Raw genomic sequence first — 72089 nt, 5'->3', positions numbered from 1 at the left:
TTGAATATGGTTAGCAAGTATTTTGTTGAGGATTTTTGCATCTAGGTTCATTAGAGAAATTGGTCTGTAATTTTCCTTTCTTGTGGTATCTTTGTAATGTTGGCAATCATAGAAGGAGTTAGGCAATGTTCCTTCTGTTTCGATTTTTTGGAAGAGTTTCAGCAGGATTGGTGTTAGTTCTTTCTGGAATGTTTTGTAGAATTCACCTGTGAATCCGTCTGGCCCTGGGCTCTTCTTAGTTGGGAGGTTTTTGATGACTGATTCTATCTCTTGTGATTGGTTTGTTGAGATCATCAATTTCTTCTTTTGTCAATATAGGCGCTTATGTGTTTCTAGGAATTTGTCCATTTCCTCTGAAATGTCATTTTTGTTGGAATATAGTTTTTCAAAGTATCCTCTTATGATAGTCTTTATTTCTGTGGGGTCAGTGGTGATATTTCCTTTCTCATTTCTTATTTTGTGTATTTGCATCTTCTCTCTTTTTTTCTTTGTTAGTCTCACTAAGGGTTTGTCAAATTTTGATCTTCTCAAAGAACCAGCTCTTGGTTTTGTTTATCTTTTCAAGAGCTTTCATATTTTCTATTTCATTTAGTTCTGCTCTTATATTTGTTATTTCTTTCTTTCTTCTTCCTGTGGGGTTGTTTAGTTGTTTTTTTACTAATTCCTCCAAATGTGCAGTTAGGTCTTCAAATTTTGCTCTTTCTTCTTTTTTGATGTATAAATTTATGGCTATACATTTCCCTCTCAGTACTGCTTTTGCTGCATCCCATAAGTTTTCATATGTTATGTTATCATTTTCATTAGTTTCAAGGTAGTTATTAATTATTTTTGAGATTTCCTCTTTGACCCACTGTTTTTCTAAGAGTGTGCTGTTTAATTTCCAAATCATGGTTTGAAATCTGGGCCTCTGGCCCTTGCAAATTTCCAGCTTCACTCCACTGTGGTCAGAGATATTATTTTGTATGATTTCACTCTTTCTGAATTCATTAAGCCTTTCTTTGTGGCCTAGTATATGGTCTATCTTGGAGAATGATCCATGTGCACTTGAGAAAAATGTATATCCTGCTGTATTCAGGTGTAATGATCTGTATATGTCTATTAGATCCAGCTCCTCTAATACACTGGTCAAAGTTTTTGTTTCTTTAGTGATTCCCTTTTGAGATGTTCTGTCCAAAGTTGATAGTGGTATATTAAAATCTCCCTCTATAATTGTAGAAGCATCTATTCTTTCACTTAGTTTTTCCAGTGTTTGCCTCATGTATTTGGAGGCCGCCTTGTTAGGAGCATAAACGTTTATGATTGTTCTTCTTGAGAGATTGCCCCTTTCACTAATATGTAGTATCCTTCTTTGTGTCTCACAATTGTTTTGCATTTAAAGTCTATTTTGTCTGATATTAATATAGCTACTCCTGCCTTTTTTTGGTTATTGTTTGATTGAAGATTTTTTTCCAACCATTCACTTTCAACTTCCATGAATTCCTGGTTCTAAGTTGTGTTTCTTGTAGACAGCATATAGATGGGTCATATTTCCTTATCCAATGTCCCAGTCTGAATCTTTTGATAAGTGAGATTAATCCGTTGACATTGTCTTATTACTTTCAAGGAATTATTTATGTTAGCCATATTTTGATTGAAATTGTGTTTGTCATATTTTGATTGATTTTTTTCCTTCTCCTTTTGTCTTTTTTGTTGCTCTTACACTCTCTTCCAACTCTGCCTCCCTTATTTTTTCCTTTCTTCATGCAGAACTCCCTTTAGTATTTGTTTAAGGGGAGGTTTCTTGTTGGCATACTCTTTCAATTTCTGTTTATCTGTGAATATTTTGAACTCTCCATCATTTTTGAATGATAGTTTACCTGGGTAGAGTATTCTTGATTGGAAATTTTTTTCCTTTAGTACTTTGACTATATCATACCATTGACTCTTGCCTCCATGGTTTCAGATGAGAAATCAGCACTTAATGTTATGGAGCCTCCCTTGGATGTGATGGTTTTCTTTTCTCTTGGTGCTTTTACAATTTTCTCTTTGTCTTGAACATTGGATAATTTGACAAGTATATGTCTCGTGGTGGGTCTGTTGGGATTTATGGTGTTTGGGGTGCATTGTGCTTACTGGACATGGACATCTGTCTCTCTCAGTAGATTTGGGAAGTTTTCAGCCATTATTTCCTCCAATCCCCTTTCTGTCCCCTTTCCCTTCTCTTCTCCTTCTGGGATGCCTATAATATGTATGTTTGTGTGTTTTGAATTGTCATTCAGGTCCCTAAGTCCCATCTGGATTTTTTCTATCTTTTTATTGATCAGTTCTACTATCTTTTTGATTTCAGATATACTGTCTTCCACGTCGGTAATTCTCTCCTCTGCCTTTTCTAATCTGCTGCTATTTGCTGAGAGTGTATTTTTGATTTCTTGAAATGTGGTGTTCATCCCCATCATATCTGTTATCTTTTTGCATATGTCTGCAATTTCCTCTCCAAGTGTTTTCTTCATATTGTTAATCTTTTCCTTTACTTCATTAAGTTGGTCTTTAATATATGCTTTGAGATATTTAATTACTTGTCTGATGTTCTGCTCCCCTTCCTGGTGTTTAGTTTGTTCATTGGATTCAGCCATGTTTTCCTGATTTTTGGTTTGGTTTGTAGTTTTTTCTTGCTGTCTGGTCATCATTTTATCTTGACAGGTTTAATCAGTCCTTAGCTTCTTTGTCTAGTTTTGGGGATTAATTAGTTGTTGTTCTTGCATAAGTGTTATGTCTTCTCTTCGTCACTTTGTTCTTCTTACTCTATTTTCTTGTTGCTGGCTAAGTTTCACTTTGAAGGAAAATATTAGGACCAGGGAAAGCAATGTGAGTAAGAAAAGAAAATGTGTAAAGTAGTATTGGTAATAAATGTTAACAGAGCAACAATGTGAGGAGATCTGGGAGAATGGATATTAGACCCATGTAAGTTGTGTAGAGTTATAGCAGTAAGTAGAGTACCTATAATGGGACATTCAACTGAATATGGGGAGGAATATAGTATGAATTAAAAAGCCAGTGTTTTCATGAGAGAGGGAAAGACCAAAGAAAGACAATCATATCAAGAGTGGATAAAAGACAGAAAACAGAACAAAGGTATTACATATTAAATGTCACACAATTTGGGGGCCAAGGAAAGGGAGGTGGAATGTAAGAGAGACAGTTGATGATGATGATAGTAAGATATGGGGGAAAGGGGATAGTGTAGGTGGCCAAAATCAATTCACACAGAAAAGAGGAACTGGAGGATGAGGAAACACAGCAAATGTGAAGTGCTCCCTGCAGCACCTCTTATATAAATAAAATAAAATAAGAAGAAAAAGAGAGAAAAGGGAAAAAAAAGAGAAGAAAAAAAGTGGGTGGGCAAAGAAAAGGGAGGGAAAGAAGCAAGAGAAAGAAAAGGAGAAAAAAAACTAAATAAATGAAAAAAGACCTTGGGGATAAAATGGGAGAAAAGATCAGGAGATAATGCAATATTAGCAACCAAGACAAAAAGAAAAAGAAAAAAAAACCCACAAATGCCAAGGGCTAGGATAATCAAGGACCTCAGATGGACCTCAGGGCATGGTGGATTCAAGGATGGGAAGTTTGTGACATTGCAGACTCAAGGTGTGTGAGTCTTTGAAGCGTGGGCCACCAGGGTTTAGGGGACACAGACCTGGGAACCATGCATCTGGTTAACAGGGGGCCTGGGAGCACTGTAACACAACACAGCCTTCAGGGATCCCCACAGCTGGGTGCCAGCCCTAGGGGGTGGGGTCCCATCCACAAATTCTGACTTCCATGTCAGAATCCCAAAATTCCACCTCTCACAAGAATCTCTTCTGTCACTGTCTCACCAAATCGACATCCAGACACCTCCTGCCCTGCAAGCCCCCGAAACAGCCTGTTGGGGGCGCTGCTGCACTACAAATAGTTCAGGGACCATCACGGACAGGCTGCCAGCCCTAGGTGGAAGGGATTCTCCTATGACTTCTGACCTCCGTGTCAAAAACAGAAAGTTCCACCTCTTGCAAGAATCTCTTCTGTCACTGTCTCACCAAATCGACATCCAGACACCTCCTGCCCTGCAAGCTCCAAAACAGCCCACTCAGGGTTTGGGGACCCCACACAGGACAAAGATCCCAGAGATCACCATGGCCTGGCTGCTAGCCCTAGGGGAGAGGCTGCAGCCAGAACCTCTGACCTCCGAGTCAGCAACCCAAAATTCCATCTCTCGCAAGAATCTCCTCTGTCACTGTCTCACCAAATCAACTTCCAGACACCTCCTGCCCTGCAGGCCCCTGAAACAGCCAGCTCAGAGTTTGGGAACTCCCCAGTGCAGCAAAACCCCTAGGAATCGCCACCACCGGGCCACCAGCTCCAGAGGGAAGGGTGCACAGATGACCCTGACCTCTGTGAAAGAACTGCACTTTTTTAATCACATTGATTTTGAGGACTTCCTCATATGCTTATTGGCCATTTAGATGTCATTTTGCGAAATGCCTTTCAAATCTTTGTCATTTTTGTACTGGGTTGTCTATTTCTGCCTTATTTATGAAGGATCTTTTTTATTTTTTAATTTTTTGTTATTTTTTAAAGATACATAGATCATGCAAAATCTTACATTAAAAAATATTAGAGGTTCCTGTATACCCCATTCCCACACACCCCCACTCCTCCACATCGACAACTTCTTTCATTATGGTAGTACATTCATTGCATTTGATGAGTACATTTTGGAGCATTGCTATACAGCATGGATTATGGTTTATGTTGTAGATTACACTCTCTTCAAGTCCATTCAGTGGGTTATGGAAGGATATATAGTGTCCTGCATCTGTCCCTGCAATATCATTCAGGATGACTCCATGTCCCCAAAATGCCCCAATATCACAACTCTTTTTCCTTCTCCCTGCCTTCAGCAACTCCTGTGGCCACTGTCTCCACATCAGTGATATAATTTCTTCCATTGCTAGAGTCACAGTAATTCTATAGTAGAATACCAGTAAGTCCACTCTAATCCATATTTTATTTCTCCATCCTAAGGACCTTGGGTAGTGATGTCCACTCCATCTCTAAATTTAGAGGGGGTTTAGATACCACATGGCTGATGAATGGAATTCTCCTTCTTACAGCTATGGACTCTCTTGGTTCCCAGACATGGTGATTAACCATCCTCAACTCCCTGTTAGCTGACCTGGGATGATCCCTAAACCCTGCCAGTCTCAGACAAACTCTGAGAGTGGGAGGGTTCTGGTGAATATGAAGGTTCTTGATATATTCTAAATACATGTCCATCTTTGCATCAATGTACTGCTACTTTTTAACTTTTTACTCCCTTAAAGTTATGTTTTAAATTATATCAAAGTCAACTTTACAAACGCTTCTTTAATTGGTAGTACATTTTGCATCTTTTTGATGCCATAGTGAGGAAGACATCTTCAAGTTTTCTAAAAAAAACTTAATTTTAAAGTTTTCACTTCTACATCTATAATGCATCCTCATTAATTTTAGATAGAGTGTGAAGTAAATGGTTAAATTTATTTTTTCGGTATACACACTTAACTCTTATTTATTGTAAAGACTGAACTTTCTCCCTTAAATTGCTGTGACACTTTTGTTATGAATCAGGTGACTGTATTCGTGTGTTCCTACAGGGACCCCTATTGTGTCCCATTTGTCTGCGTGTCTATCCCTGGACTAATATTACACTGTCTTAAAGTTGGGAGTGCTATAGTAAGTCTTAATATCTGAAAATATAAGCTCTAATACCTGTTCTTCTTCAACATTGCCTTTGCTATTCTAATTCCTTTGTATTTCTATATACCCTTAATAATGTGCTTATCCATTTCCATTTCCATAAGCCCTGTGGAAATTTCTGTTGGAGTTGCAGTAAATGTGTAGATCAAAGTGGAAAGATCTGACATCTTGACAATAGCGGTTCTTTCAATTCATGAACTGAGTTTCAACCTCAATTTATTGACCTCTTCCTTAAGTTTCCTGAGATAAGTGTTATACTTTTCATTACAGAGATCAACCCCATATTTTGTTAAATTTAATGACTATGTTTTATATTTTGAGAATAATCTCAAGTGGTATTTTTCAAGATAGTATGTTTTTTTCAAGTATTTAGAATTATAATAGGTTTTTAAAAATTTATGAGAACAACTTACAGTTTACAGAAGTTTAATGTACAAAGTACAGAGTTCCCACATACAATCAATTTTGAGAAAGTGGAGTGGCAGTTTCATATTATTTATGAATTTCAAAAAGAGATATTGGTTATGTTTGTAAACTGGTCTGTTCCTTTGGACATGGCACCCTTTGATTGTATTAGATTTAGTTGAGATACCACATCATTAGTGTGACTCAGCGTTAAGTCCCAAGATAAAACAGAGGCTTACACTGAAGTAAACACACAGAGGAAAAGAGACAGTTCATTAGACATGGGAAGAGAGATGAGCCTGATACTCTACAGCTGACCTTGTGAAGAGAAATGACCAGCTGGGCCTGGAAAGAAAAGAACCCAGGGAGAGAGATGAGCCTTATACGAGCTTATAGCTGAGCTTGGAAGAAGCTGGGACCACAGACCTTAAGAGGAAGAAGGAAGGCCTGACATCATTTTCCAACACATGTTCCATGACTTTGGACGAGACTGTACCTCTTATAGTACCTTGAGATGGACTCTTTAGTGCCTTGTGATTGTAAGTGATTGTACCCCAAATAAATACCCTTTATAAAAGCCAACAGAACTCCAGTACTTTGCATTGGTGCACCTTTAGCTGACTAAAATATTGGTCTTGACTATAATTACATTGTTAAATTAATTTATAAATCTGAATATTTTATTAGATTTTTTGGATTGTCTGTAAAATAAACAGATCATCTTTGATTAATGAATTTTAAGTATTCATTTCTAATCTTTATACCTTTGTAAGTTTTCCTTATCATAATTCGTGTGCTAATATGTCCAGTAATATGTAGACTAGAAGGGTTGATTGATGATGGACATATTGGTCATATTCTCAACAACAAGGGGAAAACTTTCAATATTTCAGCATTAAATGTGATGAAACAAGTTTTGTATGGAAAACCTTTTTTTTGGTTAAGAATTTTGTGACAATTTTGTAGTAAGAAAATTTTAATTGTATCCCTTTTTTTTCTGTTACTATTGAGATAATCATTTTTCTTCTGTATGATTTTAATGTGATGAATGTCATTATTTGATGTTCTAAAGTTAAACAAAACATTCTTCCCTAGAATAAACCCTGATTAGTCATGATATGTCCTTTTAAAATTCCACTATTTTCAACTTGATAACTCTCTGTGTAAGATATTTTTTATATAGGTATATGAGACATATTAGCCTCTAATTTTCCTTTCTTTTAATCTAGTTCAGGCTTTATATGAATGTTATACTTGTCTCATAAAATGAGCTGGACACTGTTCCATCTTTTTATATTTTCTGAAAGTGTTTATATAAGATCAGTCTTATGTCTTCCATACATTTTTGGAAGAATTCACTAGTGAAGCCATCTGTCCTAGGATTTCCTGTGTGGGAAGGTTTATATTTATTAATTTGGTTATAATAAATATGAGTATTCATATTTTCTATTTATCTTTCATCAGTTCTGTAAGTTTTACTATTCAAGGAATTTTTCCATTACATCTAATTTATCAGGTTTACATATGTAGGAAAGTTATTCTTCATATCTCGTGATTATCTTTTTAATGACTACAGGTTCTGTGGTAGGGTATATTTTTATTCCTACTACTGGAATGATGATTTCTCCTCTTTTCCCCTTAAGTCAGTATTCCTATTCATTTATCATGTTATTGATGATTTCTAAAAATAATTTTTAACTTTTACATTTTCTTTCTTGAACATTTGCTTTCTATCTCAATGATTTAAGCTCTTAATTCTTAGGGAACTTAATATCACTCTTTCTCCTACTACATAATATGTATTGAAAGCTATAAATTTCCCCATTAACACTATTTTAGGTATTTTCTGCAAATGCAAATGTACATATTCTCATTATTATTGTTCCCCCAATGTTTTGAGCTTCTATTGTTATTTCTTCTTTGATATGTGTGTTATTTAGGTGCATTGTTTAATTTCTAAAATTTTAGATCTTTTATAATTAAACCTACATGAAAACTTAGATTATTGAATTTCATCTTTTTTCACTATTGTAATATATGGAGTATTGATTATCTTCATGTCATTATTCTAAATTAATTTTACTGTGGTTAGAGAACATACTCCATATGATTAAAATCCTTGGAAATTTGTTGAGACTTACTATTTTGATAAATGCCCCATAAGCACATGCAAAGAGAATGAATTCTGCACTTGATGAAGGTGTTGCCGCCTTGCAAGGGACAGTGAAGGGGCAGGAAGTTCACTCAAGTGTGTCCACATCTATGACATCCACTCTCTGGATGATATAGGTTTGGGAACAGATGTAGCTGGATATCAGAAGCTGGGGTACAAGTTCTGGAATCATCTGGGGATGTGCTCTTCTCAAAACAAGATGTGCTTGGGGTGGGCAGCATTCAAGAGTATAATAACTAAAGCTCAGTGTGCGTCCAGGGAGTTATGGAGAGAGATGCCTGAGGAGGCGGGAGGCAGGGGCAAAGGCAGTCCTCAGCCAGGTAGGAGATGCCATATGTATCACACAGGGAGGTTACCAGAGACCTGGTGAGGGGTGTGTACCTCAGCTTTGCCTGAAGCTCAGAGGGGCTGGGCCCTAAGACAAGGATAATCTATCACACCTATGGCCAATTGATATTTTTTATTGGCTTTTTTCTTTTAAAGATACATAGGTCACAAAAAAATGTTAGATTAAAAAGTATAAAAGATTCTGTTGGAGAAAATATGTCTCTTACTGGGACATGGAGATGATTGACCATAAGTAAAGAATTTATTGAGAACCCCTGCCAACAGACGGGGTCTGAAGAACTGACTTCAGCCCCCCCACCAGCATGGTGGGTTTTGAAGAGAGATTTCAGCCCACTCCTGGAAAGGGGGAATTTAAATTTGTACAGTACATTCTTAGGCAGGGGAATGATAGTTAGTGGGAGGGGTTTGAGGGTCTGAGTGAGGTGCAGGGATCAATAGGAAGCTTTAGAGGTGAGAAACTTTTCCTGATGATGATTAGGGAGTATATGGTCTCTTGGAATGCTACAGAAGCAAGTGTGTTTTTTCAATCTGTAGGGCTTTAAAGGAGTTTTTTTTTAAATTTCCTCCAATTTGTAAATATGAAGGTTTCCCTTTCCCTCTAATATGCAGGTAGAGGTAGTAAAGATCTCCATCTCCCTCTGATATGCAGATGGTGAAAATTTTACCTCCTTTTACTCCTGTCTCTACGGGGTTCCTTTGTTTTATCTGTAGAAAAATGCCATGCCCTCAGACACAGGGGAGGGGCTTACCTTTTTCCCAGTGCATATCAGGAAAAACTGAGGTACAGCTTGTTAATTATTGCAAACCTCTAAGAGGTTCCCATATACCCCACACCCCACACCATCCCTCTCCTCCCACATCATCATTGTGACACATTCATTGAAAACTATATAGAAAATATAATAAATATAATAAATAAGGTTTACTTGCTTAAGGTGCTTAACAGAGGGGGATCTGACACAGGAGCAGGCTTCTAGGGACTGTGTGAATCCTTATCTTGTCATAGTGTGTTATATCATTGGGTGGAAACCCATACCATGAGTGGGAAGGTGTACCCCCATCCTGTGGAGGACTGTTGTTCCCAAACAGAGGGTATGGTGTCTCTTGAGAGAATTGGTGGCTTCTAATGGGGGAAGATAGTCTAGTGTGTCAAAGCTCTCAGCATTGTCACAAGTATCTGTGAATCTGATCCTTCAAGCTGTGAAGCTCGATGGGGCCCTGAAGGGAAGGGGAGAGAGGAATAGAATAGATGGAAGCAGGGTAATTGGGGGACAATGGAAGTGTTCCACAAGATCATGCAATGATGAATATAAAATCTGTGAAATTTCACTAAAAATTTATAAAAGTATATAGGCTAAAATGTAAACCATAACATAAACCATAATGTAAGTAAAAATTTAGAAAATTGTACAGCTTAAAATACAAACCATAATGTAAACCAAAATGGAACCATGTTTTATAGCTGTTTCAAAATCTGTACATCAGCTGCAGCAAATATAATGAGAACATGTAAAAAGATCATTGCTGTGTAAGGGAGAAAAGGGTTTGATGTTAGATATATAGGAGGCCCCAATTGATATCTGATCATGGTGCTAAGTCCATTCAATGAGGAAGGAATAGTCTCTGCAACAAATGGTGATGGGAAAACCAGCTATCCACATTCAACAGAATGAAAGTAGATACCTATCTCACACCATATATAAAAATTAACTCAAAATGCATCAAAACCTACATATTAGCACATAAGTTATAGAGAGGGGACCCTCTTCAGGAACTCATATTAGTCATATTAGTCAACAGGTTCTTAAACTTTACAGTAAAGCATGAGCATCAAACAAATAGATAATTTGGACTTCATCAAAATTAAAAGCTTTGTGCATCAAAGAACATTATCAAGAAAGTGAAAAAACAATGTACAAAGAGTGAATTGTAGGAACATGGACTTTGGGTCAGGCAGATAAGGCTCAGTTCTCACTAAAACAATAGAGAAAGAGTCAAAGACTGTCTTGGGAACTTGCTTTGGAGTACAGTAGACCAGGACACTGCTTCACAACACCCAAAAGAGTGCGGGACAGAGAAACAAAGAAGACAAAACAACTAATCATCAGTAATTAAACCTCCAGGTCTCTGGGAAGGCCTCCCCTCCCCCACCCCAAAATATTAAGCAAGGGTAAAACTCCTAGGGAATTGCAGCTAACTGACAGGAGAGAAGACTTCAACCTCTCTGCCAGCTGCTTTGGATATATAGAGAATGGGAAGCTATTCTGAGTCATCTGGGAGGGTACTGGAAAGTTAAGAAAGCCAAAGGAAAATCATGACTTGTTCACCCTTGTGTCTGGAAGGAGCGCATTTGCCCCGACCTCAGGGCAAATAGTTCGGGTAGAGCCACTGGTTCCCAGCTCTGAATGGACTATGTGTGCAGTTCCCTGGGGAGGAAGGAGGGTCTGGGAGGGTAAAGAGTGGTTTCTTTGCAGTGAATTTACCTACCTGAGCCCCATTTGAATATCAGAAGGGACCCCAGCTGGACAGGGAGAGGGGAAAGGGAATCTCCTAGGCAGACTGTCATGCCCAGCTGACCAGGTAAAGAAAGGAAGTAGATGAGAAGGGAGGCAAGAACAGACAGGCACCTAATCAGCAGGACTCTACCAAACTGTAAGGAACCTAACCTGCCCCAGAGAAAGAGGTGGATAGTCTTCTGAAAGGCTACCTGACTTAAGGAGACAGGTTAGCTCATTGGAAAAATTCCTGCCTTGTATCAAACCAGGTTGCTGGTTTGATTCCTGGCCCTTCTTAGAGAAGTGGTCCACAAGGTTATCAGGGATGCAGCTGAAACTTTATAACTGGGAACATAGAACATTCCCTTTGTATTAGCATTTAGCGGATCTCTTTTAATTTATTTTTTTAAAAACAAAAGGCTCCTTTTAAAATTTTCCTTATTTTACTCACTAAAACCCGATTCAAAACCTTCAGAGGGCAGACTGCAGGGTGATTAATTGATGAACACCAGCAGCCTGAGAAGCTCCTCGGGGTATGAGAGGGAAGGCTGTTTTTCCATGTTTATTTTTGTTTTTATTCTTTCTTTTTTTCTCTCCTTTTTAAAAATGAGTTGCTGCTGTCTTGTTTCTTGTTTGCTGTGTTTCCATTTTGTTTTTCTTTTGTTTTACTTATCGATTCTCTCTACCTATTTCTATTCTCTCCTTCATCTTTTAATCTTCTGTTTTCTGTTATTGTTTTTTCATTCCACAGTCTTCAATTTTTCTTGTTTTTATTTCCCTCTCCTTTTTTCTGTTTTCTTTTTTAACTTTTTCTCTCTTTCTCTCTTTGCTTTCTTCTTTTCTTCTCATCTAATCATTCCAGACTTTTAATTCATTCTATATGTTTTTCTCTATTCTGTGTCACATTTCACCATATCTTTTCCACTTTTTTAATCTTCCCCTGTACCTCTTAGTTATGTTAATTATTCATTTTTCTAGGTCTTATATGGTTCCTCTCCTACCTTTTAATATTATTACTACTATTTTTTTCTCTTCCTATTTCTTTCCTTTTTTCTGGTACAAATTTTATTTTTCAAGGTACATAGACAACAAGGAAATAGAATAGGAGGACTGTGTCAATGTGAACCCTTACCGCACACACAAAAACTATTACAAAGTAAAACCCTAGATTAGAGAGAAGCTAATTAGCTGAATAAACCCATCAAGATAAACAGATGCCTAGCCACAAACAAAAAATTACAAGCCATACTAAGAAACAGGAAGAGGGGGGACGGAGCAAGATGGTGGCTGAGTGAGCTTGCCTTGCAGTCTCTCCTGGGAAGAGGCAGCTGGGCGCCACTGGAGGTTCTCCCAGACCAGGCTTTTTCAGTATTTTTGCAGGGCAGGAAGTGTCTGGACATCGATTTGGTGGGAAGGTAATGGAGAGGATTGGTCTATAAGATATAATTGGAGTTCTATTGCCCGGAGGTGAGAACTGCACACGGGTTGCTCCCTCCTTGGGGGTGGGTGGAGCCACGGTACCAGCACTGTGGCCATGCTTTTTGGTGGCTCTGCGGTGCTGGGGAATTCACGAGTCCTGGGCGGGCTGTAGGGGGGTTGATGGGACGGGACACATTTGCGGATCAATTTGGGGAGACAAACAGTGTTTTGTTGTGAAGCAAAGGAAATTTTGATTGTGGACACAAGTAATAGTGCTTCTGCCTGGAGCCCCACCCCCACAAGCCCGGCTGCCGATCTGCAACGGAATTACATTGCTGGCAATAAAGGGAGGTAATTGGGAGGTTGTTACAGGGTGTGGCAAGGGAGGGGGACACGTCTGGAAGCCGATTGGGGAATATTTTGCGAAGCTTTGGAACTCCGGTTTTGGAATCTGTTGTCGGCATTTTCAACTGGAGCCCAACCCACCGGCTGGGCTTCTGATCTGCGTCATTAAATTGGCTGTGGTGTAGAGGCGCCCTCAGGCGGCCGTTTTGTGGAATCGCAGGGTGGGAGCTGTCCAAAAGCTGAATTGACGATATATCCACATAAATAAACCCTAGTGAGTAAGTGAATTGCAGGGTTCAGATATAATATAGAGTTTGCGGATCTGACTTCCCCCATAGGGCTGGCACCCAGCTGCGGGGATCCCTGTGTTACACTGCAGGGCTCCTAGGCTTCCTGTTGACCAGATTTGAGGATACCAGGACTAAGTCCCCTAAACTCTGGTGGCCCACACCCCAGAGACTCACACCTCTTGAGTCTTCAATATCTCAGACTTTCCACCCCTGAATCCATCATGCCCTGAGGGCCATCTGAGGACCTTGAATGCCCTAGCCTTCAACATTTGCATTTTTTCTTTATCATTTCATTTTGTTTTGTTTTTATTTTCATTTTATCTTATTTTTTACTTTTTTTAATGTCCTGATTGCTCATACTGCATTATCCCCTAGTCTTTTCTCCCAGCGTATCACCCAAAGTCTTTTTTTATTCAGTTATTTAGGGGTTTTTTTTTGTTGTTGTAGTTGGTGTTGCAATTGTGGTTCGTGTATATCTGTTTTATTCTTTCCCCTACCTGTTCCCCACCCTTTATGCGGTCACCCCTCGGGCTGAAGTGTGGTTTGCTGGCCTGGCGGGGGAGCAGCCGCGGTAGGCCTAATTCCACTGCCCCCATAATAGGGTGGTTGGTCGGGCCCACCGCCACCCCTGAAGGAAGCTCGGCATGGGCGCAGAGTGCCCTCGGGTCTCCCCTTCTCGGCAGCCATGCTTCCGTGGCCGCCCCTCCTCCCAGATGGCACCACTCGATGCCTTGTGGGGCGGCACCCTTCTTCTTCCTTCTCCCTGCGCAGGCGCAGGGCAGAAAATTCCAGTCTGCCATTTTCCCCTCCCCCGACAGCAGCAACAGCCAGGTGTGGGCGGAAAAATCCAGCCCGCCCTTTTCCCCTCCCCCGACAGCAGCAACAGCCAGGCGTGGGCGGAAAAATCCAGTCTGCCCTTTTCCCTTCCCCCGACAGCAGCAACAGCCAGGCGTGGGCGGAAAAATCCAGTGTGCCCTCCACCCCAGCAACAGCAGCCACCAATCCCTAAACCCTGCCCCTTCCCCCAGCAACAGCGACAGCCAATCCCTAACCACCACCCTCCCCCATCCAGTACCGCCCACTGACCTTTGGCCGGCAACCAATCAGAACAGGGCGTGGCTTCGACCAATCAGCCTTCCCCAGCCCCTATAAAACTGTTGCCTCTCCCTCAATAAAGGGGACTTGCGTGTTTACCTTGTCTCCGCGGTAGTTCTTCTGCCGTGCGCCCTCCAGTCCTGAGAGCCCCCGACAAGGGCCTGGCCTCCCTTGTCCCCAGTTCGTCGCCTGCTTCTCCGGGCGACCCCTTCGTCGCCGGCTTCGCCGGGCGACCCCGTCAGCCGAACCGCGCAACCCCTTGTGAGACCGATCCCTCGTCTGCTGCCGGACCGACCCCTCATCCCAAGTGGGACCGACCCTTCGTCCCAAGCGGGACCGACCCCTCGTCCAGAGCTGGACCGACCCCTCGTCCGCAGCCAGACCCCACCTCTACCGACCGAGCAAACCGTCACAGTTGGCGCCCAACGTGGGGCAGAGCACCCCCACCGCCACCGACTGAGCAAGCCGCCGCACCTTTGCCCACCCCCTTTTTCTTTCTTCCTTTCTTCTCTTATTTCTTTTTTTATTTCTTTTTTTGTTGTCTCTCTCACTCTTGTCCCTCATTTTCTTCTTATTTATTTTAACTCAATTATACAATAGGTGCTACAGGGAACACATCACATTTGCTGGGTTTTTTCATCCTCCACTGCTTCATTTCTGTGTGAACTGATTTAGGCTACCCACACTATCCCCTTTCCCCTATATCTTGATATCCACCATCATCTACTGACTCTCCTATATTTCACCTCCCTTTCTTTGATCCACAAAGTGTCTAACTCTTAATTTCTAATACCTTTGTTTTGTTTTCTGTCTGTTATCCACTCTTGAAACTATTACCTTTCTTTTCTCTCTCACGAAAACAATAGCTTTCTAGCTCATACCATATTCCTCCCATATTCACACATCTACCTCATAATAGGTACTCTACCTACTGCTATAACTCTACACAATTTACATGAATCTAATCTTGATCCTCCCAGATCTCATATTCTTGCTTTGTTAACATATATCACCAATGCTACTTTACACGTTTTCCTTGCTTACACAACTGCCTTTCCCCGGCACTAATACTTTCCTTTAAAGTGAACTTAACCAGCAATAAGAAATTAGAATAAGAAGAACAAAGGGACAAAGAGAAGATATAACACTTACACAAAAACAACAGCTAATTAATCTCCAAGACTAGACAAAGAAGCTAAGGAACTGATTAAACCCATCAAGATAAAATGATGATGAGACAGCAACAAAACTCTACAAACTAAACCAGTATTCAGGAAAACATGGCTGAATCCAATCAACAAACCAAAAATCAGGAAGGGGAGCAGAACTTTGCACAAGCAATGAAAAATCTCAGAATATTTATCACCGACAAATTTGATGAAGTAATGAAAGAGGTTAACAACATGAAGACAACAACTGGAGGGGAAATTGCAGACATACGCAAAAACATAACAGATATAATGGGAATGAACTCCACAGTTCAAGAAATCAAAAATACACTTGCAGCAAATATCAGCAGACTAGAAGAGGCAGAGCAGAGAATTAGTGATGTGGAAGACAGTACATCGGAAATCAAACAGATAGTAGAAGGGGTCGATAACAAGATAGAAAAAATCCAGCTAGGACTTAGGGACCTGAATGACAATGCAAAACACTCAAACATACATTTTATAGGCATTCCAGAAGGAGAAGAGAAGGGAAAGGGGTCAGAAGGAGTATTGCAGGAAATAATGGCTGAAAAATTCCCAAAGCTACTAAAAGAGACAGATGTACATATCCAAGAAGCACAGCACACTCCAATAGCCATAAACCCCAACAGGCTCACCCCAAGACATATACTTGTCAAATTATCCAATTCTCAAGACAAAGAGAAAATCCTAAAAGCAGCAAGAGAAAAGAAAATCATCACATACAAGGGAAGCTCCATAAGATTAAGTGCTGATTTCTCATCTGAAACCATGGAGGCAAGAAGGCAGTGGTATGATATAGTCAAGGTACTAAAGGAAAAAAATTTCCAACCACGGATACTCTATCCAGCTAAACTAGCATTCAAACATGATGGAGAGTTCAAAATATTCGCAGATAAACAGAAACTGAAACAGTATGCCAACAAGAAACCTCCCTTTCAAGAAATTCTAAAGGGAGTTCTGCAGGAAGAAAGGAAAAAACTGGACAGGTAAAGTTGGAGGAGAGTATAAGAATAACAAAAAAAAGACAAAAATAGAAGGGAAAAAATACAAACAAAATATCACAAACACAAATCCAATCAAAATATGACTAACACAAATAATTCCTTGAAAGTAATAACACTGAATGTCAACGGATTAAACTCACCTATCAAAAGATTAAGACTGGGACATTGGATAAGGAAATATGACCCATCCATATGCTGTCTACAAGAGACATACCTTAGACCCAGAGATGCATGGAGATTGAAAGTGAATGGCTGGAAAACAATCATACAAGCAAACAATAACAAAAAAAAGGCAGGAGTAGTTATATTAATATCAGACAAAATAGACTTTAAATGTGAAACAATTGTGAGAGACAAAGAAGGATAGTACATTTTAGTGAAAGGGAAAATCTGTCAAGAAGATCGAACAATCATAAATATTTATGCTCCTAACAAGGGTGCCTCTAAATGCATGATAAAAATGCTGGAAAAACTAAGTGAAACAATAGATGCATCTATAATTATAGTGGGGGATTTTAATACACCACTATCAACTCTGGACAGAACATCTCAAAAGAGAATCACTAAAGAAACAAAACATTTGAACAGTATATTAGAGGAGCTGGATCTAATAGACATATAAAGATCATTACACCCAAACACAGCAGGATATACATTTTTCTCAAGCGCACGTGGATCATTCTCCAAGACAGACCATATGCTAGGCCACAAAGAAAGGCTGAATGAATTCAGAAAGATCAAAATCATACAAAACAATATCTCTGACCACAGTGGAGTCAAGCTGGAAATTTGCAAGGGACAGAGGCCCAGATTTCACACCACAATTTGGAAATTAAACAGCATACTCTTAGAAAAACAGTGGATCAAAGAGGAAATCGCAAAAGAAATCAATGACTACCTTGAAACAAATGATAATGATAACACAACATACCAAAATTTAGGGGATGCAGCAAAAGCAGTACTGAGAGGGAAATTTATAGCCATAAATTCATATATCAAAAAAGAAGAAAGAGCAAAAATTGAAGAACTAACTGCATATTTGAAGGAATTAGAAAAACAACAACAAAGTAACCCAACAAGAAGAAGGAAGGAAATAACAAAGATAAGAGCAGAACTAAATGAAATAGAAAATAAGAAAGCACTTGAAAAGATAAACAAGACCAAGAGCTGGTTCTTTGAGAAGATCAACAAAATTGACAAACCTTTAGCGAGACTAACAAAGAAAAAAAGAGAGAAGATGCAAATACACAAAATAAGAAATGAGAAAGGTGATATCACCACTGACCCCACAGAAATAAAGACTATCATAAAAGGATACTTTGAAAAACTATATTCCAACAAAAATGACAATTCAGAGGAAATGGACAAATTCCTAGAAACACATAAGCAACCCATATTGACGAAAGAAGAAATTGATGATCTTAACAAACCAATCACAAGCAGAGAGATAGAATCAGTCATTAAAAGTTTCCCAACTATGAAGAGCCCAGGGCCAGATGGCTTCACAGGTGAATTCTACAAAACATTCCAGAAAGAACTAACACCAATCCTGCTGAAACTATTCCAAAAAATTGAAACAGAAGGAACATTGCCAAACTCGTTCTATGATGCCAACATTACCCTAGTAGCAAAGCCAAACAAAGACACCACAAGAAAGGAAAATTACAGACCAATTCCTCTAATGAACCTAGATGCAAAAATACTTAACAAAATACTTGCTAATCATATTCAACAACACATTAAACGAATCATACACCACAACCAAGTGGAATTTATTCCAGGTATGCAAGGATGGTTCAACATAAGAAAATCAATCAACGTAATACACCATATAAACAGATTGAAGGAAAAAAATCACATGATTACATCTATAGATGCAGAAAAAGGATTTGACAAAATACAGCACCCTTTCTTGATAAAAACACTCCAAAAGATTGGAATACAAGGAAATTTTTTGAACATGATAAAGAGTATATATGAAAAACCTAAAGCCAACATTGTTTACAATGGAGAAATCCTAAAATCCTTCCCTCTAAACTCAGGAACAAGACAAGGATGCCCATTGTCTCTGCTCCTATTTAACATTATCTTAGAAGTACTTGCTCGCGCACTGAGGCAAGAACAAGATATAAAAGGCATTCAAATTGGAAAGGAAGAAGTCAAAATTTCATTATTTGCAGATGACATGATCCTATATATAGAAAACCCTGAGAGATCTACAACAAAGCTTCTAGAACTCATAAATGAGTTTAGTAAAGTCGCAGGTTATAAGATCAATGCACAAAAATCAGTAACATTTCCGTACACCAATAATGAGCAAGATCAGGAGGAAATCAAGAAACAAATACCATTCACAATAGTAAATTAAAAAATCAAATACTTAGGAATAAATTTAACTGAAGAGGTAAAAACTTATACACCGAGAACTATACAAGACTGTTCAAGGAAATCAAAGAAGACCTAAATAAATGGAAGAATATTCCTTGTTCATGGATAGGAAGACTGAATATTATTAAGATGTCTATCCTACCAAAACTGATCTACACATTCAATGAAATCCCAATAAAAATCAACACAGCCTTCCTTAAGGAACTAGAAAATCTAAATATGAAATTTATTTGGAAAGGAAAGAGGCCCCGAATAGCCAAAGACATATTGAAAAAGAAAAACAAAATTGGAGGAATCACACTACCTGACTTCAAAACATACTACAAAACTACAGTAGTGAAAACAGCATGGTATTGGCAGAAGGAGAGACACACAGACCAATGGAATCAAATTGAAAGCTCTGATATAGAACCTCACATATATAGCCATATAATATTCGATAAAGCCACCAAACCCTCTCAACTGGGAGAGAGTGGCCTATTCAACAAATGGTGCCTGGACAACTGGATAGCCATATGTAGAAAAATGAAAGAGGATTACCATTTCACACCTTATACAAAGATCAACTCAAGATGGGTCAAAGACCTAAATATAAGAGCCAAGACCATAAAAACCTTCGAAAGCAGTGTAGGGAAAAAGCTACAGGACCTTGTAATAGGAAATGGATTCATGAATATCACACCAAAAGCACGAGCAGCAAAAGAACTAATAGATAAATGGGACTTCCTCAAAATTAAAGCCTTCTGCACCTCAAAGGAGTTTGTCAAGAAAGTAAAAAGGGAGCCCACAGTGGGAGAAAATATTTGGCAACCATATATCTGATAGGAAACTTATAACTTGCATATATAAAGAACTCCTATATCTTGAAAATAAAAAGATAAACAACCCATTTAAAAAATGGGAAAAAGATTTAAACAGACACTTCTCCAAAGAAGAAATACAAATGGCTAAAAAGCACATGAAAAAATGCTCCAAAACTCTAGCTATCAGGGATATGCAAATCAAAACTACAATGAGATACCATCTTACTCCCATAAGATTGGCAGCTATGAAGAAAACAGAAGAATACAAATGCTGGAGAGGATGTGAAGAAAGGGGAACACTCATCCACTGCTGGTGGGAATGCAGAAGGATCCAACCATTCTGGAGGACAGTTTGGCGGTTTCTCAAAAAACTAACCATAGATTTGCCATATGACCCAGCAATACCACTGCTGGGTATATACCCAGCAGAATTGTAAACAAGGATACAAACCGATATATGTACACCAATGTTCATAGCAGCATTGTCCACTATCGCCAAAAGTTGGAATCAACCCAAATGCCCATCAACAGATGAGTGGATCAATAAAATGTGGTATATACACACAATGGAATACTACTCAGCTGTAAGAACAAATACACTACAAACATACATGATAACATGGATGAATCTTGAGAACCTTATGTTGAGTGATGCAACCCAGGCATTGAAGGACAAATACTACATGACCTCAATGATATGAATTAAGAAAGCTGCCTCAGAGAGCTAGAGACTGAACGATAGGCTTACAGGAAATCGGGGGGTGGAGGAAGGATGTGAGCCGACGTCTGCAGGGGTGGAATTTATGATGAGCTGGCGGTAAGTATGAACACAAAGAAGAGATAAAAGGGGGGCAAGGGGTTGCCTTTGGGTGGGGCTTTGTGGGTTTGAGGGGGGCTGGGGATGGGCCGATGGGTAATATTGCCCAAAAAGTGGGGGGAGGGAGGGCTAGCATATGAACATAGGAGAGTGTCAGGTGTTGGTTGAGAGTAAAATGCTGAGAAAACCGTATCAAAATATAATTAAGAGGGTTACTTGTTTAGGATGCTCGGAGGGGATGGTCTGATGTGGGATGGGCTCCTGGGGAATGTCTGAATGCTCATTTTGCCAGAGTGGGTGGTACCATTGGGTAGAGACCCAAATAGTGAGAGTGGGGGTGGACCCACATCCTGGGGAGGACTAACGCCATCAAATAGAGGGAACTGTATCTCTCGAGAGAAAGGGTGGCTCCCAGGGCATTGGTGCAGTTGAGCAAGTTAGGTCATGAACACTGTTGCAAGTATATCTGGATGTGCCTCCTCAGGAAATGGAGGTTGGCTGTTCACTGTGGGCACCAAGGGGATGGGAAAATGGATGTTAAATGTGTGAAAGCAAAGTAAATGTGGGGTAAGAGAGGAGTTTCGTGAGAGTACACAAGGATGGATATAAAACATGTAATATTACACCATAAACATATAGGGGACGACAGACTAATAATGTAAACCATAATGTAAAACATAGGATAACTAAAAATTTAGAAAACTGTATATGCTAAAGTATGGACCACAATGTAAGCACAGATGTCACCTTGGTTGAAAGCTATTGTCTCAGAGTCTGTACATCACTTTAAGTAAATATGATATGAATAACTTATAAGAATATCGCTGTGGAAGGGAAAAGGTTTTATGGTAGATGTATGGGAGTACTGTATATTGTATATATGAATTATTGTGGTCTAGGGCTCTTGTGAAGAGAAGTTCAATAATTAGGGGGAAAAAAAAGAAAAAGATAGGATGTAGAATTTTTCCAAGTCAACACGTATTCTATATCTAACCTTTAAACCCATCGCTATATGCCATTTTACTAGTAAGGGATCCTGACATTATATTGGGCTTCAATTTTCAGGAAGTTTTGGATCACAGAGTGGTTCAACAATGGCAGCGGAGGAATACTGGTATAGGATACTATTGACAGGTGATATATGGCTGACAGGGAGCTATACAGGGCATATGTCCAGGGTGCATGGTAATGTTTGGATATACTCATAGTGACAACAATTAAAAACTACAGCTGGGGGGGTACTGGGTTCCTGGCCAGGGGTGCTCTGTCGTGGTCCCTAGGGGAGCAGCGGCAGTCCCCCAGGTGCAACGGTAAGGACCAGGAAGGAATGAGGGTCCAACAGTGAGAGCATGATACAAATGACTATGCCTGTGAGCCTATATGCCTGAAATAAGAACAAGGCCTAGAGCAGCACTATGCCTGGTAGTTTCCTCCTGAGAGCCTTCATGTTACTCAAATGTGGCCAGTCTCGAGGCCAAACTCAGCATGTAAATTCAATGCCTTCCCCCCAGCGTGGGACATGACACCTGGGGATGAGCCTCCCTGGCACCGAGGGATCACTACCAAGTACCAACTGATGATGCAACTGGAAAATGACCTTGAATTGAAGGTTCAATGCGGATCAGCAGAATATCCCTGTCTACATATAATAGCATGACTTTAAAATGCTCTTTGACCTAATGTAAGGGGGAAATGGAAAGGAGAAATGAGTTTATATGGCTATGAGTTTCTAAAAAAGAGTCTGGAGGCTGTCAGAAGGATTGCCCTTATGCACAACTGAGCAGAGTCTAAGAGACAGATAAAGTAGATACAACCCCAGGTATTGGTTCCTTTGAGGGCTAAAGAGACCCACGGGTTCTATGGTCATGGCAGATGGGGTTCACTGCCATGTCAGATGGCCCTTCTTTGGAGCTGTTGTTTCTGCGTGATGAAACTGGACTCAGATGGGATCTCTCTTCACAAGATTTTTATGCTACTTTACTGGAATTGTAGTTGGTGTTGGGGTTTAAGATATATTTAGGGGATTTGAATCTCTGGACTGACAATATGATAGCCAGGCCCTAAGCCTCAACAGACTTCAGCTCCTACAATCTGATTTATTGGACTCACCTCACTCAGCTAAGATGGAGTTGAAGAAGGACAACCACCACACCATGGAGCCTAGAGGGCCTAAAACTGAAAGCAGGAGGATTGCATCCAGTATCCAGGTGGAATCTGAGCCTCCTCTTGACATAGAGGTGCAACGGACACAACCAATCCAAGGTCCACAGAGAAAAGGTGGCATTGTGCGGTCACCCCTCGGGCTGAAGTGTGGTTTGCTGGCCTGGCGGGGGAGCAGTCGCGGCAGGCCAAGCCGCTGCCCCCATAATAGGGTGGCTGGTCGGACTCACCGCCACCCCTGAAGGAAGCTCGGCATGGGCGCAGAGTGCCCTCGGGTCTCCCCTTCTCGGCAGCCATGCTTCCGCGGCCGCCCCTCCTCCCGGATGGCGCCACACAATGCCTGTGGGGCGGCACCCTTCTTCTTCTTTCTCCCTGCGCAGGCGCAGGGCGGAAAATTCCAGTCTGCCCTTTTCCCCTCCCCCGACAGCAGCAACAGCCAGGCGTGGGCGGAAAAATCCAGTCTGCCCTTTTCCCCTCCCCCGACAGCAGCAACAGCCAGGCGTGGGCGGGAAACTCAAGTCTGCCCTCCACCCCAGCAACAGCAGCCACCAATCCCTAAACCCTGGCCCTTCCCCCAGCAACAGCGACAGCCAATCCCTAACCACCACCCCTCCCCCATCCAGTACCGCCCACTGACCTTTCACCGGCAACCAATCAGAACAGGGTGTGGCTTCCACCAATCAGCCTTCCCCAGCCCCTATAAAACTGTTGCCTCTCCCTCAGTAAAGTGGACTTGCGTGTTTACCTTGTCTCCGCGGTAGTTCTTCTGCCATGCGCCCTCCAGTCCTGAGAGCCCCCGACAAGGGCCTGGCCTCCCTTGTCCCCAGTTCGTCGCCTGCTTCTCCGGGCGACCCCTTCATCGCCGGCTCGCCAGGCGACCCCCTCAGCCGAACCGCGCAACCCCTTGTGAGACCGATCCCTCGTTTGCTGCCGGACCAAACCCTCGTCCCAAGTGGGACTGACCCCTCATCCCAAGCGGGACCAACCCCTTGTCCAGAGCTGGACCGACCCCTTGTCCGCAGCCAGACCCCACCTCTACCGACCGAGCAAGCCGCCGCAGTATTGGAGTGGGAAAAGTGGACATGGTGGCTGATGGGTATGGGGAATGGCAGGAAGAGATGAGATGTGGAGGCGCCTTTGGGACTTAGAGTTGCCCTGGATGGTGCTTCAGGGGCAATCCCCAGACATTGTAAATCCTCCCAGGGCCCACTGGATGGAATGTGGAAGAGTATGGGCCATGATGTGGACCATTGACCATGACGTGCAGAGATGCCCAGAGATGTACTTACCAAATGCAATGGATGTGTCATGATGATGGGAGTGAGTGTTGCTGGGGGGGGGGGGAGTGGTGGGGTGGGGGTGGTGGGGTTGAATGGGACCTCTTTTTTTTTTAATGTAATATTTTTACAAAATCAATTAAAAAAAAAAACAGGAAGCCATAACCAAGTACAATGAACAAACTAAAAACCAGGAGGAGATGCAGAACATGGAACAATTAATCAGAGATGTCCAAAGAAATATCATGAATCAACTTAATGAAGTGAAGGAAGAGAAGGATATTAAAAGGACACTGGGACAACATACAGAAGAAATAGTAAAAATTCATAAAAAGATAATGGATATGCTAGTGATAAATGGCATAGTCCAAGAAATCAAAAATGCACTGGAAGCACGTAATAGCAAATTTGAACAGTTAGGGGAAAGAATGAGCAATGTGGAAGACAGTACATCTAAAATCAAACAGATAGTAGAAGAGATAGATAAAAAGATAGAAAAAATCCAGCAGGGATTTAGGGATCTGAATGACAACACAAAACACACAAACATATGCAGTATAGGCATACCAAAGGGAGAAGAGAAGGGAAAGGGGACCAAAGGAGTGTTGGAGGAGAAATGGCTGGAAAGTTCCCAAACTTATTGAGGGAGACAGATGTACATGTCCAGGAACTGCAACACACCCTGAACAGTGTAAATCCCAAGAGGCCTACTCTAAGACATATATGTGTCAAATTACCCAGTGCTCAAGACAAAGAGAAAATACTGAAAACAGGAAGGGAAAAGAGATCCATCCCACAGAATGGAATCTCTGTAAGATGAAGTGCTGGTTTCTTATCTGAAACGATGGTAACAAGAAGGCAGTAGTATTACATAGTTAAGGCGCTAAAAGAAAATAACCTCCAGCCAAGAATTCTCCATCTAGCTAAGCTGGCATTCCAAAATGAGGGAAAGTTTAAAATATTCACAGATAAACATGAATTAAGAGAACATGTCATAAGAAACCTGTCCTTCAAGAAATACTAAAGGGAGTTCTGCAGGTCAAAGTAAAAAAGCAGGAGAGAGATAATTGGAGGTGAGTGTTAAGAACAACTTAAAAAATAAAAAGACAAATAAAAACAATATATGGCATACATAAACCTAAAGTAAATATGACCAATGTAAGTAATTCCTTGACAGTAATAACATTGAATATTAATCATTTAAATGCACCAGTCAAGAGACACAGATTGACAGAATGGACAAGGAAATAAAATCCATCTATATGCTGTCTACAAGAAACCCACCTTAGACCAATGAATGCAAGGAGGCTGAAAGTTAATAGATGGAAAACAATTTTACAAGCAAACTATAACCAAAAAAGGGCAGGAGGAGGCAAGGCAAGATGGCATCTGAGTGAGTGCACTTCATAATCTCTCCCACAAAGGACCAGCTGAGTAGGGCTGGAATCTTGCCAGAATGGGCTGTTTCAGGGGCTTGCAAGGCAGGAGGTGTCTGGACATCGATTTGGAGAGATGATGACAGAAGTAGTGCTTGCTAAAAGTAGAATTATGGGTTTCTAGCACTGAGGTTGGAAGTTGTGGGGAGGTGGGACCCTTCCCCCTAGGGCTGGCGGCTGCAGGTTCCCTGAAAACTGTCGGTAGTGTGGTGGCATTCCCAAGCCCTGTGTTCCCCAGATGCTTGGTCCCCAGGTCCATGTCCCCTAAGCCCCCATAGCCCAAGTCCCACAGACCCACATACACTGAGTCTGCAATATCTTGGACTTCCCTTTCCCAAATCTAGTGGCCCCTGAAGTATAGGATTTCCCTAGCCCTCTGGTTTTGGACTGAATCTGTGAGTGGGAGGATTTTGGAGGGAGGTGAAGAGGGGCCAAACGAGTGTAGGTTAAATTTTCTGGTCCCCCTGCTTTTTTTTTTTTTTTTTTTTTTTTTTTTTTTTGAGCTTGGAGGAGCATACCTGGTGGCTTGGGGAGAGCCTGGGAAGAAAGGAGAGGTGAATCTGCTGAGAAAGCCCAATTTACCTAAAAGTCCTGGGATCTGAAATCTGGTCTGGGAGAAAGTGGAGTCAGAAAATCAACCAGCCCTCCTATAGCACACCTAAGGGAGAGGGACTGTAGGACACGTTTTCCAAGCTTCCAATAGCATATCTGGGGTTCATGGTGAGGTGTGAGTGCTCTGTCTTTGGAAATTAAGAGTAATTGTTTTCTCTAGTGATTTGGTTCACCAAGGAACAACTTGAATCTCCTAATGGACCCCTCAAACAGCCTTCCTGCTGCCCTGGGAGAGAGGGAAGTGAGGAAAGGAGAAAGGGGAAAGGTCAAACTCCTAAGCATTTTATTTAGCTGCAAAGAGGATACCTTCCTTGAAAATTTGTCTAGTCTTTTTTGCTGATTTGTTTTCTTGTTTTTCCTTTCTCTTTATCCACCCATGGCCCTTTTTTCTTTTTCTTTTTCTTCCTTGCTTTCCACCCCCACTTTTATCCTTTTTTTCTTTCTTTTCTTCTTTTTTAAATATGTTTTTATATTAAGTGGTGCAGGGAGAGCTTCACATTTGCCGTGTTCCCTCATCCTTGATTTCCTCATTTCTGTGTGTACGATTTTGACTACCAATGTTATCCCCTTTCCTCTACATCTTTCTATCCTCCATCATTTACTATTTCTCTTACATCCCACCTCTCCTTCTTTGACCCCCAATTTTTCTGACTTTTTATTTCTAATACCTTTGTACTATTTGCTGTCTTTTATTCACTCTTTATATTATTGCCCTTTCTATTCTCTTTCCCTCTATCCTGACCACACTGGTCTTTTAATTCATACTATATTCCTCTTCATATTCAGTGTACTGTCTCATAATAGATACTCCACTTTTCTTACTGTTATAAATCTGCACAGCTTATATGAGTCTAATAACCATTCTCCTATATCTAACATGGTTCTTCTGGTAACATTTACTATCAATATTACTACTATACTTTTCCTTTTCTTACTCCTTTTGCTTTCTCTTGCCCTAATATTTTCCTTCAAGTAAACTTAGCCAACAAGGAAATAGAATAAGAAGAAAAAAGTGACAAAGAGAAGACTTAACATGCACACAAAAACAACAACTAATTAAACCCCGAGACTAGACAAAAAAGATAATCAACTGAATAAATCCACCAAGACAAAATGATGACCAGACAGCAAAAAAAACTACAAACCAAAGCAATAATCAGGAAAACAAGGCCCAATCCAATGAACAAACTAATAACCAGGAAGAGGAGCAGAACATCGAACAAGTAATTAAAGCTCTCAAAATATATATTAGGAATCAATTTAATCAAGTGAAGGAAGAGATTAAGAATATGAAGAAAACACTTAGAGAGAATACAGAAGAAATTGTAATCGTGCACAAAATGATAACACATATGATGGGGATGAACAGCACAATCCAAGAAATCAAAAATGCACTCTTGGTAATTAACAGAAGATTTGAAGAGACAGAGGAAAGAATTAGAGATGTGGAAGACAATACATCTATATTCAAACAGAGAGTAGAATTGATAGATAAAAACAGAAAAAAATCCAACAGGGACTTAGGAAACTGAATGACAATGCAAAATGCACAAACATATGCATTATAGGCATCCCAGAAGAAGAAGAGAAAGAAAAGGGAACAGAAGGGCTGTTGGAGGAAATAATGACTGAAAACTTCCCAAACCTATTGAAGGAGTTGGATAACTAGGTCCAGGAAGCACAAAGCACCTCAAATAGCATAAATATCAACAGGTCTACCACGAGACATATACTTGTCAAATTATCCAATGCTCAAGACAAAGAGAAAATACTAAAAGCAAGAGAAAAGAGAACCATCACATACAAAGGAGGCTCCATAAGATTAAGTGCTGATTTCTCATTGGAAATCATGGGGACAAGAAGGCAGTGGCATGATATAGTCAAGGAACTAAAAGAAAATAATTTCCAACCAAGAATACTCTATCCAGCTAAACTAGCATTCCACAATGATGGAGAGAGGAAACCAGTAAGATGGCTGCAGAGTACAGAGCTTCTAGAGTCACCTCCTGCTACAGAACAATTAGCAAACACCTGGAGCTCTCTGGAGCTACCTGAAGCACCCGTTTGGGGCCCCCATGAAGCCAGAAGAGCATTCTGTGATATCCTTGGGGAAGTGGAAGGAGGAGACTGCTCATCTGCAGAGAAGACTCATAAGTAGAGAGCTCCACACAATGGAATCTGGTGCCCATCCTCCACCAGAGGCCAAGCCACCTCAGGAGCTATTCTCTGGCTGGAATTGAAAGCTCCACTTCCCCAAAATTAGGGAGGAAGAGATGGTTGGACAGCAATTTCAGCTATGATGAGGAAATTCAGTGAGCTAGAGTGTGATCCTGAGGACAGCTAAGGTTTGAGCCTGTCCAGGTCAGAAAGATGCTGGGAGCTGCAATATTAACTCTGCACCTGGCATAAGGGGAAGCAGGGCAGAATGAAAATCCCAGTGCTAGTGGGGACTGGCTTCTTACCATCCAGATCATATTGCCAGTCTAGCCTAGGCCCCAGTGCCACCTCCAGCAGGGAGGAAGCTGCAGGGACCTGAGCCAGCATCTCTGGGAAATTACTGGCCAAGTTGTGGAGACCAGTTATTGTTCTACTCTGGCAGCACAAGCCACCCCAGGAGCTGTTCTGTGATGGGAATTGGAAGCTCCATTTCCCTGAAACAGGGGAGGAGAAGATAGTTGGCTGCCGATTTCAGCTATTGGGAGACTTGGCTGGCTAAGAGATAACCCTGGAAACAGCTGGGGAGAGAACCAGCCCAAGTCAGAAAGAGGCCAGTAGCCACCATTCTGACTTTGCCCACAGCCTGAGGGGAAGCCAGGCTGACAGTTTCTTTCACACAGATAAGAGCCCGCCTAGGGTTCAGCCCTACCTCTGTAAGGGAGCAGGCTGAGAAGTCCTGCGCCAGCCTATACAGGTAACTGCAGGGAACTTCGGCTGGCATAGACTGGAAATCAGAAGTCTACCAAAGTAACTGTGGTCATCTTAGGACCCACACTGCATGAATTACTGCCCTCACTTGCAGATCCATCCCTGCCCCAGGTAGGGGAGAAAAGGACGTGAAGCTTCATCAATCTCTCTGGGCAACTACAGTCTAGGCCTACACGTGGATTATTCCAAATAGCTATGACTCTATCCCTATCCCTGGCAAAGGAGAAAGTTGGAAGAAGTTTCATTGGTCCCTGGTGCAACTTGAGACTCCACAGATTACAGGACCAACTACACACTTGGCTCTTACTGTATAATCAGCAAGGGAGAAATGATAGGAAGCCCTAAACTAAAGAGAAAAACTGCACCCAGAAAAAGTACTCTAGTAAGCCAGATGCGAAGACACCAACAAAAAATTACACTACACATCAAGAAACAGGAAGCTATGGCTAAGTTAAAGAACAAGATAAGCCTCCAGATGACAAAATGGAGTTGAGACAACTAATTATAGGTGTTCAACCAAATCTCCTTAATATATTCAGTGAGATGGCTAAAGAGATTAAGAATATTAAGAAGACATTGGATGAGCACAAAGAAGAATTTGAAAGCTTACGTAGAAAAAGACCAGATCTCATGGAAATGAAAGGTGCAATCAATGAAATTTAAAACACATTGGAATCATATAATAGAAGATTTGAGGAGGCAGAAAAAAGGATTGGTGACCTTGAAGAGATGGTCTCTGAAAGTGAACATACAAAAAGAGATGTAGAGAAGAATGGAAAAAATTGAACAATGTATCAGGAAATTAATGATAGCAAAATGCATGCAAACATACATGTCATGGGTGTCCCAGAAGGAGAAGAGAAGGGAAAAGGAGCAGAAGGAATATTTGAAGAAATAATGGTAGAAAATTTCCTAACCCTATTGAAGGACATAAATATCCATGTCCATGGAGCACAGTGCACTACCATCTGAAAAAATCCAAATAGACCAACCCCAAGACACATACTCATCACAATGTCAAAGGCCAAAGACAAACAGAGAATTCTGAGAGCAGCAAGAGAAAATTAATGCATAACATGTAAGGGACATCCAATAAGAGTAAGTGCTGATTTCTCACCAGAAACTATGGAGGCAAGAAGACAATGGACTGATATATTTAAGATACTACAAGAGAAAAACTTCCAGCCAAGAATCTTTATCTTGCAAGACTGTCTTTCAAAAATGAGGGTGAAATTAGAATATTTACAGATAAACAGAAACTGAGAGAATTTATAAGCAAGAGACCAGATTTTCAGGAAATATAAAGGGTGTGCTAGAGCCTGAAAAGAAAAGAGAGGAGAGAGGGACCTGGAAGTGAGTCTAGAAATGAAGATTATGTCAATAAAAATAACTAAAAGTGTCAAAAGAGTGGTGAAAATAAAATATGACAGATAAAACTCAAATAGTCAGGAATAAACTGAGCCAATGGTATAAAGCATTTGTAATCAGAAAACTGCAATTCAATGTTAAAACAAATAAAAAAGGGCCTAAATAACTGGAAGAACATTCCATGCTCCTGGATTGGAAGACTAAGTAATATTAAGATGTCAATCCTACAGATTTAATGCAATTCCAATATAATTCAACCAGCATTAAAGAAAAAATTGAAAACATGATCATTAAATGTATTTGGAAGGGTATGGAGTTCTGAATAGCCAGAAACATCATAAAAAGGAAAAAAACCCTCATCTCTAGACTTTAAATCATAATACCTACTGACATTGGTAAAAACAGCATGGTAGTTGCCTAAAGACAGGCACGATAGACCAATGGAACCAAATTTATTGTTCAGAAACAATCCCTCCCAGGTATATCAAATGATTTTTGACTAGTCTGTCAAACTCACACAGCCTGAGCAGAACAATTCATTCAACAAATTGTACTGAAAGAATTAGACATCCATAGCTGAAAGAAGGAAAGAGGACCCCTATCTCACACCTTAGTCAAAAAACACCTGAAAATGGATTTTAAAAAAATAAAAATAAAAGCAAGAACCTTAAAATTTCTGGAAAAAATTATTGGAAAATATCTTCCAGACATGGTGGTAGATGGTATATTCTTAAAGGAGATAAGAGAAGGACTGAGTGGACTACTGATGTTTAATGTATGTAGAAGTTTTAATTAGCTTTACTGTAAAATTGGGAAATGTATAGAATAACACACAATGAACAACAGCTAGTTTATAAATGGGGATGTGACTGAAAATGGTAGTCTAGGTATGTAAATGCCAATTGACAGAATGCTAGAAAATAATCTAGGAACTGGATAGCATGGTAAAGTAAGAGGTGGGTGAAAATTGTGGTTGATGGTACAGATGCAAGAGTGTCCTTTGTGAGCTAGAGCAAATGTATATCACTACTCCAGGGTGACGGGAATGTGGAGAAGCATGGGAAAAATACAGCTGGAGTGATCTATGGACTGCGGTTAGTAGTCATAATATAATATTCTTGCATATATGCAAAAGATGTACTGTGTTGATTCTGAGGCAGTATGGAAAATGTGAGCCAAATGTACAGTATGGACATGGCAATAATCAGATGATATTATTCTATCTGTAGCAAATGACACACCACATTGTGGTGTGTTGATGGAGGTGTGTTGTTTGGGAATTCTGCACATGTGCATGATTGTTTTATAAGTTTACAACCTCAGTCATAAAGATATATATTTAAAAAATAATAATAATGTGGGTTGGGGGAAAAACACACCAAATGTAAGAAAATAACTATGATTAGTAGTAAGGTTTTGACAGTGTTCTTTCATAGTTTGTAACAAACATCTCATGACAATGCAAAGTGTTGGTAGAGGGTTGATATACGGGACCCCTGTGTGATGTTATGCATGTTTGCTTTGTAAGTTCACAACGTTTACTATACACTTAATTGTTTATGTATGTTTATATATAAATCATATAAAGATAATAATAATCAGATTGGTTAGGGGAAAACACTTTGTTTCATAGTAATATTTTGACAATGCTCTTTAATCATTAGTTTAAAAGGTTTAAAAACAATGCAAGTTATTGGTAGGGTGAGATGGTATATATGTTTGTTTGATGTTATATATGTTTGTTTTGTAAGTTCACAACTATTATATATTTATTATTTATGTATGTTTATGAATGAGTGATATATTTCAATAAACTTCTTAAAATACAAAAAAAAAAGATGGGGTTAAAAATATTCTCTGATCAACAGAAACTAAGAGAGTATGCCAACAAGAATCCTACCCTTCAATAAATACTAAAGGGAATTCTGCAGTAGGAAAGAAAAAAATAGGAGAGACAGAGTTGGAGGAGAATGTAAGAGCAACTAAAAAGACAAAACCAGAAAAAAAATCAAACAAAACATGACAAACACAAATAAAAAGAAAATATGGCTAATATAAGTAATTCCTTGAAAGTAATAATACTGAATGCCAAAGGATTAAACTCACCTGTAAAGAGACTCAGACAGGAATATGGGATATGGAAATGCAACCCATCTATATGCTGTCTACAAGAAACACGTCTTAGACTCAGGGATTCAAGGAGGTTGAAAGTCAATGGTTGGAAAACAATCTTATAGGAAAACAATAATCCAAAAACAGCAGGAGTAGCTATATTAATATCAGACAAAATTGACTTTTAATACAAAACAATTGTGAGAAACAAAGATGGACACTACATACTAGTGAAAGGGATAATCTTTCAAGAAGAAAGAACAATCATAAACATTTATGCTCCTAACAAGGGTGTCTCCAATATGTGAGGCAAACACTGGAAAAACTAAGTGAAGGAATATATCCCTCTACAATTATAGTGGGGGACTCTAATACACCACTATCACCTTTGGACAGAACATCTCAAAAGAGAATCAATAAAGAAACAAACACTTTGAACAATATATTAGAGGAACTGAACCTAATAGACACATACAGACATTACACCCAAATACAGCAGCATGCACCTTCTTCTCAAGTTAACATGGATCATGCTCCAAGATAGACCACATGCTAGGCCACAAAGAAAGTCTCAATGAATTCAGAAAGATCAAAATCATACAAAATAATTTCTCTGACCACAGTGGAATGAAGCTGGAAATCTGCAAGGGTGAGAGACCTAGATTTGGTACCATGATATGGAAGTTAAACAACACACTCTTAGAAAAATTGCGGGTCAAGAAGGAAATCTCAAAAGAAAATAATAACTACCTTAAAACTAAAGAAAACGATAACACAACATATCAAAATTTATGGGATGCAGCAAAATCTGTACTGAGAGGGAAATTTATAGTCATAAATTCATACATCTAAAAAGAAGACGAAGCTAAAATTGAAGAACTAACTCCACACTTGGAGGAATTAGTAAAAAAACAACAAAGGAACCCCAAAGGAAGAAGAAAGGAAGAAAGAACAAAGATCAGAGCAGAACTATATGAAACAGAAAATTTAAAATCACTTGAAAAAATAAACAAAACCAAAAGCTGGTTCTTTGAGAAGATGAATGAAATTGACAAACCCTTTAGCTAGACTAACAAAGAAAAAAGAGAGAAGATACAAATACACAAAATAAGAAATGAGAAAGGTGTGTCACCACTGACCCCACAGAAATAAAGACTATCATAAGAGGATACTTTGAAAAAGTATATTCCAACAAGAAGGACAATTTAGAGGAAATGGACAAATTTCTAGAAATACATAAGCAACGTACATTGATGAAAGAAGAAATTGATGATCTAACAAACCAATCACAAGTAAAGAGGTAGATCAGTCATTAAAATCCTCCCAACTAAGAAGAGCCCTGGCCCAGGTGGCTTCACAGGTGAATTCTACCAAACTTTCTGGAAAGAACTAACAACAATCTTGCTTAAACTCTTCCAAAAAATAGAAACAGAAGGAACATTGCTTAACTCATTCTATGATGCCAACATTACCCTAGTACCAAAGCCAAGCAAAGACACCACAAGAAAAAAAAATTACAGACCAATTCCTCTAATGAACCTAGACGTGAAAATCCTCAAAAAAATACTTGCTAATCGTATTTAACAACACATTAAACGAATTATACACCATGACGAAGTGGGCTTCATTCCTGGTATGCAAGGATGGTTCAACATAAGAAAATCAATTAATATAATACACCATATAAACTGATCAAAAGAAAAAAAGCACATAATCATATCTATAGAACCAGAAAAAGCATTTGACAAAATACAGCACACTTTCTTAATAAAATATTGCAAAAGATTGGAATAGAAGGAAACTCTCTGACCTTGATAAAGAGTATATATGAAAAACCCTCAGCTAATATCATTTATAATGGTGAAATCCTAAAATCCTTCCTCTAAGATCAGGAAAAAGACAAAGAAGCCCACTATTACCCCTTCTATTTAACATCATCTTAGAAATATTTGGTCAAGCACTGAGGAAAGAACCAGACATAAAAGATATCCAAATTGGAAAGGAAGAAGTCAAAATTTCACTATTTGCAGATATGATCTTACATATCGAAAACCTTGAGAAGTCTACAACAAAGCTTCTAGAACTCATAAATGAATTCAGTAAATTTGCAGGTTATCAGATCAATGCACAAAAATCAGTAGCATTTCTGTACAACAATAATGAGCAATGTGAGGAGGAAATCAAGAAACAAATACCATTTACAGTAGTATTAAAAATCAAATACCCAGGAATAAATTTAACTAAAGATATAAAACCCTTACACTCAGAAAACTACACAACACTGTTCAAGGAAATCAAAGAAGACCTAAATACATGGAAGAATATTCTCTGTTCATGGATAGGAAGACTAAATATTATTAAGATGTCTATCCTACCAAAACTGGTCTACAGATTCAATACAATCCCAATAAAAATCAACACAGCATTCTTTAATGAACCAGAAAAACTAACTATGAAATTTATTTGGAAAGGAAAGAGGCCCCAAATAGCCTGCCCATATTGAAAAAGAAAAATGAAATTGGAAGAATCACACTACCTGACTTTAAAACATACTACAAAGCTACAGTAGTGAAAACAGCATGATATTAGCATAAGGATAGACACACAGACCGATGGAACTGAATTGAAAGTTCTGGCATAGATTCTCATATATGTAGTCATATGATATTGAACAAGGCCACCAAACCCTCTCAAGTGGGAGAGAATGGCCTCTTCAACAAATGGTGCCTGGAGAACTGGATATCCATATGTAAAAGAATGAGTAAGGATTACCAGCTCACACCTTATACAAAAATCAACTCAAGATGGATCAAAGACCTAAATATAAGAGCCAAGACCATAAAGACCTTAGAAAGCAATGTAGGGAAGCATCTACAGGACCTTGTAATAGGAAATGGCTTCATGAACTACAAACCAAAAGCAACAGCAGCAAAAGAACAAATAGTTAAATGGGACTTCCTCAAAATTAAAGCCTACTGCACCTGAAAGGAATTTGTCAAGAAAGTGAAAAGAGAGCCTACACAATGGGAGAAAACACTTAGTAACCATATATCTGATAGGAGACTAATATCCTGCATATATAAAGAACTCCTGTATCTCAAAAATAAAAAAGACAAACAACCCATTTGAAAAATGTGCAAGAAATTTAAACAGACACTTCTCCAAAGAAGAAAAAGAAATGGCTAAAAAGCACATGAAAAATGCTCCAAATCACTAGCTGTTAGGGAAATGCAAATCAAAACTACCATGAGATACCATCTTACTCCCAAGAGACTGGCAGATATCAAAAAACAGAAGACTACAAGTGCCGGAGAGGATGTGAAGGAATGGGAACACTCATCCACTACTGATAAAGGGTATATATAAAAAATCTACAGGTAACATCATATTCAATAGTGATATCCAAAAAGCTTTCCCTCTAAGATCTGGAACAAGACAAGGATGCCCACTCTCACTGCTCTTTTTAACATTGTATTAGAAGTACTTGCTTAGAAGTGCTTAGGCAAGAAAAAGACATAAAAGATATCCAAAATTGGAAAGGAAGAGGCAAAAATTTCAGTATTGCAGATGATACAATCCTTTTCTTTGAAAGGTTTGAGAAATTTACATCAAAGTTTCTAGAGCTCATAAATGAATTCAGTGAAGTGGTAAGTTATAAGATTAATGTTCAAAAATCAGAAGCATTTCTATTCACCAATAATAAGCAATCTGAGGAAGAAATCAAGAAAATAATCCCATTAACAATAGCAGCTTAAAGAATCAAGTACCAGGAATAAATTTAACTAAAGATGTAAATGACTTGTATGCAGAAAACTACACAAAACTGTTAAAGGAAATGAAAGAAGATCCAAATAAATCAAAGAATATTCCCTGCTCATGCATAGGAAGATTAAACATCATTAACATGTCTATCCCAGACTGATCTTCAGATTTAATGCAATCCCAATGAAAATTACCACAGCATTTTTACTGAATTGGAAAAGTTAACTATGAAACTTATTTGGAAGTGCAATTGGACTGAAATAGCCAAAAACATATTGAAAAATAAAAATGAAATGGAAGGGAGAACCAGCAAGATGGCCGCAGAGTAAGGAACTCCTAGAGTCAGCTCCTGCTTCAGGACAATTAGCAAACACCCAGAGCTCTTGGGAGCTAGATGAAGCACCTATTTGGGGACAGCTGGTGTGAGAACAAGCCAAAGACAGAAAGAGGCCAATAACTGCCATTCTGACTCTGCCCCCAGCCTCAGGGAATGCCGGGTTGACAGTTTCTTTCAGGCAGATCAGCCTGCAGCCTGCTTAGGTTTCAGTCCCGCCTCTGGTGGGGGGAAGATGAGTAGCCCTGCACCAGCCTATACAGGTAACTGCAGGAAACTTTGGCTGGCATAGACTGAAAATCAGAAGTCTGCATAGATGGCTGTCCACACCTGCAGCTCCATCTCTGCCCCAGGCAGGGGAGAAAGGGATGTGAAGCTTCATCAATCTCTCTGGGCAACTACAGTCTAGACCTGCACGTGGATTATTCCACAAAACTGTGACTCTGTCCCTACCACTGGCAAAGGAGAAAGTTGGAAGAAGCTACGTTGGCCCCTGGTATAATGAGGGCAGCTTGAGCCTCCACAGCTTATAGCACCAACTACATGCTTGGCTCCTACTGCATAACCACATGGGAAAAAAAGATAGGAAACCCTAAACTAGAGAGAAAAACTGCACCCAGAAAAAATACTCTAGTAAGCCAAATGCAAAGAAACCAACAAAAAATAACAATCCACACCAAGAAACAGGAAGCTATGACTCAGTTAAAGGAACAAAATAAGCCTCCAGATGACATAAAGGAGTTGAGAAAACTAACTATAGATGTTCAAACAAATCTCCTTAATAAATTCAATGGGATGACTAAAGAGATTAAGGATATTAGGAAGACATTGGATGAGCACAAAGAAGAATTTGAAAGCATACATAGAAAAATAGCAGATTTTATGGGAAGGAAAGGTGCAATCAATGAAATTAAAAACCATTGGAATCATATAATAGCAGATTTAGGAGGCAGAGGAAAGGATTGGTGAGCTTGAAGAAATCACCTCTGAAAGTGAACATACAAAAGAAGAGATGATGAAAAGAATGGAAAAATTGAACAATGTATCAGAAAATTAATGACAGCAAAAGGCATGCAAACATACATGTCATGGGTGTCCCAGAAGGAGAAGAGAAGGGAAAAGGGGCAGAAGAAATATTTGAAGAAATAATGGTAGAAAATTTCCCAGCCCTATTGAAGGACATAGATATCCCTATCCAAGAAGTACAACATACTCCCATCCAAAAAATTCCAAATAGACCAACTCTGAGACACATATTCATCAGAATGTCAAAGGCCAAAGACAAACAGAGAATTCTGAGAGCAGCAAGAGAAAAGCAATGCATAACATGTAAGGGATATCCAATAAGATTAAGTGTTGATTTCTCACCAGAAACTATGGAGGCAAGAAGACAGTGGTCTGATATATTTAAGATACTACAAGAGAAAAACTTCCAGCCAAGAATCTTATATCCAGCAAGACTGTCTTTCAAAAATGAGGGTGAAATTAGAATATTCACAGGTAAACAGAAACTGAGAGAATTTCTAAGCAAGAGACCAGATTTTCAGGAAGTACTAAAGGGTGTGCTAGAGCCTGAAAAAAAAGACAGAGAGAGGGACCTGGAAGAGAGTCTGGAAATGAAGATTATCTCTATAAAAGTAACTAAAAGTGTCAAAAGAGTAGTGAAAATAAATATGACAGGTAAAACTCAACTAGTCAGGAATAAATGATATAAAGCACTTGTATTCAGAAAACTGCATCTCAATGTTAAAACAAATCAAAAAAGGCCTAAATAACTGGAAGGACATTCCATGCTTATGGATTGGAAGACTAAATATCATTAAGATGTCAATTCTACTCAAACTGATATACATATTTAAAGCAACCCTGATTAAAAAAAAATTCCACCAGCATTAAAGAAAACATTGAAAACATGATCATTAAACTTATTTGGAAGGGTATAGAGTCCTGAGTAGCTAGAAACATAAAAATGAAAAGTAAACCGTCATCTCCAGACTTTAAATCATAATTCCTACCTTAAGAGGTAAAAACAATATGGTACCATCCTAAAGACAGATATAGTAGATCAATGGAACCAAATTTATTGTTCAGAAACAGACCCTCACAGGTATGGTCAAGTAATTTTTGACTAGCCTGTCAAACTCACACAGCTCAGGCAGAACAATCCATTCAATGAATGGTGCTGAGAGAAATGGACATCCATAGCTGAAAGAAGGAAAGAGGACCCTTATCTCACACCTTAGTCAAAAACCACCTGAAAATGGATAAATAAATAAATAAAAATAAAAGCAAGAACCATAAAACTTCTAGAAGAAATTATTGGAAAATATCTTCAAGACCTGGTGGTAGGTGGTGGATTCTTAAAGGAAGTAAGTGAAGAACTGAGTGAACTACTGATGTTTAATGTATGTAAAAGTTTTACTTTTAGTGTAAAATTGTGGAAATGTATAGAATGGATGATAACACAGTGAGTAACAGCTAGTTTGTAAATTGGGAAGTGACTGAAAATGGTAGTCTAGGTATGTAAATGTCAGTTGACAGAATGCTTGAGAATAATCTAGGAACTGAAGAGTACAGTAAACCAAGAGGTGGGTGAGAATTGTGATTGATAGTAGATGCAAGAGTGTCTTAGCTAGAACAAATGTATATCACTATTGCAGTGTGTTGGGAATGTGGAGAAGCATGGGAAAAATACAGCTGGAGTGATCTATGGATTGTGGTTAGTAGTAGTGATAAAATATTCTTGTATATATGCAAGAGATGTACTGTGTTGATTCTGAGACAGTATGGAAAATGTGAGCCAAATGTACAGTATGGACATGGCAATAATCAGATGATATTTTTCTATCTGTAGCAAATGACACACCACATAGTGGTGTGTTGATGGGGGGGGTGTTGTTTGGGAATTCTGCACATGTGCATGATTGTTTTATAAGTTTACAACTTCAGTCATAAAAAATATTTTAAAAATAATAATAATGTGGGTTGGGGGAAAAACACACCAAATGTAAGAAAATAACTATGATTAGTAGTAAGATTTTGACAGTGTTCTTTCATAGTTTGTAACAAACATCTCATGACAATGCAAAGTGTTGGTAGAGGGTTGATATACGGGACCCCTGTGTGATGTTATGCATGCTTGCTTTGTAAGTTCACAACTTTTACTATACACTTAAATGTTTATGTATGTTTATATATAAATGATAAAACAATAATAATTGTATTGGTTAGAGGAAAAATACTTTGTTTCACAGTAATATTTTGACAATGCTCTTTAATCATTAGTTTAAAAGGTTTAAAACTGCAAGTTATTGGTTTTAGGGTGAGATGTTATATATGTTTGCTTGATGTTATGTATGTTTGTCTTGTAAGTTCACAATAATTATACATTTATTTTTTATGTATGTTTTTGTGTGAGTGATATATTTCAGTAATTTTTTTAAAAAAGTTAAAAAAAATGAAATGGAAGAATCATACTACCTGACTTTAAAACATACTACAAGCTACAGTGGTCAAAACTGCATGGCATTGGCACAAGGATAGACATACTGACCAATGGAATCAAATTGAAAGCTCTGATATACATTCTTGCATACACAGTCAAGTGATATTTGACAAGGCCACCAAACCAATTCAACTAGGAGAGAATGGTCTCTTCAAGAAATGATGCCTGGGGAATGGATTATCTATACCCAAAAGAATGAGAGAGGAACATCATCTCACACCTTATACAAAAATTAACTCAAAATGGGTCAAAGATCTAAATATAAGTTTAAGACCATATATATCTTGGAAGATAATGTAGGGAAGCATCTACAAGTTCTTGTATTAGGAAATGATTTCATGAACTTTACACCCAAACCACAAGCAAGGAAAGAAAAAATAGATAAATGGGACCTCCTCAACAATGGTCCATCAAAAATTAACAACTTTTGTACCTCAAATGAGTTTGTCAAGAAAGTAAAAAGGCAGCCTTCTCAATGGGAGAAAATGCTTGATAACTATGTATCTAATAGGGGCCTAATATCCAGCATATATAAAGAAATCCTACACCTCAAAAATAAAAAGACAAACAACCCATTTTAAAAAAATGGGCAAGTGATTTGAATAGACACTTCTCCATAGAAGAAATACAAATGGCAAAAAGCACATGAAAAGATGCTCAACATCAATAACTATTAGGGAAATGCAAATAAAAACCACAATGAAATACCATCTTACACTGATTAGACTGGCAGCTATTAAAAAAACAGAGGAACACAAACTCCAAAGTAGGGCCAACTGCCATGGCACTCTACTCCAGAGCCATCTGACATGACCATAGAAATTTTGGGTCTCTGTAGCCCTCAGGAGAGCCAGTAACTGGGGTTGTATCTACTTTGGCTGTCTGTGGGACCCTGCTGAGGTGTGCATAAGCACAACTCCTCTGATGACCACCCAACTCTTTTTTCAAGACTCATAACCATATAAACTCATTTGTACTTTCCATTTCACCCTTTTATTCAAGGTCAAAAAGCAGTTTTTAACACCTGATATTACATGTAGGCTGAGCTATTCCACTCGTCTGAGTTGACCCTTCAAAGTATTTTTCTAGTTACATCATCACCTCGGCACAAGGGAGGCTCATCCCTGGGAGTCATGTCCCATGCTGAAGGGAAGGTAATGCATTTATATGCTGAGTTTGGCAGGGTCCACAGGATGGAGGAATAGAGTATGGATTAGAGTGCACTTACTGATATTCTACTATGGAACTATTGTGATTAGTAATGGAAGAAATTGTATTATTGATATGGAGAAAGTGGCCATAGTAGCTGCTGAGGGTTCTTAGGAAGAGGGAAGAAGAGATAAGACGTGGGGGCATTTTCAGGACTTGGAGTTGTCCTGGATGGTACTGCAGGGACAGTTGCTGGACATTGTATGTCTTGCCATGGCCCACTAGGTGGACTGGAGGAAATTGTAAACTATAATGTAAACCATTATCTATGTGCTGCAGCAGTGCTCCAAAATGTATTCACCAAGTGCAAAGAATGTCTCATGATTATGAAAGAGGTTGTTGATGTGGGAGGAGTGGGGTGAGGGGGGTGGGGATATATGGGGACCTTTTATATTTTTTTACTGTAACATTTTAAAAAATAATAAAGAGTGGGAAAAAAAGGAAAAAAAAAGAGGACTACAAGTGTTGGAGAGGCTGTGAAGAAATGGGAACCCTCATCTCTTGCTGGTGGGATGTAGACTAGTGCAGCCCTTGTGGAGTACAGTATGGCAGTTCTTCAGAAAGCTAACTATAGACCTGCCATATGATCCAGCAATTCCACTGTTCGGTGTATACACAGAAGAACTGAAACAAGGACATGAACAGATATATGCATACCAAAGTTCTTAGTGGCATTATTTACTATTGCCAAAAGTTTGAATCAACCCAAATGCCCATCAACAGATGAAAGGATAAACAAATTGTAGTATATACAAACAATGGGGCAGCAGACTTGGCCCAGTGGTTAGGGCATCCATCTACCACATGGGAGGTCCATGGTTCAAACCCCGGGCCTCCTTGACCCATGTGGAGCTGGCCCATGCACAGTGCTGACGCACGCAAGGAGTGCCGTGCCACGCAGGGGCGTCCCCCACATAGGGGAGCTCCATGCACAAGGAGGGTGCCCCATAAAGAGAGCTGCCAAATGCAAAAGAAAGTGCAGCCTGCCCAGGAATGGTGCCGCACTCACAGAGAACTGACACAACAAGGTGATGGAACAAAAAGAAACAGAGATTTCCATGCTGCTGACAACAACAGAAGCGGACAAAGAAGATGCAGCAAATAGATACAGAGAACAGACAACTGGGGGGGAGGGGAGAGAAATAAATCTTTTTTTAAAAAATGCAAAAAATGGGATATTTCTCAGCTGTAAGAAAGAATGCAGTATTAACACATGGGATAACATGGGTGAATCTTGAAGACCTTATGTTGAGTGAAGCAAGCAAGGTACTGAAGGCCAAATATTACATGACCTCACTGATATGAATTAAGAAAATTGAGCATACTCACAGAGTAGAGTCTGGAAGATAGGTTTACAAGTTAGAAATAGAGAAGAAGGTTGTGATCCAATGCTCACATGGGCAAAATCTATGATAAGATGAAAGTGTGTAGTTGTGCAGTGGATGGGTATGACAGTGGTGCAGTGAGGCTTTTAGGTTGGGCAATGCTGGTTTGTCATGGGATTTGGGTGGAGAGGGTGGGTTGGACTGTCCATGGAACTGGGGGGAGGATTGGGAGAGTGAGCAGATAAACACTGGAGGTTGGTGTGTATGTAGTTAAAACTACAACATTGGGAATGTTCTTTTGATAACATGATAGAGAAGGGTTGCTGGTTTTGGGTGTTGGATGTGGGAGGCATTCAGGACAGGGCACATCTGGGGAAAAATTCTAGGGAGTGTGTGAATGCTCATCTTACCATAGTGTTTTATATCAGAGGGTGGAGACCCATATAATGAGCAGGAAGGGTTTGTATTCCCATCCTGGGGAGTCCTGCTATGTTCTCAAATAGAAGGGCAGGAGTCTCTTGAGAGCATAAGCAGTGTCTAATAGGGGAGGACAGAGTGGTATGTCAAGCCCTCAATGTTGTTGCAAGTAACTATGAATTTTGTTCTTCAAGAAGTGAAGCCTGGTGGTTGCCATGGGTCTTGAGGGGAGGGGGAGGGAGGAATAGAATAGATGGAACAGGGACATTTTGGGAAAGATGAAAATGTTCTATGTTGAATTGCATCAAAGTTTATGAAAGTGTATGATCCAAAATGTAAACCATAATGTAAACCAGTCACCATGGTTAGTAGCTATGTTTCAATATTTGTGCATCAGTTGTAACAAACATACCATTACATATACAATGTTATTAATACAGGGAGGGGGGAAGGGGGAGGATGTTGGGTATATAGGAGTCCCCTGTACTCAGCACATGACTTTTCTGTAACCTGAAATTTCTTAGAGGACAAAATGAAAAAAAAAGTAAGACACTGGGAAAATAAATGGAAGACAATGCCACTGTATATATAGGATAACAGATCTTATAGTGATGAAAGGGAAAAAGTGAAAAAAAATTTAAGAATTTTTCATTATTTTTATTATTCCAAATTATTTTTTATTTTCATTTAAAAATTCTTTGTATTTATCTCTTATTTTTAAAACTATCATTATTATTCATTTTCTTATTAATTGCATTTGACTATTTTATTGGCTTCATTTTTGAAGAAGTTTTGGCTCACGGAGGGTTACACCTGTGGCAGGGGAGGATCATTGGTGTGGGGTGTCAGTGACAGGGGATACATGGGAGGAAGCTCACCTGGACATACATATAAGGCATATAAATGTGTTCACATATTCATGGGCCATTGTCATGGTGGTTGAAAATTCACACAATAACAGAAGGAATATCAAATTCCCATCCTGGTGAGATCTGCCACATTCTCTAATAGATGAGCAAGAGTCCCCTGAGGACAGGGGCAATGACTTGTGAAAGAGGATGGTCCACTGACAGGCCCTTGATATTGATGGCTGTGCATTTGAACCTTTACTCTTAAAATTGAAACTTAGTCTAGTATTATAGGGTGCCCAAGAGTTGCCTCCTGGGAGCCTCCCTGTTGCTTAAATGTGACCTCTCTCTAAGCTGAACTCAGCATACAAATACATTATCTTCCCCCCAGCATGGGACGTGGCACCCAGGGACGAGCCTCCCTGTCACCAAGTGATTACTACCAACCACCAACCAGCAATGCAACTGGAAAAAGACCTTCACCAAAAAGGGGAAAAGATAAAGACAAGTGAGCTTTAATAGCTAAAAGACTTCAAAGTGAGAAGGTAGTTCATTCCAGAGGTTACACTTATACACATCTCAGCAGGATCTCTTTGACTGCCAAAGTAGATTCTATCCCAAATAGAGGGGTTCCTGAGGGCTCTGGACACATCCAGACACTATAGTCAGGGCAGACAGCTCAGGAGTTTGATATCTTGCCAGTGGGCCCTACTTTGGAATTTATCCTCCCTAGAGTGACAGACTTAGACTCAGTTGTGGACATCTCTCTTGTGTCCTATTTGAACCTATAATTAGTAGGTTTAAATTAGTACTAGGATTGATAGGTGTATGTCAAGGTACTTAAATCTTGGGCTGTCCATGTGCCAGCTGGACACTGAATCTCATCAGAGTTGCAACACCTACTTTCCAGTTCACTGGTCTCACCCAGGACAACAAATATGATGATGATGGACAACTTCTATACCAAGGAACTGAGAGAGCTACAGCTGCAAGCGAGAGAGTCCCATCCATTAGCCCAATGGGATCACAGCCCCCTCTCAATTAGAAGTGGAGAGGACATCACCATCCCAGAATCCTCAGGAATGGGGAATGAACTATGATCTAAAGTAGATTTACTGGTATTCTACTATGGACTTATTATGATTTTAGCAATGGAAGAAATTTTATCATGGATGTGGAGGCAGTGGCCACTGGAGATTCTGAGGGCAGGGACAGAGAAAAACAGGTGTATTATGGGGACAGTTTGGGAACTTGGGAATTGTTCTGAATGACATTGCAATTACAGGTACAAGCCATTATAAATTCTGTCATAACCTACAGAATTATGTGGGAGAGAGTGTAAACTATAATGTAAACTTTAATCTATGCTTAATGGCAATACCCCAATATGTGTTCATCAATTGCAATCAATGTACCTCACTAATGAAGGATGTTGTTAATGTGGGAAAATGTGGAGGTGTGGGGAGTGGGGTATATGGGAGACCCTATATTTTTATGTGACATTTGTATAATCTAAGTATCTTTAAAAATATGTATTTAAAAAATAAAATTTTTTTAAAAAAAGGAATTCAATTCTGAGACCTGCTATAAAATGGTGGAAACTGGAAGTCATCATGTTGAGTGATATAAGCCAGTCACAAAAGGACAAATACTGTGCAATGTCATTTACAGCAATTAATTAGATTATGAAAGTTCATAGTCAGAAATTAGGATACAGCTTACCAGGGGTAGGGGTAGGAATGGGGAATGGGGAATTAAAGCTTAATTGTTACACAGTTCTATGGGGTGAGGAGAAAATTTTGGCAATCGATGATATTGATTGTAGCACAAAATGGCAAATGCAATTAGCACCACTAAACTGTATACAAGAAGTTGTTAAAATGGGAAATTTTTATGTAAAATATGCTACCACTAAAAGCTTTTTTTTAAAAACCCATAGAACTCTTCCATAAACCTACAACCTCTCTAATAAAAAAAAAAATTTGAATTGTATGACCCAAATAATGAATACTAATGTAAACTATGGCCCTTAATTAAGACAGTGGCCACGGGAGTTGCTGAGGGCAGGGTGAGGGAGGAAGAGGTGAAATATGGGGCATTTTCATAACTTGGAGTTGTCCTGAACAATACTGCAGGTACAGATGCAGGACATTGTAGATCTTGCCATAACCCACTGGATGGACTGAGGGAGTGTGAAGTACAATGTAAACTATGGTTCATGCAGTGTGGCAGTGCTCCAGGGTATATTCACCAAATGCAATGAATGTGCCTCACTCATGAAAGGGGATGTTGATGTGGGAGGAGTGGGGGGGTGGGAGGGGGGATGGGGGAGTATGGGAACCTCATGTTTTTTTCTCTTTATTTTTTTTAAATGTTACATGAAAAAAATATGAGGTCCCCATATACCCCCACCCCCCTCACCCCACTCCTCCCACATCAACAACCTCTTTCATAATCATGAGACATTCATTGCACTTGGTGAATACATTTTGGAGCACTGCTGCAGCACATAGATAATGGTTTACATTATAGTTTACAATTTCCTCCAGTCCACCTAGTGGGCCATGGCAAGACATACAATGTCCAGCAACTGTCCCTGCAGTACCATCCAGGACAACTCCAAGTCCTGAAAATGCCCCCACATCATATCTCTTCTTCCCTCTCCCTACCCTCAGCAGCTACCATGGCCATTTTCTCCACATCAATAATACATTTTCTTCCATTACTACTCACAATATTTCCATAGTAGAATATCAGTAAGTGCACTCTAATCCATACTCTAGTCCTCCATCCTGTGGACCCTGGGATAGTTATGTCCACTCCACCTCCATATCGAGAGGGGACTTAGATTAACATAATGTGTTGTGTGATCTATTTATCTTTTAAAAAATAGACAAAAGAAAAAAAAAGAAGAGAAAGAAGAAATAGTTACCAATAAAGGAACTAAGATTAAAAAAAAATTAGCTATCATGATCTTGGTTATCAATTGTATAAGGAGCATTAAATTAATGCAAAATATTAATAATGGGGAAAACTGTGGGGGAGGACTTATATAGGAATTCTATGCTAACTGCCTATTTTCCTGCAAATTTACACCAGCTCTAAACAGTATGTTTAAAAAGCAAAATTATTCCTGCCTAGAATTTTATTTGAGTTGTAATAAAAGTATATTCTAAAATATTGATACTTTCAAATCATAAACAAGATATATGCCTCATTTGTGTTTCTTTTCTCTTAGATTAGTTTTGCATTTTTCAAGGACAGATCTTAACTATATTTTGTTAAATTAATCCTGGATTTGATATGCTGGATGCTATCCTTAGCACAAATTTGAATTAATGTTATCATTTTTCTTTTACTAATATATAGAAATGGAATAAATTTTTTTATACTGACATTCAAGAAAATGTGGCACTTACTGGGATACAGAGACTGATTGACTATAGACAAAGATCTTTTGAGGGATAAAGAGACCCACGGGCTCTATGGTCATGGCAGATGGGGTTCACTGCCATGTCAGATGGCCCTTCTTTGGAGCTGGTGTTTCTGCGTGATGGAACTGAACTCAGAGGGGATCTCTTTCACAAGCCTTTCATGCTATTTTACTGGAATTGTAGTTGGTGCTGGGGTTTAAGATATATTTAGCGGATTTGAATCTCTGGACTGACACTATGATACCCAGGCCCAGAGCCTCAACAGACTTCAGCTCCTACACTCTAATTTATTGGACTTACCCCACTCAGCTAACATGGAGTTGAAGAAGGTCAACCACCACACCATGGATCCTAGAGTGTCTACAACTGAAAGCAGGAGGAGTGCATCCAGCATCCATGTGGAATCTAAGCCCCCACTTGACATAGATGTGCAATGGCCACAACCAATCCAATGTCCACAGAGAAAATGTGGCATTGGTGTGGGAAGGGTGGCCATGGTGGCTGCTGGGTGCGGGGAATGGGAGGAAGAGATGAGATGGGGAGGTGTTTTCGGGACGTGGAGTTGTCCTGGGTGGTGCTTCACGGACAATTATGGGACATTGTGGATCCCCCCAGGGCCCACTGATGGAGCGTGGGAGAGTGTGGGCTATGATGTGGACCATTGACTATGGGATGCAGTGATGCTCAGAGATGTGCTTGCCAGGTACAGAGGATGTATCGTGATGGTAGGAGAGAGTGTTGCTGTGGGGGGAGTGGGGGGTTGGGGCGGTGGGGTTGAATGGGACCTCATATTTTTTGAATGTAATATTTAAAAAAAAAAAAAGAAAAAGAAAAGAAAAGCTCTCCCAACAGAGGGGGTCTGAAGAACAGACTTCAGCCCCCCACCAGCATGGTGGGGTCTGAAGAGAGACTTCAGCCCTCTCCTGGAAGGGGGATTTGGGTTTATACAGAACTTTCCTAGGTGGGGAAGTGATAGTTGGTGGGAGGGGGTTGAGGGTCCGAGTGAAGCACAGGGGCCAATGGGAAGCCCTTAGAGGTGGAGCTTTCCCCCATAGTGACTAGAAGATAGTGGGTTAGGGAGTTATGGTTTCTTGGAATGCTGCAGGAGCAGATGCTTCTTTGTTCTGTAGGAATTTTATCTCTCCCTGATATGTAGGTAGGGAAGGTTTTTATTTCCCTTTACTCCCCTCTCTATGTGGTTTCTGTATTTAACCTGTGGGGAAGCGCCATGCCCTTGGACATGTAGGCTTATGGGGGATGGGGTTAGCCTTTTCCGTGAATATCAGGGGAAACTGAGCTACAGCTTGTTAATTATTGCAAACCTCTAACATTCCTAACTTTTTGTATATATATATATTTATAGGGGGACCTGGGTATTGGGGTATTAAGGTACTGGGCAGGATGGGAGGGTGAGGGGATTTGGGGCACTGGTTCAGTCTGGCTACTTCCTGCTGTCCAGGGGCAGAGAAAAGAAGTTCCCTTCCACCCTGTACAGTGGGCTGTGGTTTCAGGTCCCGCAGGGGTTGATATTCACGCAGCAGAGAGACGCCGTTTACGTCTTCCTAGGTTATTGACTGTACAATTCGATGTATGAATCGGACAAGAAGCATCCAGTATCCATGTGGAATCTGAGCCTCCTCTTGACATAGAGGTGTAATGGACACAACCAATCCAGTGTCCACAGAGAAAAGTTGGCATTGGAGTGGGAAAAGTGGACATGGTGGCTAATGGGTATGGGGAATGGCTGGAAGAGACGAGATGTGGAGGCGTCTTAGGGACTTGGAGCTGCCCTGGATGGTGCTTCAGGGGCAATCACCGGACATTGTAAATCCTCCCAGGGCCCACTGGATGGAATGGGGGAGAGTATGGGCCATGATGTGGACCATTGACCATGAGGTGCAGAGGTGCCCAGAGACGTACTTACCAAATGCAATGGATGTGTCATGATGATGGGAATGAGTGTTGCTGGGGGGGGGGGGGGGGGGAGTGGTGGGGTGGAGGTGGTGGGGTTGAAGGGGTCCTCATATATTTTTTTTAATGTAATATGCTTACAAAATCAATTTTAAAAATTTTTTGTATACAAAAAAAAATTAAAGAATCAAATATCTAGCAATAAGTTTAAGGATGTAAGTGACTTGTGCACGTTATTAAAAAAAGGAAATCAAAGAAGACCAAAATAAATGGAAGACTATTCTGTGTTAAAAAAAAAAAAAAAAAAGAAGCTGTAAGAGACAAGGACCAAAAAGAAGCAGCAGCAATACTATTAATAAGAGTGTTATAATGGGTAAAGGATTGATTTTAAGGGTGAAGAAAAATAAGAAAGAAATGAGGACAGCCATGATTGATTTCCGTAGTTATTTTTAGGGAACTACGGATAGCTTGCATGATTTGTGAAATAAAAGCCGATCCGTTGTCTGACTGCAGGGAAGAGGGAAGGCCAAATTTGGGAATGATTGCTGTTAGTAGGATTTTAACAACAATGCTTGCCCCTTCTGAGGTTACTGGGAAGGCTTTAACCACCCAGAAAAGGTGTTTATGAGGACTAAGAGATATTTAATTTTTTTTTTTTTTTGGTGGCATGTGAGTAAAGTTTAATTGCCAATCTCGTCCCAGTTTGGAGCCTCTATACTGGTGTGTTTTAATAGAAAGAGAAGTAGAATTTCTGTGGACATTAGTTTGTTGGCAAAGAGATCGGTTTTTTGTAATTATTTTTAAGAGTTTTGAGAGCTCAGGACAATGTAGAGAATTAGATAGGAGTAATGAGAGTGGTTTGTGTCCTACATGGTAATGATTGTGTAAAGAAGTGGGAATGTTATGTTTTTGTAATTCAGGTAAAAGAATTTTTCCATCTTTCATGAACCATCCTTTGATTTGCTTTGTTCTAATAAGGGGCGGTTTTGAGATTTTTTCAGGTGTATATGGGGGAGCAGGATATGGGAGTGTTAGGAGAATGGGTGTGATAGTGGTGTGTGCACTTAGGTAGGGTTTGGTAACCTGTGCTTTGGCTTCTGCATCAGCCCGATTATTGCCAACAGATATGGGGGAATTTGATTTTTGGTGCCCTTTGCAGTGAATTATAGCAGCTTGTGTTGGAAGTGATGCCACGTTGAGTAATTGCAGTATGAGATCTTTATTTACAATGGCGGATCCGTTAGCAGTTAGGAACCCTCTCTCCCGCCAGGTGGGAGCATGTGAGGGTAGGATATGGTATGAATATTTGGAGTCAATGTAGATGTTTAGGGTTTGCTCTTTGCCTCTGACTAGTGCTCTGGTGAGGGCTATACTCTCAGCTTGTTGTGAGGTTGTGCCAGGTGGGAGGGGACCCTATTCAACAGTGTCAGTTAAGGTAATAATAGCATATCTGGCCAGGGCAGAATTGTTAAGTTTAGTGGAGCTGCTATCAATAAACCATGTGTAAGTAGGAGTAGGAAGAGGAGTATCTGAAATATTGGGGAGAGGTTTAGCGAGGATATTAAGCATATTACCACAATTATGAGTGTAATCTGTGTCCAGAGTTTCCAGGGATGGGTTGGGATCAATGGGGAGGAGGGTGGCAGGATTGAGAGGAGGACAATGGTGTAAGAAGATGCCAGGATTTTGTAGAGGAGTTGCCTGAAGAGTTTGAGGATGGGTAGAGGAAATAGATGCAGTAGCTTTGTAAGTTAAAAGAGGAGATAGGAAATGCAAGGAAAAAACATTAAGATTTATTTGGGATAGTTTAAAACTTTCTCGAACTATGAGAGAAGCTGCAGCGAGGACTTTGAGGCAGGTGGGCCAGCTTAGAGTTATGGGATCTAGTTGTTTGGAGAAGTAGGCAATGATTCAGTTATCAGGGCCATATGACTGCATTAAAATTCCTAGGGCATATCCTTGTCTGGCATCTACATAGAGAGAGAAAGGTTTGGAGGGGTTGGGGAGAGCTAGAGTAGGTGCAGTTAATAGGGCTTTTTTAAGCTGATTGAAAGGAAGTTTGAATGATAGGGAGTGATTAAGTGGCTCATATAAGTTGCCAGAAGCAGCGTGGTAAAGGGGTTTAGATATAGGTTTAAAGTTTGGTATCCAGAGACGGAAAAAGTTGGCAGGCCCTAGGAAAGAAAGGAGGTCTGCTTTAGTCTGTGGAAGAGGATAGCTTTTGATGAGCAGGATTCGGTCTGCAGTTAGATGTTTATGCGAGGGGGAAAAGTGGAGCCCTAGATGGGTTACTTCAGATTTTAAAAAATTGTCCTTTGCTTGGGGAAACCCAATATCCCTTATAACTGAGAAAGTTAAGCAGGGTGATAGTGTAGGTTATAGAGGTTTGTAAAGAGGGGCATAAAGGAGGAGGTCATCGACATATTGGAGAAGGGTACTGGAGGGGAGCTGAAGATCAGAGAGATCTCGGTGTAGGGCCTTTCCAAAGATATGGGGACTATCTCTAAAGCCCTGTGGAAGAACTGTCCATGTTAATTGTTGGGGATTTAGAGGGTTTTCAGAATCTGTCCATGTAAAGGCAAAAATGTTTGGGGAAGTTTTGTCTAGGGGAATAGTGAAAAAGGCATCTGGGAGGTCAATTACAATGTAGTGTGTAGTGTGAGGGGGTGTGTGGGACCGAAGACTGTGAAGGTTAGGAACCAGGAGAACACTAGGCTGTGTGGCTTCATTAATAGTTGTAAGGTTTTGCACAAGATGGTAGCTTCCATTGTGTTTTTTTTTTTACTGCTAGAATTAGAGTATTGAAGGGTGAGTTAGTTGGATGTAGAAGGCAAGCATTACAGAGTTTGTTAATGGCAGGTTTCAAGCCTTGTTAAGCAGTGATGGATAGGGGATACTGAGGAATATTTGTGAAAGACATGGTTTTTTTAAAGACTATTTTGACAGGGGAACGGTGTGATGTGACTGAAGGGAGCTGGTGTTGCAGACCTGGGGAGGAACTTCTGTTTGCAGTACAGGGGGAGTGTCAGCAGGGACCTGGGAGGGGGAGGGTGTGGTAGACAGGAGGAGAAGGAAGGTGGTTCGGGAGAATGGAAGTGTGAAGGAAATGGAGGAGTGAAATTTAGACAGTATATCGCAACCTAGCAGTGGGGAGGGGCAGGTATGGATTATGAGGAATTGGTGGGGAAATGTATGACTTTTTATTGCGCATATGAGTGGTTTGGTAATTAAAGCAGAAGAAGGGATGCCATCAACTCCCACAATAGAGACAGAGGAAGGAGATAAAAGTCCTGAATGTTCTAGGAGGACTGAACATGTGGCCCCCATGTCAATTAAAAAGGAGATCGGCTTACTTCCAACCTTGATGGTAACCCTCGGTTCAGAATTACTGATGGAGATGTGGGGCCGTTCTGAACGAGACCCGTCAATCATCTTTTTTCAGTCCGAGAAGGTCTGGAAAGGGAGATCTGGGCTCCGGGTCTGTAGGGTGCACTGGAGGAGCTCTCCTGGAAACCGGGTTTTCAGGACAGTCCAACTTCCAATGACCCTCGTGCTCACACACTGGGCAAGACATAGATGGGGGTCTTGGCTTGAGGCAGGAACGTGTCTCGTGCCCTTCCTTCCCACATTTCAAACAGGGTCCGGGTGGTGGCCAAGGGGAGGAAGGGGGAGAGGGTTTTCGAGAACTGATCTTGAAGGCAGCAGCAAGGAGGGAGGCTTTAGCCCGATCTCGCTTATGCTTTTCTAGTTTGGCTTCCTCCTCTCTATTGTTAAAGACCTTGAAGGCAACTTTAATTAGGTCTTTCTGAGGGGTTTGAGGGCCATTTTTTTTAACTTTTGTAGTTTTTTTTTTCTAATATCAGGATAAGACTGGGTAGTGAAGTGGGTGTGTAAATATAGTTGGCCAGAATCTAAGTTAGGATTTAAATTAGTATATTTAAGGACAGACTCGGTTAATCTGTTCATGAAGGCAGCTGGATTTTCATCAGGTTTCTGTGAGATTTCTTTAATTTTATCATAATTAACTGCCTTAAGAGCAGCCTTTTTCATGCCTTTTATTATGCAGGTTAAGAAATGGGCCAAACGAGCAAGGTCAGTGGAGTCTGGTTGGTAATTCTAGGAGGGGTTAGTGGTGGGAACTGCAGTGGGACCGGCTGGATGCATATTGGTATTCTGAATATGCACGGACTCTGCGAAAGCAGTAGCTGCAGCCCAAATGCAGTTTTTTCTTCTGGAGTTGTGGAGGAGGTAATGATAACGTATGTGTCCTGATACATGAGGTCATATGAGCAAGTGAGGTGTTGAAATTCTTTGATATGTGTAGCAGGGTTTTCAGAGAAAGATCCTAACCTGTCCTGTATTTGGCTTAAATCTGACAGTGAGAAAGGAACATGTACTCTGACTATCCCTTCAGCGTCTGCTGCCTCCCAGAGCGGCCAGAGAGGAGCTGGCATCTGTGTGGAGTTAGGAACCTGGTGCTGGCAGAGGTGGAGGCCACGGTGCAGAAGGAGGGGGGTAGTCCTCATGCGCAAGTATGAGGAGGAGATAAAGGAGGGTCAGAGGGCAGCAGTGATGAAGAGGGAGGAAGAAGGGACGGGGGGTGAGCTCGGGGGTAGCACCAGAGGATTATAGGGAGGAGGCACAGGAGGAGCGGGATCTGCGGGATCAAAGTCACAGTTTTCAGAAGTTTTACAGGGTGGAGTTGATGAAGAGGGGGATTTCTGAGGAGGTTTCTGGTGTAAAAGAAGAATTTGGTAGGAAGAACAGGATTGGCAGAGGAAGGGGCGATTTTGAAGGGAGAAAAATGCCTGAATGTAAGGGCTCTCTGGCCATCTGCCATGGCACTGGGTAAAGTTCTCTAAGTCTTTGAGAACTTGAAATCAAAAGTGCTGTTTTCTGGCCATTGACTTTCATTATCCAATTTGTATTGCAGCCACACAGATGTTGAACAGAAAATGAGTTTTTTAGGTCTGATGTTTCCTTCTGGGTACAGAGTTTTAAGGTTATGAAGGAGACAGCCCAGAGGCATGGATTTTGGGGGAGCTGAAATTGAATTCCCCATTTTAGGTGGCTGGGGTGAGACTAAGGACCTCTAGAATGGGGGAGATTCTGAGTGAGACAGGTGTCCCCGAATCAGTCAGATATCTCCAAGGAAATGGGAAACCGCTCTCGGAGCCAGACGTCTCTGGAGTCAAGGGATTTCTTCCCACGAGGACGCAGGCATACTGCCCACCGTGGTCCCTGGGGAATGGTGAGAATCCTGGCCTAGTGCTAGGTGTCCAGTGGGTTGTCCTGGACAACAGAAAAGGAGAGAGAGAGACAGACAGCAGGATCCTCTGGTGGAGAAATCCTTAACTCACGCAGCCAAGATTCGATGCCTGGTGTTGGATGGGTGGTCAGCCATGGCAGAGGGGAGATGCCTCACCGTCAATCGGTCTCAACAGGACCCCAGTCCTGGGCTTTTGGCACCATATGTTGGAGAAAATACGGGGCTTACTGGGACATGAAGACTGATTGACTATAGACAAAGAAAGATTTATTGAGAAGCTCTCCCAACAGAGGAGGTCTGAAAGACAGACTTCAGCCCCCCCACCAGCATGGTGGGGTCTGAAGAGAGACTTCAGCCTGCTCCTGGAAGGGGGGATTTGGGTTTATACTGAACTTTCCTAGGTGGGTAAATGATAGTTGGTGGGAGGGGGTTTAGGGTCCGAGTGAAGTGCAGGGGCCAATGGGAAGCCCTTAAAGGTGGAACTTTCCCTGATAGTGACTAGAAGATATTGGGTTAGGGAGTTATGGTTTCTTGGAATACTGCAGGAGCAGATGTTCCTTTGTTCTGTAGGAATTTTATCTCTCTCTGATGTGTAGGTAGGGAAGGCTTCCATTTCCCTTTACTCCGGTCTCTATGTGGTTTCTTTGTTTAACCTGTGGGGAAGCGCCAAGCCCTTGGATATGTAGGCTTATGGGGGATGGGGTTAGCCTTTCCCCAGTGAATATCAGGGGAAACTGAGCTACAGCTTGTTAATTATTGCAAACCTCTAACACTGACCCTGCTAATGATTTATTAATTCCAGTACTTCATTACAGAATCTTTGGAATTGATTTTGAACAGTCAGTACATTTTTGATAAGATGATTTAATTCCTCCTTTCTAAATGATATATCTCATATATCTTTTTCTTGCCTTGTTATATTTACTATATTCTGATACAATGTTGACAAGAAGTGATAAAAATGGACATATTTCTCTTTTGCAAACCAGAGGATGAAAGATTTAAATATGTGAACACTAAATGTGAAGTCAGCTACATATCATTCCTTTGTTTATTTTTTATTTAATCATGCCTTCCTTTGTTCATTCATTCATTCCCTGAGGCCCTTTATCATAGTAAGAATGCTTCTTTCTTTTTTTTCTTCTTTATTTTCTCTTAAATGTTACATTAAAAAAATATGAGGTCCCTCTATACCCCCACCCCCCCACCCCACTCCTCCCACATCAACAACCTTTCTAATCAATGTTTCATGAGAGGTTTTATCATTAATGAAGTACAAATTCTACCATTTTTTCTGAAATACTTCACAAAAAAATTTGATGTTTTAATGCCTGAAAAAATTATTTAATTTTAGAAAAATAAATCAATCTTTTATTCCTAAATCTAACCTAGTTTTTAGGTAATATATTTTTCAATTTTAACACAAATTATTAATATTATATTTAGATTTTTGGGGTCTCTCTATGAGAGAAATATTGACCTATAAATATCCTTTTGATAAATATCCTTGTCAGGTTTACATCAAAGTTATAACAGACTTATGAAATGAGCTGAAGATAGTGTTCGTTTTTGTTTTTGTCAGAGGAGTTAATATAATGCTTAGTCTATTTCATTACAGCAAAAGTTTAATTATTGAATTGATCTTCTCAACTCAGATTTTGTTTCTTCTTGTGTTGGATCATGGCACTTACATTATTCAAGGAATGTGTTAATTGGATTTAACATCTGATGTTATCAACATAAAGTTGTTCACATACTAAGTTTTAAATGTGCAAAAAATATATATGTTTTAAAGGCTAATTTCTTTCTGTGAATCTTACAAAATATATCCATTTTGTTAGTTTCCCCAAACACATTTATTGACTTTGTTGGTTTTCTCTTTTAAAATACTTTTCATTTATTGATCTCAGTGTTTCCTTCTATGTGCTTTAAATTGCTGTTCTCTTCCTACACACTTATCAGAGAGGTTTGAAAGATGATTTTCAACCATCCTCCACTGACATATTTGTGATTAAAAATGTAATATTCATTCTAGCTCTAATTTAACTGCATTTCAAGATTTGGATTTTAAATTATTTTTATTATCAATAATTCAAATATTACTTATTTCTTATGATAATTTTTTGATACATAGAGTGCCTCAGTGTATATTTCTTCATTTCCAACTTTTGTTGGGGGGGGTTGGTTATCGTAGGTTACTGATGTCTACTAGGGTGTCAAGAAAACATATTCCCATGATCAAATACTTTCTGAAATTTTTTTTGCTCAATTTCAGGGACTTTCTCTGTGCTTCCTGGGAACATGTGTGCTGCAGTTCCTGGATGTTGTGCTCCTGTGTATGTCAGATAGAGTCACTTGGTTACTGCTTGTATTCAAATCCAACAAATGAGAAGTATTTTGATATCTGTTTGCTTTATCACTAATGCAAATAGGCATAGTAATATTTCAACCATTATTTGGATGTACACTCTTTCATTCTGTCTGATTTTCCTTAATATATTTTAAATCTATGTTATTAGTTGTATACAAATTTGCTACACAGCATTTGGTAGAACTGACCATTTTTCACTATGAAATGTCCCCCTGTCATTGGAAGGATGGAGAAAGAGTAACATATAAAGGCATGTGTGGAGATATGAAAACGAGTGCTCTGATGTAGAAAAACAGGCACCAAGTGTTGTCAATGGAAACCCCAGATGAGGAGCTAATGAAAGTATTCATGAGGTTTCTACAAAAACACCCAAAATGCAGCCCAAGAGCCTGCAGGCACACCTCTGGGTACTTCTTCCTCTGACTGCTAAGGGGAAAGATTTTATAAGGTTAAAGGTGAGAGCATTCCCTATTATGGATTTTCACAATAAAGAATTGGAAACACAATAAAATAAGAATTGAAAGAGAATTTAGACACGGTCTTAAAACTCTTTAATTTCCTTAAGAGAAGGTAATTTCCAAGATCAGTGGGTCCATGAAGAGTCAGAATCACTCATTTGGAGTAGAAAGGGCAGCAGAACCGAAGATGGGTCTGCTGCCCAGGACTCTTGTCCCCTGTATCCCTTTCCTTATACCAACATGTTGAGGTGGAGTGGGGGAGGAGGAGGAGGAGGGAGCAAGTGCTCTGCAATGGGGTCCCCTGGCCTGTGGCACCTCCAGGTCTCCCTGAGGGCCTCAAGATTCCCACACCTCATCTTGGAGGTCAGGAAATTCCCAGGAGGATTACTGATAGGGCTGCAGCTTCAGGGACCCAGGGAGTTGGCAGCCCCAGGCACTGCAGGGCCCCAGGTCTCCCTAAATAGCCACGTGAGGCCCCGAGTCCCAGCTGTGGAGGGGGAAGGAACAATCCCAGCAGACTGACCCTGTGTGCAGATGACTCAACAAGGCATCAGACTGCAGGATAAGGAGGACTGAGCTGAGCCGAGTTTCTACCTCCACAGAAAACCCAGGAGGTCCTGCAGGCAGCAGTTTGAATCCCCAGCCCCAATTCTCACTGGCAACCAGGGATCCACCTCTGCCCCTCTCCCCAGTCTCACTTCTCTGTTGAGGGACCCAGGGCCAAATGAGGAGGGGCAGGTGGTCCTCAGCATTGGCTGTTATCATCACTCAGACCAGGGGTCAGGAGCACAGGAGACCCTGGAGCACAGGACCTGGTGTGGCCAAGCAAGAATCCTGACCATCGTCTGGAAAAGGTAAGGTCAAGGCACTCACTGACAGGGATGCAGAATTTGAAAAAGACCCTAGTGCAGGGGGTGGCAGGGCTGTGTAGACAGGAGGTGCTCAGGGTTGCTCTCCATAGGTGACCTGAAGCCTGACGTTGGGCATCATAGTCATGGGGAGCAGTGCCCTCCACACTCACCTGGGCTCAGACCCTCTGTGGGCTGTTTCAGTGCAGGTTCTGAGCCAGTGGGTCTGGGTAGGTGGGAGATTCTGCCTTTCTAACAAGCTCCACCTGAGGGCAAAGCTGCTGAGCCTGGACCTCACTCTACTGGGGGGACAGAGGTGGGGACAGGTGATGAATTCATGACAGAGAGTCACAAGTTCTCTTCATCACATTCACACAGATCTCACACTTGAACTGCAGGCTGCTGTCCTGAGTGGACCTAGAGAACCCACTCAGTGTCCCAGGGGAATCCCAACTCTTGTTCGCAAATGAAACCAAAGAGCAAGGATGTGTGAATGGACATTCCAATATAGTTTCCTCTTATCACTCAGACAGCCTATGTAGCCCCGTTTCCAAATGCCAGTGTTGTCCAAGTATATTGTCTAGAAGATAGATCACAAAATCAAGAATATGAAAACCTTGGTGATCACAATAGAAAAAATTAGGGATTTGGGAGAATAGATGGGACAGCATAGCTACCAGAGTTCCACTTTGTGGAAGTGGGCAGCAGGAGGACACAGCTGGGGCACTCTGCCCCCAAAGGCACCCCATGATTACCTCCAGGAGAAATGCAGGGCAGACCCCCTCTTACTCCTCCCTCCACCCCACCCTCCCATTCCAGCAGCTTCATGCATCCAGGCAGTGTCCAGTGTCCTGGGTGACTTGGCCTGGTCATCAAGGCTCAGAAGTCCTGTTCACTGTGCCCATGCTGGAGAGGAACTCTCCTGGGAGAGGAAAGGATGACGATCCATTTCTTTGTCTCACCCATTTCTGTAGGTACTCCTGGGTTCTTGATGATCTGTCCAAAGACAGCATCTTCTTAGAAAATGCAGGAGAGGAGCATTCTGGAGGGCATCTCCTGCCATATGCCACCATGCATTCTCCAACTTGCAGGGAGCTACTCCTCCCCAAGCAGCCACTCCACCATGGCATGGCTCAGCCATGTGAGTCTTTATAATGCCCCGTGGTCTATTCCCCATCCCCACCACCTGGATCCTTCACCCACCCATCTATTGGGGGTGTGATGCCCTCCCCTTTCTTACCAGATTCCATGAATACTTTGCAGTAACCAAGCCCCTCACAGGTCCTGTGTGCTCTATGCTGTGATAAGACAGAGAGGAGAAAAAGATCAGGGGAATCCTGATGGTATCAGACAAAAGAGGACTCTGTTGACCAAGTAAGTAGAAGAGAGAGAAGTCTGCCTAGAGCCCTCAGGACCAGGTAAGAATGCTGAAGAACAGGGGAAAGGGCTGAAGGAGACAACAAGAGGGGGCTCTCTATCCTCTGCTAGTGCTTTAGCTCCCCATGCTGCCGATACTAAAGCCAAAGGCAGCCAGTCCCTTTCCCATGATGTGTCTGACAGTAGGACATTTTGGGAACCCCCCCCCACCTCAAGGTCTCAAGAATGCAGAGAGCTCACTCTTTAAGTGCCACTGTACTCAGGCATGGAGTCAGAGACAGAGATGGGGCTCGGTGTCTTGCAGATGAGACAGACAGTCAGACAGACAGAGCATCATGTTAGCACTGTGAGGACTAATCTTTACCTGTGTCCAACATCACCTGAGATGAAGTGGTCACCCAACACAATGCTAGTGGAAAGGAGGTGCTCAATAGATTTTGCTCATATTAGTGTAATAAGATATGGGAAGGTCAAAATCAGACCCATGTATAAGAACAGGTGGGGGCTTCACCTCTGGGGACAGGATAGTATTTAGAAGGAGGATAGGAGGCATAAACTCCATCCTCACACTATGAATGCCTCAGCTCTGGAAGGAATCTCTTCATCCCGACAGTAACATCTCAGACTTCCCTGGAGGAAGGCCCAGGGCAAATATATGATTTAATTACTCAGAATAAATGTCCAATTTCAGGGCTCTTGAGTCATCTAAAGTACAACAGTTGCTATTGTCCATCTGCTCAGTGAAAAGTGTGGCATCAATGGCTGCTGTGCTCCAGGGGGACATGGGATAGTCCAGCTGTGACTTTCTCCTTCCTGTCTCATGTCTCCCTTCTGCCTCCCAGGTTCAGCATCAGCACCATGCCACCACACAGCAAGGGAAACTTCTCAGGGGGCTCCTGGCAGGAGTTCGTGTTGGTGGGCTTTGAGGGTGGCACTAAGATCCAGGTCCTGCTCTTTGTGGTGTTCCTGGCCATCTATGTGGTCACCGTCCTGGGGAACCTCACCATGATCGTGCTCATCACCCTGGATGCCCGCCTCCACTCCCCCATGTACTTCTTCCTCAAGAACCTCTCCTTCCTAGATTTATGCTACTCATCAGTCATTGCCCCCAAGGCCCTCACCACTTTCTTCTCCTCCAAGATCATCACCTTCACTGGCTGTGCCACCCAGTTTTTCATATTCTTATTGCTGGGTACCACTGAAGGCTTCCTGCTGGCTGTCATGGCCTATGACCGTTTCATGGCCATCTGCAGCCCACTGCGCTACCCCATCACCATGTGCCCCTCAGCCTGTGCATGCCTGGTGCTGGGCTCCTACTGTGGAGGCTGCCTCAACTCCATCATGCAGACCAGCTTCACGTTCCGCCTCCCATTCTGTAGCTCCCACCACATTGACCACTTCTTCTGTGATGAGCCCCCCTTGCTCCAGCTCGCCTGCACTGACACGGCCCTCAACAAGCAGATCATGTTTGGATTCTGTGGGTTCATCATTGTGGGCACCATACTCGTGGTCCTGGTGTCCTATGGCTACATCACTATGACCATCCTCAGGATGCGCTCCACGGCTGGCCGACGTAAGGTTTTCTCCACCTGTGGCTCCCACATGACCGCAGTCTCCTTATTTTACGGGACTATCTTTGTCATCTATGCTCAACCGGGAGCTGTGAATTCCATGGAGCAAGGCAAGGTGGTGTCCATTTTCTACACCCTGGTTATCCCAATGCTCAACCCCCTCATCTACAGTCTGCGGAACAAGGATGTGAAGGAGGCCCTATGGAGGCTCGGCCAGAAACAAGCGGCCACATGAAGGAGGGTGGACAGGAGATACAGTGTCCTGAGGGCTGGTGGAAACCTCAGGAAACACCAGGCAGGGAGGATCCCCACATGCCCCATGTCAATATGTTATTGGGTATGTGGAGGAATGAATCCAATCATTTGATCCTTCTTGAAAAGAGGGGAATGACCAGGCCCATAGTAAGCCAAGACTCAAGATGGAGATAGCATGTTCTGCAGCCAGAACACTAGAGGCCCACTGAAGGAGCAGGACGCAAATCACCTCAAGATTGGTAAACAGAAACTAATGAGTTCTTAGTGGGATGGTCCTCTGCCTCTTATCTATCAGTTAACTATGGCCATTCCAGGGGTTTTAGCAGGAGGAAGTTTGGATATCTGTGTGTCTTGATCAGACTTGGCAGAAGAGAGGTTTGTACCATTTACCTTCCCCTTTCATAGCCCTGCAATTTTCAGGGTGTCATCATTTCCTGTTGGGCCTCCATGAGCATCTCCTACCACCACTTTGGCCTCCTTCCAGTCCATCACTCATACCAAATAGGTCAGTTAAAAGAATAATTTCAATAAATTGCCGTGGCATTCTCCCATAGTGGTTCTGCTCAGTAGGAATAAGTTGACTCTGGGATCACAATCTGACAACAGGTTCTTTCTTAGAAAGTTTTCAGATTGGCAAGCTGAGGTGGACTTGGTAGTTCTGCTCTATGTCAGTGGCTCCCTCTGCCTCCTGCCCCATCATACTCTGGCCTTGGCCTTCCTAGTACTGAGAAAGGATGACCCAGAGCTCCACCCACCACAGCTCCCTTACACACTTGAAGAAGGAAGTCCTGAAGAAGTGGAAGCACATATATGTTTATATTAGAACTTCTGTTAAACTACAAAACTAGACCCAAATCACAAGTCCATAATCAGGGAGTTCACCACCACCCAGGTCATGGAAAATGAAGGGACCAAATCCCACACTCCCCTTGCTGCTCCCTTCACTCACTATCTTCCAAGGTCAACCACTATCCTGACTCTCACCCACAGATGGGATTTCCCTGATTTTGAACTTTCTATGAATAGAACCATCACAATTGTCTCCTTTCTGACTGACTTCTTTTGCTCAGAAATACATTTGGGTGTTTAAGCCATGTGAGTTCGTGTAAAAACAGTTCACAGATTTTCATTACTCTGTAGTAATCCAGTAAATGAAGACACTATCGCTCATTTATTCATTCTGGTGTTGAAGAACTTTTGGGTTGTTTCTAATTTGGGGCTATTAAAACAATGCTGATTTGAACATTCTTTTATGTCTTTTGCTGTAGTGTTGAAGGAATTTCTGTTGGACATTCTAAGAATGGACTTGCTCATCTTTTCTAGATCCTGACAAGTAGTTTTCCAGAAAGGTTATAGCGACTTCTATTATCAAGAATGTTTTGTGCATGAGCATTCCTGTTGCTGCACATTATCATGAACAATTAATATTGCCTCTTTTATAAATTTTAGCCATTTTGGTGGGTGTGTTATTATAGCCCATTGTGATTTTCATTTTTACTTCCTTAATGGATAATGAACTTAAGCATCTTTTCATATATTTACTAACCATTTGGAATTGTTTTTTGGGAAGCGTATACAGTTTGCTCATTTTTTCTACTTACTGTGTGGTGTTTTTTATATTGATTTGTAGAGATTTTTTATTTAATATGGCTAGGAACCCTCAGTTGGACATATGAACTGTAAATACCTTCTCTAACTTAGTGGCTTTCATATTCATGCTCTCATTGATTACTTTTTGTCTTTTGACTTTCAAAATTTCTCAAACTATTTGTAATAAGCTAAATTTATCTGTCATTTCCTTTATGGATACTTCATTTTGTGTTATGCTTAAAGAATCTATTCTATATCCAAAAAGCTATTCTTCTATGCTATTTTGAAGAAATGTTTTGTTTAATCTTTCATATTAATATCTGTAATCCACATGAAATTAACATTTCTGCATTTTATTGGGATAGGGCTTAAATTTCATTTTTCCATATGGTCGGTCATCTTCCAGACCATTTATTACTCTAAACATCCTTTTTCCCACCACTATGTATTGTCATCGTTGTTTTCTAAACCAAGTATTCCATATATAGATATGGATCTGTTTCTAGTCTCTAGTCTATTCCATTGCTGTTTGTCATTCTTGAGCTATTTCATGATATATATTGAATTTTAAAATAATTAAATAATTATGCTTAATCTGTGCAGAATTTTTAATACAGATGCTTGAAAATCTTTGGAAATGGATAGAGGTGATGGTAGCACATTATCATGAGTGTAATTAACAGCACTGAATTGTGTGTGACTGTGGTTGAAAGGGGAGATTTAGGATCATGTATGTTTCTAGAAGGAAAGCTAGAGAATGAAACATGGGACTGTATAACATAGTGAATCTTGCTGTGGACTATGAATGTGAATAATAGTACCAATATAAGTATGGTGCTCCATGAACTAGAACAAATGTATGTCCCTATTACAAGGTGTTAATAATAGGGGGTATATGGGAAAAAATACACCTAATGCACACTACGGACCATAGTCAACTGTAATATTTTAATATTCTTCCACTACTTGTAACAAAGTTATCAAACCAATGGTAAGTGTGAATAATAAGGCGGAATCAGGGATATGAGGCTTTCCCTTTGTAACAATGACGTTCTAAAGCTGATTTTGGTGATGAAACCACAACTCTATGATAATACAGTGAACAATTTATTGTACACTTTGAATGGATTTAATGGATGTGAATAAAACTGCTTTTAAATAGCAATAACAAAATGTGGTAATATTATTTCTACAATACCTGAGTAAAAATTACAAATGACATGAAATATCTTCAGAAATAATTTAATTGTTCTTGAGAGACATAAAAGGAGAATTGAATAAATACAGAGGTATATCATGCTCATGAATAGGAGGATGCAACATTATAAAATCTTAATTATACGACACAACCGATGCATTCAAATTTATATTAACCTAACAGTCTTTTTTTAAATAGAACTGGAAAAACTGATTCTAAAATTTCTATGAAGAACCAAGTTTAAAAATAATCAAAGAAACCTGAAAAACTTGAACAAGTAGGAGGAATGTGCTCCTTTTGGCCAGAGCATGCCAACCCTCATGAGTGCCTGAGTTTGGAGGATGAATGGACCATAGGCAGGGCCTTGCCATTTCCAGCCACAGCATACAGTTGGGGTCTTCACACTCCCATGGCCTCTCACAGCCTCTCCATTGCACTGTCTCCCACCAGAGTTTTTATCAGAGCCCTGAGAAGGACCTACAAGTGCACCTCTGCCTCAAGCTCCCAGCAGGCTGACTGTTGGTCAAGGTTCATTAGACCAAGCCCAGAACTCTCGCCATGAGGGTGCTCTATTGAGGCCACCTTGGACCCTCCCTTGTCTCATAAATTCAGTGTTCCTTTTGCAACAATTTTACAATGGTGGCCAGAATAAACATTCCTGGATAAGCCCATGACCACACCTCTACTATGTGCTTGTAGCAATTTGATAGAGATATGAATTCCAAAAATAGGTATTAGATTATTTGTAAACTGGTCTGTATCTGGGCATGATTAAATTATGATTAGGGTTTTGATTGGGCCACATCAGTAGGAATGGAGACTCATAGATAAAAGACATGACAAAGGACAGATTTAGAGGTTTTTGATGTTGGAGTTTGATGCTGAAGCTTTAAGCTGTAGCCCCAGGAAGTAAGCTCACAGAGGAAAGAGAAGAAAGCCCTGAGAAGAAAGGAACTCTAATCCTGGAGAGAAGCAAGAACTGGGAGGAGAAGAACCCAGGAAGCCTGAACTCTTGCAGATGTCAGCAGACATCTTGCTCCAACATGTGGAGACAGACTTTGGTGAGAGAAGTAACTTATGTTTTATGACCTGGTATCTGTAAGCTCATACCCCAAATAAACACCCTTTATAAAACCAACCAATTTCTGGTGTTTTGCATCAGTACTCTTTTGCCTGACTAACACAGTGCCCTGTGCTCTCCTCCAGCACAGTCCCTGGGTCCACTCCAGGACAGTACTCAATGTCCTCCTCTTGCATGCCTTTTCTCCACTCAGTACCATTCTAGCAATGCAATTCCTATGTGACAATGACAGCAGGTGTGTGTGGGGGGGGAGTGGGAGTCAGTACAAATGCCTTAAGGTCAGAGACAACTTCTCAATCATTTCTTTAGCCCCAACCCATGGCTTCTAGTGGCTGCTGAATATGTATCAAATGGGCTGAATAAACCAACTGCTTCACATCAGGAGATCAGCCCATCACAAGCCTCACAGAAGCCAAAGGCCATCAGGCAGGAGAAGCATTCCTTTCCTATCTCGTTGTACTCCCACTTTATCCACCTCTCCCGGCTTCACAAGATGAACCATTCCCTTCCAACACTACCCCAGGCTGGGGACTCCACCACTTCCCTTCCCCCAGGCTCCACTGGATTCTTTCCCAATAACCATTCTCTCTCATGTAATCTTGGCTTTTCTCCTTTCTGACTCATTCTTTGAAGGTTACAAACATATCCAAATCGTTCACATCTTTCCTCTGTATCAACATCTTCTTGCTTCTCTCTAGTTCATTTAGGTGGAAATTTTAAAAATAATATCTACCCTGTCTCTGCCTGTGCCATTCTTCATCCCACTGATTTCTGGTCTCTGCCTCATAGCTGTACTAATTGCTTACACTAACATCACCAGTCTAGTGGACACTTTCTAGAAGTCAATGATGACTTTTGAAAAAATTTGGGCCATGGCATCCCTTTATTTTTTGACAGTTTTTCCTCCCTTGAGGTCATGACATTTAGAAATCCCCATTCTTTCCAACCCCTCTGATCATTCCTACCCAGGCACATTGGCTGGAAGTTTCCTCTTCATGCCATTTATGTTACCTAATACCCTGTTCTTGGAAAGTGGATGTGGCTCAAATGATAGGATTTCTGCCTATCATATGGGAGGACTCAAATTCCACCCATGGAGCTCCTGGTGAAAAAGAAGATGAGAAAGCATGCCTGTGTGGCAAGCCAGTGCCCGCGTGGTGAGCCAGTGCCCATGCAGCAAGCCAGTGCCCACGCGGTAAGCCGAGTGCCCGCACAAGTGAGTCACACAGTAAGATGATGATGTAACAAAAGAGAGACAAAAGGGAGAGTCAAGGTGAAGTGCAGCAGAAACCAGGAACTGAGGTGGCACAGGTGACAGGGAACCTCTCTCCACATCAGAGGACCCCAGGATCTAATATTGGTGAATCCTAGAGGAGAAAAGAAGGAGAAGAGAAGACAGAAAGAGAAATATATACAGAAGTTCACATAGTCAATGGATACAGACAGCAAAAACAGCAGGGTGAGGGAGGGGAAGATAAGGAGGAAATAAATAAATAAATCTTTAAAAAATAATGATAACCTGTTCTTGTCCCTCATATCTCTGCAGAATTTTTGTGCATGGTACTCTCATCCATATCCATCCATAAGGTACAAACAGTGAGTGTTTAACACGATGATGATTCACATATGAAAACTCCCATGAAATATCACCAGGTCAAGAAAGAAAACATTTTCAGAACCAAAGAAGGCTCTGTTGTACTCCTTGTAATATAACATTTCCAATCCCCAACACTATAAAGGAACTGTGTCTGCTTTTGAGAATCAAACAAATTGAATCATATAATGTAAACTATTGTTCGTGACATATGTGAAAGTCACCCACACTGTTGCATTTCATAGCGGTTCATTCTTTCCAGTGCTGTGTAGTATTCCATTGCACAAATATCCCACACCTTAGACATCTCTTGTGCTCCACTGCATAAATATCCCATACTTTAGTTACCCCTTCTATACTTTAGTTACCCCTTCTATACTTTAGTTACCCCTTCTATAGATGGTCATTTGAGGTCATCCCATTTGAGGGCCACCATGCCTCAAACCGTTGTAAAAAAACTTTTGACTATTTACCAAATGAAATGAATGTTCCTTAACGGATGAAAGGGGATGTTGATGTGGGAGGAGTGGGGGCGGAGGGGTGGGGAGTGGGGTATATGGGAACCTCTTATGTTTTCATGTGATCTATTTATATATTTTTTAAAAAGACAATAATTTTTAAAAATAAATTAAAAAATAAAACCTTTGAATATCTTTAGATGGTGCTAAGCATGGATTTCTATTACAAACATGCCAAGAAAACCATTTCCACAGTGTGTAAATTCACACTGCCATCAGTAACGCATGAAAGCTCCAGTTGCTCCAGATACTTTACACTTAGTCTTGCCAGCCCTTGTACTTTTAACCTATCTAGAGGTATAGAAGTATCTGCACGTGGCTTTGATTTGTACTTTTTTAATGACATTGATTTGGAGCACTTCCACATATACTTATTGGCCATTTGGATATCATTTTGTAAAATGCCTTTCAAATCTTTGTCATTTTTTACTGGGTTGTTTATTTCTTGTTTATTTTTGAGGGATCTTGATATATTCTGGATACACGTTCTTCCTTGAATCAATGTACTGCTACTTTTTACTTTTTACTCCCTTAAGTTATATTCTAAAATATATGAGTCAACTTTACAAACTTTTCATTATTGGTAGTAAGTACATTTTGCCTCTTTTTGATGCCATAGTGAAGAAGATATCTTCAAGTTTTCTAAAATAAACTTAATTTTAAAGTTTTCACCCCTACATCTATAATACATCCTCATTAATTTTAGATAAAGTATGAGGTAGATGGTCAAATTCATTTTTTCAGTATACACACTCATCTCTCACTTACTGTAAAACCAAACTTTCTCCATTCAATTGCAGTGACACTTTTGTAATGAATCAGGTGACTGTATCTGTGTTCCTACAGGGGCCCGTATTGTGTCCCATTTGTCTGTTTGTCTATCCCTGAACTAATATTACACTGTCTTAAAGTTCAGAGTGCTATAATAAGTCTTAATATCTGAAAGTACAAGCTCTAATACCTTTGTTCTTCAAGATTGTCTTTGCTATTCTAGTACCTTTGTATTTCCATATACACTTAATAATGTGCTTATCCACTTCCATTTCCATAAGCCCTGTTGAAATTTCTACTGGAGTTGCAGTGAATGTACAGATCCTGGGGGAGAGTGTAAACTACAATGTAAACCATTATCCATGTGGTGCAGCAGTGCTCCAAAATGTATTCACCAAATGCAATGAATGTGCCATGATGATGAAGAGGTTTTTGATGTGGGAGGAGTGGGATGAGGAGGTGGGGCATATATGGGGACTTCTTTTTTTTAAATGTAACATTTTTAAAAAATAGAGAGAAAAATGGAAAGAACTCACATCTTGACATAGTGGGTCTTCCAATTTATGAACTGAGTATAGGCCTCATTTGATATGTCTTCCTTAAGTTTCCAGAGATAAGTGGTATATTTCTCATTATAGAGATCATCCACATATTTTATTATATTTAATGGCTTTATTTTATATTTTGTGAATAATCTCATGTGTTATTTTTACAGATAATATGATTTTTTCAAGTATTTAGAATTATAATGGGTTTTTAAAAATTTATTAGTGCACGTAAGTTTAAAGAAAAATCATGTACAGAGTACAGAGTTGCCTTATACAATCAGTTTGAGAGAGTGGCTGTGGCAGTTTGATATTATTTATGAATTCCAAAAGAGAGATATTGACTATGTTTGTAAATTGGACTGTTCCTTAGGGCATGATAACCTTTGTATTAGATTCAGCTGAGATGCCTTTGATTAAATTATGTTAAGATTAGGGCTCCAATCCAACTATGTCATTAGTGCAACTTGGCATAGAGTCCCAGCCCCTTGAGGATAAAATAGAAACTCACATGGAAGTAAACAGAGAAAAGAAGAACACAGAGGCAAAGAGACAGTTCATTAGGCACTGCAGAGGTCCCAGAAAGAGAGATGAGTCTGATACTCTAGACCTGACATTGTGAAGAGAACTGACCAGCTGAACCCAGAAAGAAAGGAGCCTGGAGGAGAGAGATGAGCCCTATACAAGCTTATAGTTGAGCGTGGAAGGTGCCTTAAGAGGAAAGAGTAAGGCTGAACCCTCACAGACAGTTATTCTAACCTTTTTAGATTAAGAATTTTGTGACATTTTTATAGTAAGAGAATTTTTAATTGTATCTCTTTTTTCTGTTACTTTTGAGATAATCATTTTTCTTCTGTATGGTCTTAACATGATGAATGTCATTATTTGATTTTCTAAAATTAGACAAAACATTCTGCTCTAGAATAAGCCATGATTTGTCATGATATACCCTTTTAAAATTCCCCTGGATTTAACTTGATATCTTTCTAAGTAAGAGATTTTGTGTATTGGTTTATGAGGCATATTAGCCTCTAATTTTCCTTTCTTGAAATATAGTTCAGGCATTATATGAATGTTATCTTTGTCTCAAAAAATAAGTTGGACACTGTTCCAACTTTTTATATTTTCTGGAAGTGTATACATAAGATTCGTGTTATGTCTTCCATACATTTTTGGGAGAATTCACTAGTGAAGTCATCTGTCCTGGGATTTCCTGTGTGGGAAGATTTGTATTTATGAATTCAATTATAATAAATATACAAGTATTCATATTTTCTATATTACCTTTCATCAGTTCTGTGTTACAATTCAAGCAATTTTCCATTACATCTAATTTGTCAGGTTTATATAAGTAGTAAAGTTATTCTTAACATCTTCTGGTTATCTTTTTAATGTCTGCAGAATCTGTGATAATGTACTTTTTTATTTCTGCTATGGAATGATGATCTCTCCCCTTTTCCCTAAAATCAGTATTCCTATTCATTTATCAAGTAATTAATGATTCCTAAGAAACATTTTTAGCTTTTAAATTTGTTCTCTTGAGCATTTGCTTTCTATCTCAATGATTTAAGCTCTTATTATTTCTTTCCTTTGATTTTCTTCTACTTAAATTTGTTTCATTTTTAGCTTCTTGCCTGAATTCTTAGGCCACTTAATATTACCCTTTCTCCTATAATACAATACGTATTGAAAGCTCTAAATTTCCCCATTAATGTTGCTTTGGCTACTTTCTGAAAATTTTAACATAACCTATTTTCATTATTATTGATCCCTCAATTTTTTGAGCTTCCATTGTGACTTGTTCTTTGATACATTGGTTATTTAGGTGTGTTGCTTAATTTCTAAAATTTTAGATTTTATATGATTAAACCTATGGGAAAACTTAGATTATTGAATTTCTACTTTTCTACTATTGTAATATATGGAGTATTGATAGTTATCTTTATGTCATTGATTTCTAATTTAATACTACTATGGTTAGAGAACGTCCTCCATATGATTAAAATCCTTGGAAATTTGTTGAGACTTGCTATTTTGGTAAGTGCCCCATAAGCATATGCAAAGAGTATGAATTCTGCACTTGCTCAAGGTGCTACTGCCTTGCAAGGGACAGTGAGGGGGCAGGAAGTTCACTCGAGTGTGTCAACACCTATGACAACTGCTTTTTGGATGATATAGGTTTGGGGATAAAAGTGGCTGAATACCAGAAGCTGGTGTGCAAGTTCTGGAAGACATCTGGGGATGTGCTCTTCTCAAAACAAGACGTGCTTGGGGTGAGCAGCATTCAAGAGTATAGTAACCACAGCTCAATGTGCTTCCAGGGAGTTATGGAGAGAGATGCCTGAAGAGGTGAGAAGCAGGGGCAAAGGCAGTCCTGAGTCAGGTAGGAGATGCTGTATGTATCACACAGGGAGTTTATGAATGACCTGGTGAGGAATGTATACCTCAGACTCTCCTGAGGCTCAGAGGGGCTGGGCCCTTAGGATAAGGATAATCTATCACATCAATGGACAAATGGGGCAGGGCAAGATGGCATCTGAGTGAGTGCACCTCATAATCTCTCCTGCAAAGAAGCAGTTGAGTAGGGTTGGAATCCTGTTGTACCAGGCTGTTTCGGGTGCTTGCAGGACAGGAGGTGTCTGGACGTCGATTTAGTGGGACGGTGACAGAGGAGATTCTTGCAAGAGGTAGAATTTTGGGTCTCTTTCACGGAGGTCGGGGTTGTGAGCAGGCCCCTTGCCCCTGGGGCTGGCGGCCGGGAGGCAGCGATTCCTGAAGGCTTTGCTGTGCTGGGGAGTTCCCACACCCTGAGCAGGCTGTTTCAGGGGCCTGCAGGACGGGAGGTGTCTGGAAGTCGATTTGGTGTGACAGTGACAGAGGAGATTCTTGTGAAAGGTGGATTCTTGGGTTTCTGACATGGGGGTCAGAGGTTCTGGCTGGAGCCCCTCCCCCTAGGGCTTGTGGCCAGACCACAGTGATCCCAGGGATCTTTGTTGTGTAGGGTGTTCCCAAACCCTGAGTGGGCTGTTTCGGGGCCTTGCAGGGCAGGAAGTGTCTGCATGTGAATTTGGTGAGACAGTGACAGAAGAGATTATTGCAAGAGGTGGAACTTTCAGTTTCTGACATGGAGGTGTCATGACATGGAGGAACCCCTCCCCCTAGGGCTGGTGGCCCATCCACGGCAGTCCCTGAAATCTGTATAGTACAGTGGCGCCCCCAGCGGGCTGTTTCGGGGGCTTGCAGAGCAGGAGGTATCTGGATGTCGATTTGGTGAAACAGTGACAGAAGAGACTCATGTGAGAGGTGGAATTTTTGGTTTCTGACGTGGAGGTCAGAGGGTGCGGGCAGGACCCCTCCCCCTAGGGCTGGTGCTCAGCTGCAGAGATTCCTGAAGGCTGTGTTGTGCTGAGGTGCTCTCAGGCCCCCTGTTAACTGGTTGTGTGCTTCCCAGGTCTGTGTCCCCTAAACCCTGGTGGACA

The 72089-nt window shown here is 40.5% G+C and overlaps 1 protein-coding gene across 1 annotated transcript; it reads left to right on the top strand.

Annotated features, from left to right (window-relative positions):
* The first annotated feature begins 57790 nt into the window (after positions 1-57790).
* On the top strand, positions 57791-64076 carry LOC101439734 (olfactory receptor 9S13-like). The gene is made up of 3 exons (XM_058301244.2): positions 57791-58116; positions 59085-59528; positions 60330-64076. Exon 3 carries the CDS (start codon positions 60346-60348, stop codon positions 61291-61293), a length of 948 nt encoding a protein of 315 aa, XP_058157227.1. The 5' UTR covers positions 57791-58116; positions 59085-59528; positions 60330-60345; the 3' UTR covers positions 61294-64076.
* Positions 64077-72089: the final 8013 nt, after the last annotated feature.

The sequence above is a fragment of the Dasypus novemcinctus genome, chromosome 7 (assembly GCF_030445035.2).
Source record: "Dasypus novemcinctus isolate mDasNov1 chromosome 7, mDasNov1.1.hap2, whole genome shotgun sequence".
Taxonomy (NCBI): Eukaryota; Metazoa; Chordata; class Mammalia; order Cingulata; family Dasypodidae; genus Dasypus; species Dasypus novemcinctus.
Note: the sequence above shows the minus strand (reverse complement) of the source record. Positions and strands in the feature narration are given on the sequence as shown.

Coding starts and splice junctions, on each gene's coding strand:
- LOC101439734 (XM_058301244.2), top strand. CDS start 60,346: ATGCCACCACACAGCAAGGGAAACTTCTCAGGGGGCTCCTGGCAGGAG.